The sequence below is a fragment of the Monodelphis domestica genome, chromosome 1 (assembly GCF_027887165.1).
Source record: "Monodelphis domestica isolate mMonDom1 chromosome 1, mMonDom1.pri, whole genome shotgun sequence".
NCBI lineage: Eukaryota > Metazoa > Chordata > Mammalia > Didelphimorphia > Didelphidae > Monodelphis > Monodelphis domestica.
The window spans coordinates 418,966,555-419,038,643 of NC_077227.1; positions in this window are offsets into that span (position 1 = coordinate 418,966,555).

Consider the following 72,089-nt stretch of genomic DNA (forward strand, 5'->3'; position numbering starts at 1 on the left):
ATCACTAAAGTTCCTGCCAGATCTAGAACTTTAATCTTATGCCCACTTGTTTATATATATATATATATATATTCTCAGTAGGATGTTGTGGGAGTAGGGGCAGTTAGGTAAAGTACACCAGGAAAATTATAGTGAGCATAATAGAAATTACAAATACCTCGGAGATGAATTCCAAGCTCATCTGCTTACTACCCATGTGACCTTGGGCCAGTTGCTTAACCTTTCTGGGCCTCAGTTTACTCATCCACAAAAAGAGAGGTTCAGACTAGATAAACTCTAAGTTCTCTTTCAGCTTTAGATTAAAAATGCTATACCATGAACTTGTGTGGTCCAAGAAGGAATAGCACCCGAGATCCATTTTTTTGAGTTAACAAAGTTGGACAGCATAGGCTTATTTATTGCAATTAAACTCCAATCCACATTAAACATGTTTCAACCAAACAGACAGGAAATAGAAAACAATATATGTATATAGGGGATATATACAGAGCAATGCATGGAACAGAAATGTTCCTATATGAACAATTATTTTGTTACCATTTATTTTATATATAATGTAATATGTAATATAGTAATAATATAATGCATGATTTGTTGTAAATATATGATAAATTATAATAAATATGCTTATTATCCGAGAGAAACAAATTCTCACATTATCTATGTCTAAAAATCTGTCTCATTCTTTTTTTCTCTTCCTTCCTTCTCCTCAAGAACCTGCACATTGAAAAAAAATAATGCTTCTGATACTTAGGAATGAGGAGAGGGTACATTCCAGTGGCATACACAAAAACTCCCACATGTTAAAAATTTGTAGTAGATACTATAGCTAAATCTATCCAAAGACAAGAAGATTCTACCTAACATTCTAAGCCACTAGTAATGCTTCCTATTCTTTCTGGTTAAATATCCCAGCTAAATATCACATACACGGTGGTAATGACAGCACAATTGGTAACTATGTAGTTTACATGTAATTCCACTCATTCTCCAAGATATGCTAAGAACGTCTTTCATCTTATGAAATGGATGACAATGAGGTATGGATGGTGTGAGCAAGAACAAAGAAGAAATAGATATGGGAGGGCTACCTGGGAAATGTTCCATCCAGGAGCTGAGTGTTGAGTTGATCTTTTTGATCAGGCAACTTGAGTATCACAATTATATTTAGGTTTTGTTTTTTATAGAACAAGGTACACATCTTGCACCATTTCCCCTTCCCCCACTCTGATGAAGCTAAACCACCTTGAAAAGCACTTCTTATTTTGAGGATAGCAAATGTAGCCCTGGCATCTGCAGCATCAGGATAAGTCTAGCATCCCAGAGAAGCTCAAATCTTTCTTGGGCTGCCCAGAAATAGTTCATCATTTCCCCGCTTTCACAGTTGAGCATTACTTTGCAAACATCTGTTCAGAGCCTAGATTCCTAGGGAAATAGGATTTAAGACATCATTGTGTCTCTATCTCTATGTTTCCCTCCCTTCCTCCCCCCAACCCAAAAGGCTTGCTCTCCTGAGCCTACAGGAAACTAAATGCATTCTACAAATCCTTGCCATGTGTTTGTGAGTGAGTTCGGGAAGAAAATCTCCTCTCTGGGGCACATAGAGTTTGGACTCATCCCAAAAATAAAGCCTACTCCAGAAAAGGTTAAAATGAAGGTCATTCCAGCTTTCCATATATTTTTGGCTAATAATAATAGCTTACCCTATTACATAATATTTTATGATTATAAAAGACTTTCATATCCTGTATTTTGCATGAAATATGTTATGCAATTATCATTTCAGTTTTACAAATGAAGAAACTGAGACAAATTCTGCTCTGATTTCTACTATATACTCATCACATTCTAACTTGTATTATTTGTATTGTTGATATACATCTCAGTCCCTATAACCTCCCCCTCTCCCCAATAGACTTCAAGCTCCTTGAAGGTGAGAATGGTATTTTCAATTTTATTCCCCTAATCCTATCACAGAGCCTTGAACACCATAGGCCTTTGATAAATACATGTTTATTGAATGGAATGGAACTGAATTTAATTGAATTGAACTGAAGAAAACTGAACCAAACTGGATCGAATTGAATGGAATGGAATGGAAATGAAATGAATTAAACTAAGGTGAATTAATTTATATGGTCATAAAGTTAGTAAGTGACTTTGCCCAGACTTAACCATTAATATTTTAACCCCACCACTCACTCTATTGATCCCTTTACACTGCTTGTATCTGTGTAAATAAATAGGAAATTGAATAAATCATTCAGTATATCTAGCAAAGAGCAACTCATTCCCTTTCCTGAGCCTCAAGTTCTTCATCTATCAAGTGGGATTTATAAATATCCTGCCCACAGCACAGTGGTATTGTGAGGGTCAAATGTGATAATAGATATTAGAGTGTTTTGTCATTATTTAGTGTTGCATTAATATGAATTATTTTTATCATGGAATTGAATGGCAAAATGTCAATAAGACTGAACTATAGCCAAACTGAATACAATTGGAAACTTCAGTGTAGAGATTATACATTCACATATACAAACATATATGTATGCATTATATGTGTGAATGTGCAGATATATATTATATACAAATACATATATGTCTTTGTATTTATCTGCAGGCCCAAATATGCCTGATGATTGTTTTTTCTTCAAAATATAACATCTTCTGCTTCTGTGATCAAAGAATAATAGAGTTCAAAGGAACTATAGAGGTTACAGAGTTCAGCTTCTGCCTGAACTATAAGTTTCTTCTACATCATTCCCCAAAAACAATTATATAGAAACAAAAGTGGCTTTCCTGACTCTACATGAACATGATGGGAAACTCAATACTTCTCTCAAAAGTTTATTCCATTATTCAAATACTAATAATGCTCAAAAAAGTCTTTTTATTTTCTTAAATCTGTTCCTTTATAGTTTAACTCCAGAGCTAAGATTAGGACTTCATGTGTCCAATATAAGTACCACAAATCACATATGTAGCAAATGATATGAAGCATAAGTTCAGGTAAGGTTATTAAGGTTGGGACACATACCTGTGTGGAAAAAGAGAGATTCCAGAACACTGGGTTGGAAGCTATGAGTAGAGGTATGAAGGAAAGAAAATAGTTTGGGAGGAGTTCATCCAAGCTTATATCTGTGTGTATCAGTCCTCCTGAGTTCATGGGTTGGGTTAGTCCAACCCATACTTGCACTTGATTTTTACATCTTACTATCTTTAGTCATACTTCTCCACCTGCCTTTTGGGCATCTTGATGTGACTGTCCTAAAATCATCTCAAACACTTGGTCTTGTCTTCCAAATAGAGGAAGTCATAATTTTGATATTCTCTTTCCCCTAGATTTCTGTGCTAAATTCTGGGCAAGATATTTTGTGATGAACATTAACAATAGGGAGTTCATCAAGTAGAAGACAATAAGAATGGGGAAGAGTCTTAAAACAATATAATATGAGGAAGAGTTAAAATGATTTGGAAGATGCTTAGGATGGAGAAGAAATTCCCTGAGAGGCAGCATTTATTTTCAAATACTTGAATGACTGTCATATAAAACAACACCTATTCTGCTTAATCCTAAGTGACAGAATGAGGAGAAAGAAGTAGAATACCCATAATTGGGACAGAGCAATGAGGTATTTGTCACAGGGTAACAGATTTAGATATCATTTATAGAACTTAATATGTCAGAAGCATAGAAAAAATGTTTGGTGTCTAATTAGAAAAATATTGATCATGGATTAAAACTTTAGGTCTAAGGGACCTCAGAAGCCATCTGGTTGCCTCATTTTATGTGTAAAGATTTTCCCCTTAGTATTATCAGAACTAAATGTCATAAGGAACAAATATAATAAGATGGGTATATAAAAGAATAATTCCATACTTTGCAAAAGGTCTAAGGTTTGAAGAACTCAAATGCATTTGAGAAAGCCTGTGAACATAATGAGTTTGTCTTTATGACATAAATATTCTTTCGTCTCAGCTATTCATCTTCATAAGGTCCCCATTCATAAAGGAAGAGACACTCACTGAAGAAATTGCTCTGAACCGAGAATAATTGGGATATAGTAGAAGCTAGATCTCTTCCACTTCCTATGTGGAAGTGATAAGCTTCATAATTCTAAAAGGGATAAGGCCTTTTCATAGCTGGAGTAAGGGTGGTTTACTTTCCTCAAAGAGTACAAATAAACAAAGCCAAAAAGAAAATGATAACACTAATTGAAAAGAGCACAGTAACACCTAACCAAACCAGAGACTAAAACTGTTAAATAATATAGTAGCCCATTGGAGAGTAAGCCTAGGAAATCCAGCAGATCATCCTCTCTGGAAGAAATGTCATGCCTTCAAAAAGTCCAGAGGCTGAGAGATCTGACTTCTTAGTCTTACCATAGCCCATTATCTGAGAAACCTCCCCAGACTATTCCAGCAGCATCCATGCCCAGGAACCAAGTAACCAACATGTTCCAGTCCAGCAGCAAGTGAGCCTAATTGTTCTACCAAAACACACATGTACACACATACAAATATATATATATACTATGACCTCTACTACCATCTTGTCTCTCAGCAGATACTACTAAGATATGCAATTAAACTTATTTTAGATGTGGTCTGTACAGGGAAGAAATCAGTAAAATAGTCACCTTCTTGAAGTGCTTGTGTTGATTAACTATCTATAAAATGGGGATAATAATGCCACATCAGTACACCAGCATGATAACCCTAACATGATTCAAAATAAATTACCTCATCAAAAGTGAAATAATTCTGAGTATGACTCTGTTATAAACTATGTTTTAATTTTTTTCTTAGTTAATATAATGAGATTCTTTTTTATTTTATTAATAAGATACATTTAATATCCTAAATTCTATGTACTCTCTTCTTTAGTTTTTACAAAAAATTCCCATTGGAAAGAGTGAATTGAGTGAAAAAAAATATGATTTCATGTTATTAAAGGAAGAATTACAGCTTATTTCCAATATGCCCTCATTTTTCATCCATTGTCTTACCTATGTACTGTCTCAAGGGAACCAAAAGGGAAATTAATAAATTCTTAACTGTCTTTTATCACTATGGAACTTTAAAAGACCTGAAGATGAATGATGTATCTGTGTGCACAAGTATAGTCAAGGTCTGCAATTGTTGAATTCTTTTAGGACCATGGACAGTATCTATGTGCCATCTTAGATATTGCAAATGTATGTACATTTCATGATTTCATAATTTTAGACATCCTTAGAAAATATTATTTTAGATATTCAAACATTGAATGTTAGGGTTAGAAGGAAACTTAGAATATGGAATATTGGGCCTAGAAGAGGCCTTGGAACATAGAACATTAGCAAATTGAACATCAACTACTGAGTGACCTTAGAAATCAAATGGTCTTTATATAGACAATGAAACTGGAGTTTAGGGGTGTGAGGCTAATTGACTAAAATAACATAACTTACTAGAAGATCCAGAATAACAATAAAAATCAACTTTCAGTATAGTGATATTTCTAATATACCACATGATTTTCTACCTTGATCCTTTTGACTGCTTTTTTGTCTCTGACTGTCCCCTGTATGACAGACAGATGCTGATACATTCTTTAAGAGCGAGAACTCAACTTGCTGAAACATAAAAATTTTTAAATCACAAATATAACATCTTATATAAAGGAGACGATCTGACACAAATTGCATCCCCTGAAGGGGAAATGGGATTAAACAAGGGATGAGGTAAAGGCATGAATCAGCAACAATCATTTTTAAACAGAGAAGTAGAATGGTTTATGCCATCCTGAACTAAATGGCAGGTTAACTGTTACCAATGAGAAAGACATTTCTTCCAGAAAGTGTGACAATGTGGCCTTGAATATGTGTCCAAGGTGAAGTAAAAAGTTATAAGCTTCAGACTAGAAGGAAAAATGAAGAATAGTAACAATAGATAACACAGAGTAATTAAAGATTTTTGAATCCTTTATATATATATATATATATATATATATATATATATATATAATTTTATCCTTACCACAACCATGTCAGATAAGCATTATTATTATGCCCAATTAATAGACGAGTAAATTTAGGCTTAGATATGCTGTGACTTGTCCATAGTCACACTGCTAGTCAGTTTCTGAGCTTGAATTCAAATCTATTTCCTCCTAACACCAGTTCTAAAATTCTTTCTTTTATAACACTGCCTTTCAATGTGATTAGGAGTAATGAGAACTGGATTCTAGTCCAAGTTCTACCATTACCTAGCTTTGTGACCCTAAGTCATTTCATCTTTACTTTTATACTTTACTTTGATAAAATCTCTGTAATGAGGGGAGGGACACAGATGGTCTTTAATGTCCCTTTTCACTATAGCATTGTATGTCCTAAGATTCAGCTTTAATGTCTTTTGCTGTATATTCTAACATTCTATATTCTATGATACCTTTCAGCACTAAGATTTTAAATTCTAATAACCTATATAAGTAGTTCTCCTATATCATCTAACTCTAACATTCTATCTTTCTATGAAATTCATTAGGTAACTCAATCTTACCTTCCTTCATTAAGCCTAGTATCACCACCAAAGTGTTGCCATTATTTCTTAAGGCAGGTTCTGACTGAGAAAGATTACAGCCCAACAACGGTGCCATTTTGACTAGGAAAAGTTTGGTGTTCATTGTAATTTTAACTAAAAAAATTCTATTCATCTTTTCCTTTATTATTTTCTTTCTTTCCAGTGAATTGAAAGATAGGAACAAGGAGAAGCATTTCAAGGGGTGAGTTGTTAGCTGAGGAAGAAAGAAATGTCTCTTTCCTATACCAGCCTGCAGGGAGCATTACTGTACACACAGCAGGAGCAGAAGAAAGCAGTTAGCTTAGAGAAGCACAGCTGGGCCTGCTCGCTTTGAAAAATAGTTGCTAGAGTCACCAGATGAGGTGGACCATACAAATTGCAACCCTTGTTATTGGAGAAGTTAACCTTGCAGATTGCAGCTGTCTCTGTTTTCTGCCTTCCTTCCCGTGTCTCTTATCTACCTTCCTTTCTCTCCATTTTCTCCCAATTACTCTCTTCTTTTCCCCACTAACATTTTCTTGTCCTCTTTTTTTAACCATATTCCTCCTTTTATGCTTTCTTTTTTTGCCTATATTCTTTCCTTTCCCCTCTTTTCTTTCTCTTCCTCTCTATCACTTTCTCTTTCTCCTATTGTTTGTTCTTTCTTCCTTACTCTCAGCTTCTGTTTTTTACTGTTCTTTTCCCCCATCTTCTTTCCTACTTCTTTATGTCTCCTATTCTCTTCCTCCTTTCCTATCTTTTTTCTTTTTCTTCTTCCTATCAACCCTCTCTGCTTCTTTCTTCTCTTCCTCTTTTCCTCCATAGTCTTTCCTTTACTTTCTGATTTATCATTTCCTCTAGCCCTTCCTTTGTTTTCCCTTTTCCCTTCTCTCATTTTCTTCTGCCATTCTCTTCTCTATTTCATTGATTTGGAATTGTTCTCTTTGAAACATCACTGCATTTGGTGGTAGTAGTAGTAAAAGAAGAGAGTCTGAGATTAAAAGTACAGATGATGTTGAGTACAATGATAGAGGAAAGGTGTATGTGGTCATTATCCCACTAACTGTAATTTTATTTAGCCATTTGTGTGTGTGTGTATTTTTCTGTCTGTTATGCCTCTCTGTTTCTGTCTGTCTCTCTCTCCCTCTTCATGTTTCTCTCCCTCTGTCTCATACACTGTTTGTATAGCACTTTAAAATTATAGAGACTCCAAAAAATATAGCACATTAAAAAAAGCCCAGTGCAGTCTAAGTAATGTCAGGTTATAGAAAAGAGACAGGATATACAATGCACAAATAATAACTTCCTCCCAAGAAATTCCATCTCTGGGACTCTCCTTCCTTAGACTAACGAAACAGAAAGGACAGTAATTGTTCAGAGATGGATTGACTTTTGTAATTAATTCAAAAGTAAAAGAAAATTGTGGTCTCTTGCCTGAACTGATTGTATGACCTAGAATGATCAGTTTGGGCTGAGGATCATAATTTAAATAACTCAGCTTAGTGACACTAAAAGTTACCACTAGAGATTCTATCTGAAAAAATTATGGTGGTTTGAGAGCACTTCTAACAATATGTCTAAAGATATCTAGTACAATGTGGATCAGTGGCTAGACAAGATTTTGGGAGTAGGGCAGAGGGCAGGTGAGATGCTAAGGGAGAAGATAGGTGAATTATCTTTAAGTTCTGATTTTGCCAATTGCTATTCCTGTGAGCTTGAGGAAGTTTCCTTCCTAGACATTACTCTTTTTCTTTTCTGTGAAAAGAGGGTGATTATATCTGGACTGATTCTTTCCCAGGGCTATTGCCAGGAAAGTATTTTTTAATCCATAAGAATTATAAAAATGTGAAATATAAGCCTGAATTATTCCAATTATTCCAAGGATGCATATCATCCTGACCAGGGACACATTCAAAGCACCTGTGATATCCCCCTTCCTCAAACCCCTCAGTAATACCTTGAAGCAATGTATTGCTCTCTACTTGTCAAAGTATATCTGCTTCTATATATTATATCATGTTTTCCTCAAAACATTCAAGCATTTTCATTGCTCCTCTGCATATGAGGAAGCTCAAACTCACACATGTTTAAATATTCAGCCCAAGTAGTTAATAGCAGTCCAGGACCAGTACTGCTGTCTTTTAAAACCATCTGGAGGTCCTTCCATTTTATTATATTGCTAGGTGTTTTAGACTTCATGTGGTCTCCCCTTAAGAGAAACTGATCTCTTGAGAATGGTGATGCTTACCTATGTACCCAACTACAAAGAAGTCTAAGGCTAATGGATCTCTTGCCTTTGGGAATTCTGAAATCCAGAGGAATATATCTATTGGGTATCTAGTTTATTAATAGGATGAGTTCACAGGTACACAGAGAGGATATACCATGGGAGAGATATACTAGGTGCTCTAAGAAGGAACAAACTACCTATGTTAGGAACTGAGCAGAGGAAAGCTCTCACATGATTCAGTACTGGGATAGGGTTCATGAGAAGCTCTTGAAATTCCAATCTGGATGAAGTAGGGAGACCCAGTCTTGACAGAAAAGGACAGAGAGATAAGAGACAGAAAGGCAGAAGCACACAGAGACTGAAAGAGAACTAGAGATGTAGAGAGAAAATACGACAGAAATTTAGAAACAGTGACAGAGAAATTGATCTGAGCTCAAAAGGATGACATTGTGCTTAAACTATTAGCTAAATAGATTATATGCTCAAGGAAATCAAGTTTATGTTTGGTTTTGGGAACCTTCATTTGTAGAAGAGGACATCAAGGCTAAGAGCATGGAGATTGGATTGGCAAGCACAAAGTTTCTTCCAGTTCATCTCTTATCCTTCCCTCATCAAGTGTGTCTTAATCCTTTTATATTTCCCTAATTGATTCATTATCTATTCTATCATAAGAGTATGTCCAAATCTTTTGTTTTTCTGTTCAAACATTCCATGACTCACTGTTCTCCAACTTTCTCAGCTGATAACTATACTTTATATTATAATGGTAAAAAATGAGGTCATTCATTGAGACTCACTTTTCTCTCTTTTTCTTCTCACATGAATCTGTTTCTTTCTACCATTATCTCCTCCTATAGCCATATCTTACATGATGTGTTCATTCTCCTTGACAAGATAAACTCTGCTACATGAACAAATAATCCCACTCTATCCCATCTTTTCCAATAGATTTCTCCCTTGAATATCTCCATATTCTTAGATCTCGAATCTCTTTTGTCTAATGGCTACTTCTTCATAGCCTAAAAATATATACCTTGCCTCCTTTATTCTCCAAAAACCCTCACTTCATCCATCTATCCCCACTACCTATGATCCCATGTGTACTCCTTTATAGCTAAGCTTTCTACAATAGATACTTTCACTTCCTTTCTTCTCACTCTCTTCTTAACTCTCCATGAGTCTGACTTCTGACTTCTTCATCCTATTGAAATTATTCTCTCAAAAATCATTAATCTTTTAATTGCAAAATCAAATGCCTTTTCTCAAGTCTCATTCTTTTTTACCTCTTTGTAGACTCTGATTCTGATGATTACCCTCTTCTCCCTGATACTCTCTTCTCTCTAGGTTTTCATGACACTAAACTATCTTGGTTCTCCTATTTGCATGACTTCTCATTCCAAGTCTCATCATAACTGCCTCACAGGGTTCTCTCCTGGGCCCTCTTCTCTTCTTTTTCTCTAAGTTTCTACTAGGTAATCTCATCAGTCCCAGTGGTTTCTATTATCACTTCAATGCTTATGATTCTAAAATCTTATTGAGACCTAACATCTCTGTCGACCTCTAGGCTCTCAACTCCAGCTACCAACTGGATATCTTCAACTGAATATCCTGAATACTATTTAAACTCAATACATCCAAAATTGAATTCATTTTTCCTCTCCAACACTCCATTTTTCCTAACTTCCCTATTACTATTGAGGACACCATCTCTCAAACATTCAGGCTGTCAATCTAGGTGTCACCCTCAACTTCTCATTTTCTCTCACTTCCCCCCCCCATATCTAATGTGTTGCCAGGGTCTGTTATTTTTACCTTCATAATATCTCTCTTATGTATCACCTTATCTCCTCTGACATTTCCATCACTCTGGCACAGGCCTCTATCATCTCACACTTAGACTGTTGCAGTAAAGAACTGCTTGGTCTGCCATTCACAAGTCTATCCCCTCCCTCCAGCCTGTTCTCCATTTAATTGCCAAATTAACTTCCTAAAGTTCCTAAAGTGACAACCATGTCACTCTATTACTCAATATGCTCCAGTGATTCACTATCACATCCAGGATCAAATATAAAATCCTTTTTTGTGAGACATTCAAAACTCTTCTTAACCTACCCTCCCCAATTCCAGTCTTCTTATACCTCACATCCCATCACATATATACTCAGAAATCCAGTGACACTTTCCTCCTTACTGTTCCTTGAACTAGACATTCTATCTTCCAACTCTACATTTTCACTGACTGCTACATGATTGGAATGTTCATCCTCCTCTGACTATTGACTTCCAGTTAAAACCACATTTTCTATAGGAAACCTCTCCCAATCCTTCTTAACTCTAGTTACTTCCTTCTGGATTGTTTCCAATTTATCCTATATATAACTTCTTCATACATCATTATTTACATGTTTTCTCCCACCACTGGTCTTTGAGCTCATTGAGAGTAGGGACTTTCTTTGTATCTCTAGTGCTAAATACAGTGTTGAAAGCATATAGTAGATTCTTAAAAATTCATTGACTGACTGATTCATTCATATTAGAAGTTTCCTTGGTGCTTACCTTAGGTTTGGGTGAGCAACTCATCAAATCAAGATTTCCTTATAGAAACCCCTACTCTCTCGGAGTTCTACCAAGTTCCACAGCTGTTGCTCAGCTTTCTCACTGTTTCTGAGATTTATAATCCATTGATGAGTTCTGGCATTGCTGCTGTGTTCCGTCACTGTCCCTGAATTTTATAATCCATTGCTCAGTTAGCCATTGTTGCTGAGTTCCATAATCCATTGCTGAGCATTCACTCCTTGTTGCTGCATTTTCTAAATCCCTTACTAAGTTCTGCTATTGTTGTTGTCACATTCCACCACTGTCTTTGAGTTCTGTAATTTATTGCTGAGATCTACCATTATTGCTAAGTTCTCTGACTATTCAGCTCCTCCTTCCCCATGGCTGGCCATAGGGATGCTGTTAAAAATTTAGAAATATATGAGCACAGCAATAATGTAAAAATAGAAGATCTTAATGACAGACCTAATGCTTTTTTCTAGAACTTGATTCTTCTTTAAGACCTCATTTGAGCCAATGACTGTCTATAGTGTTATTCATAGATGTGCAGTTACTCTTGACACTCCTTACTGTTTAGCCAGAGTGCTTTTTAGTATAAAACATCCTTAAAAGTACCTGTGATTCATTCAATAAGCAAGCTTAAAAAGACTATCTTATTTGGCAAATTCATTGTCTGAGGGATTTTATCCCCTTAAAGAATATACTACATGGTGTTTGTGTGTGTGTGTGTGTGTGTGTGTGTGTGTGTATGTGAAAGAGAGAGAGAGAGAGTGTGTGTGTAAACATTGTCACACAGATATGAATTATACTAGGAAGCCAATGAATGTTACTCTTTTTTTGTATGTCTTACATGCCTTCACATATTTATCTACAAGCTGAGCCAGGAGCAAAATATGCTGTGTTAACTAAATGCTAAAGTCGCCCCCAAGTCACCCACAAGAATAGAGTTTAGTAGGGAACTTAGATTTAGAATAAGTTTAATATGCAAAAGGAGAAAATCAATTCTGAGAAACAGATCCATGTTCCTTGCCTAAGGAAGGATGTATTAATCAGAGCAACTCAACCTGCTGCCCAGGATGCATCTTGCCTCTTCTCTAGTAGTGATTTTTAGAGTCAACTCCCCCAATAATACTAACAGTTTACACTTGTGTAGTGCTTTAGGGTTACAAAGTCCTTTACATCCATTATCTTATTTGAACCACTCTTAAAATGAGCAGGGCAGAGATAACTTTTTGTTTTGCAGATCAGAAAACCGAAACTTGGAGAAGTGACATGACATACCCAAAGTCACACAGCCAATAAGTATTATATTCAGAACTGTAACCCAGACCTCCTAACTCTCAATCCTATATTGCTTCCACTAGACCCATGGTGGCAAATCTATGGCACACTTGCCAGAGGGGGACACTCAGAACCCTCTTTGTGGGCACAGATGCCTTCACCCCAACACAGAGTTCTCAAGAGCTTGTTATTAGAAAGCTAGAGGGACATGGGCTAGGCTGCTTTCCTCCCCCAATTCATGGGCACCTGAGGACATTTCTCATATTACCCATCCCTCTAAAAGATTCTCCATCACTGCACTAGACCATATGACTTCATAGGATCATTTAACAGATAAAAAATGATTTTGGAGAGATTAAACACATTGTCCAGGGTTGCATAGTAAGTATCAGAGCTAGTATTTGAACCCAGTTCTAGTCTTCCTTCTGAGTGGGCTTGACCTTCTCTGCCCACATATCCATTATGGAGAATCCCAAAAAGAAAGAAGGTCCAAAAGAAAGAGAGGGGGTAATATATATGAGTTTATCTTTCCAATTAGATTATAGAAAAGCCTGGCTCAGTGCCAATTTCTCACATAGGGACCAAAGCCAATTAGATTACCTAAGCAAGCTGTGTTGATGGCAGATGAGCACCAAATGCTACTACTCTTGTATCAGAACTCAGAAAACATCTTCTTAAAAAAAGATGCTAATAAATGTTGATGGCTCAGGAGAAACTCAGCAGCAGTGGGATGAGAATTTCCAGGGCACACATCTAGAGAAAGCATTAAGATTGGAGAGCAGTACCTATTGTGAAGTATGAATCAAATTTCTTTGTCTATCAATCGGCACCATTTAATTTAATCAACCAAAAACTGGAAAAAAAACCTACTTAACACTTTGTTAGCCATCAAGTAAGAGAATTCACAGATCACTTACTTAAAGAGTTCACACCCTCAGAAACTTAGTCAGTAATTTATGAATCCTTTTGATAAGAGTTTACACCTTCAGAGGATGAGAGGTATGAATCCCATAGACACTGCCCCCCTGGGCAGTACTAGGCAATTTGGAACTGTGATTGCCCCCTGTGAAGAGGGAAAGGGACAAGAAGTCATTATAAAAGCCCCAACCATCTTCAGCTGGGTATAGTCTTCTGCAGTCAGTCTTCTGGAGAAAGTCTTCAGGAGGTTGTTTCAGAAGTAGGCTTCTGGGAGTAATCTTTGAGGGAGCTTCACTGGAGACTTCAGCTTGGAGCTTCAGCTGGTGACCTGACTCTAGAAGGTGACTTTGGAATTGGACTTGAGACTTTGACCTGACTCTTGGACTATTTCTTGGGTGAGTGAGTTGATGGCCTTCCTTTCCAGCTGCTTGGAGAGAGATTCTTTTCAGTGAGGACTTCCCTTCTTGAAGGAAGCCCTGTGGATGGAACACTGGGTCCTCCTGTAGAAGGTTAAAAAGCCCTGATGGGCTGAGCCAAGCACCTGAGCAATATTTAGTATATAGGCTAGACATCTTCTCTACCCTTGTTTTGTATTGATCTACTTTTACTCTTTCCACATTTTTGTAAATAAAGCTACTAAAGGTAGTTTTGGCTTGACCTATAATATTTTTAAATCCTTGACTACCATTTTATTTTAGAATCCTCACGTATTTAGTCAAACCCTTATTTTTTTCTTTTTTTTAAATTTGGTCAATTTCAAACATTCCTTGGTTACAAAAATCATATACTATTCCTCCCTCCCCTCCCCCCGCCCTTCCCGTAGCTGCACAATTCAACTAGGTATTACATGTGTCCTTGATCAAAACCTATTTCCATGTTGTTGATGTTGGCACTAGAATGTTCATTTAGGTTCTATATCCCCACTCATATTCCCCTTGACCCATGTAATCAAGCAGTTGTTTTTCTTCAATGTTTCTATTCTCACATTTTTTCCTCTGAATGTGGATAGATTCTTTCTCATAGATCCCTCTGGGGTGTTCAGGATCACTACATTGCCACTAATGGATAAGTCCATTACATTCTATTGTACCACAGTGTATCAGTTTCTGTGTACTATGTTCTCCTGGTTCTGATCCATTCACTTTGTATTAATTCCTGGAGATTGTTCCAGTTCCAATGGAATTCCTCCACTTTATTATTCCTTTGAGCACAATAGTATTCCATCACCAACATATACCACAATTTTTTCAGCCATTCCCCAATTGAAGGGCATCCCTTCATTTTCCATTTTTTTGCCACCACAAAGAGCTCAGCTATGAATATTCTTGTACAAGTCTTTTTCCTTATTATCTATTTGGGACACAAACCCCACAGTGATATGAATGGGTCAAAGAGCAGACAGTCTTTTATCACCCTTTGGGCATAGTTTCAAATTTCCCTCCAGAATGGTTGGATCAATTCACAACTCCACTAGCAATGCATTAATGTGCTGACTTTGCCACATCCCCTCCAACATTCATTACTTTCCATATCTGTCATGTTAGCAAATCTGCTAGGTTTAGGTGATACCTCAGAGTTGTTTTGTTTTGCATCTCTAAGAGATTTAGAACACTTTTTCATGTGCTTATTAATAGTTTTGATTTCTTTGATGTTCTATTCATGTCCCTTGCTATTTATCAATTGGAGAATGAATAGCTTGATTTTTTGTACAATTGATTTAGCTCTTTATAAATTTGAGTAATTAGACCTTTGTCAGAGGTTTTTGTTATGAAAATTTTCCCAATTTATTATTTCCCTTCTAATTTTGGTTACATTGGTTTTATGTACACAGAAACTTTTTAATTTGATGTAATCAAAATTATTTATTTTAAATTTTGTGATTTTTTCTAACTCTTGATTGGTTTTAAAATCTTTCCTTTCCCAAAGGTCTGACATGTATACTATTCTGTGTTTACCTAACTTACTTATACTTTCCTTCCTTATGTTCAAGTCATTCATTCACCCATTGTGAGTTTATCTTGGTGTAGGGTGTGAGATGTTGATCCAAACCTAATCTCTCCCACACTATCTTCCAATTTTCCTAGCAGTTTTTATCAAATACTGGATTTTGGTCTCCAAAGCTGGGAACTTTGGGGTTATCATAGACTGTCTTGCTGAGGTCACTTACCCCAAGTCTATTCCACTGATCCCCCTTTCTGTCTCTTAGCCAGTAACATATTGTTTTGATGACCACTGCTTTATAGTATAGTTTGAGATCTGGCACTACAAGGCCACCTTCCTTCGCATTTTTTTTTCATTATTTCCCTGGATATCCTTGATCTTTTGTTCTTCCAAATGAACTTTGTTATGTTTTATTTTTTCTAATTCAGTAAAAAAGTTCTTTGGTAGGTAGATGGGTATGGCAATAAATAAGTAAATAAGTATGGGTAGGATGGTCATTTTTATTATGTTAGCTCATCCTACCCATGAGCAATCAATGTTTTTCCAATTGTTTAGATCTAGTTTTAATTGTGTGGAAAGTGTTTTGTAGTTGTGTTCATATAGTTCCTCTGTTTGTCTTGGAAGATAGATTCCTAAGTATTTTATATTGTCTAGGATGATTTTAAATGGAATTTCTTTTTCTAATTCTTCCTGAGAAATGTTGATGATTTATGTGAGTTTATTTTGTATCCTGCAACTTTGTTAAAGTTGTTGCTTATTTCCACTAGCTTTTTAGTTTATTCCCTAGGATTTTTTAAGTAGATCATCATATCATCCTCAAAGAGTGATAGCTTGGTCTCTTCATTGCCAATCTTAATACCTTCAATTTCTTTTTCTTCTCTAATTTCTACTGCTAGTGTTTCTAGTACAATGTTAACTAATAGAGGTGATAATGGCATCCTTGTTTCACTCCTGATCTTATTGGGAATGGATCTAGTTTATCCCCATTGCAGATGATGTTGGCTGATGGTTTTAGATAGATACTGTTTTGTATTTTTGTGAAAGGCCCTTCAATTCCTATACTTTCTAGTGTTTTCAATAGGAATGAGTGTTGTATTTTGTCAAAGGCTTTTTCTGTGTCTATTGAAATAATCATGTGATTTTTGTTGGTTTGCTTGTTGATATGGTCAATTATGTGGATGGTTTTCCTAATATTGAACTATCCTTGCATTCCTGGTATAAACTCCAGCTGATCATAGTGAATAACCCTCATGATGACTTGCTGGATTGTTTTTGCTAGTATCCTATTTAAGATTTTTGCATCTATGTTCATTAAGGAGATTAGTCTGTAATTTTCTTTCTCCATTTTTGACCTGTCTGGCTTTGGAATAAATGCCATATTTCTGTCATAAAAGGAATTTGGTAGAACTCCTTTGCTTATTATGTCAAATACTTTGTATAGTATTGGGATTAACTGTTCTTTGAATGTTTGATAGAATTCACTTTTGAATCCATCAGGCCCTGGGAGTTTTTTCTTAGGGAGTTCTTTGGTGGCTTGCTCAATTTATTTTTCTAATATGGGATTATTTAAGAATTCTATTTCTTCTTCTGTTAGTCTAGGCAATTTATATTTTTGTAAATATTCATCCATTTCACCTAGATTGGCATATTTATTGCCATATAATTGGGCAAAATAGGTTTTAATGATTGTCTGAATTTCCTTTTCATTGGAGGTGAGTTCTCCCTTTTCATCTACGATTCTGTTAATTCGGTTTTCTTCTTTCATTTTTTTCTTTTTTTTTTAAACCCTTACCTTCCATCTTGGAGTCAATACTGTATATTCACTCCAAGGCAGAAGAGTGGTAAGGTCTAGGCAATGGGGTCAAGTGACTTGCTCAGGGTCACACAGCTGGAAAGTGTCTGAGGTCAGATTTGAACATAGGACCTCCCATCTCTAGGCCTGGCTCTCAATCCACTGAGTCACCCAGCTGCCCCCTCCTTTTTAAAATTAGATTGACTAGTACTTTGTCTATTTTGTTTTTTCAAAATACCAGCTTCTAGTCTTGTTTATTAGTTCAATAGTTCTTTCACTTTTGATTTTATTAATTTCTCCCTTAATTTTTAGGATCTCTAATTTAGTTTTCTTCTGGAGATTTTTAATTTGTTCACTTTCAAGTTTTTTTTTTATTTTTATGTCCAACTCATTGACCTCTGCCCTCCCTAATTTGTTAATATATGAACTCAAGTTTATAAATTTCCCCCTGAGTACTGCTTTGGCTGCATCCCATAGATTTTGAAAGGATGTGTCATCTTTGTCATTTTCTTCAATGAAACTATTGTTTCTATGATTTGTTATCTAACCAATTTTGGAGAATCATATTATTTAATTTCCAATTAATTTTGGATTTGGCTCTCCATTTAACCTTACTGATTATTATTTTTATTGTGTTATGATCTCATAAGTTTGCATTTATTATTTCTGCTTTTCTTAACTTGTTTGCCATATTTTTATGATCTAGTAGTATATGGTAAATCTTTGTGAATGTACCATGTATTGCTGAAAAGAAGATGTATTCCTTTCTGTGCCTATTTATTTTTTTTTCCATATATCTATTAACTCTATTTTTTCTAAGATTTCATTAACATCTCTTATATCTTATTTATTTTTGATATGATTTATCTAAATTTCATAGTGGTAGGTTCAGGTCTCCATCTAGTATAGTTTTACTATCTATTTCCTCATTCAGCTCCACTAGTTTCTCCTTTAGGAATTTGGATGCTATAACATTTGGTGCATACATGTTGATTATTGATATTTCCTCATTGTCTATAGTCCCTTTTATCAGGATGTATTTACCTTCCCTAATCTTTTTAATCAAATCAATTTTTACTTTGGCTTTGTTATATATCATTATTGCAAATCCTGCCTTCTTTCTATCAGTTGAGGCCCAATAGGTTTTGCTCCAACTTTTGAGTATCTACCCACCTCAGTTGTGTTTCTTGTAGATAACATAAGGTAGGATTTTGGATTCTAGCCCACGCTCCTATATGTTTTTGTTTTATGGGTGAGTTCATCCCATTCTTGTTCAAAGTTACGATTGTCACTTGTGTATTTCCTAGCATTTTGATATCCTCTCCTAGATTGACCTTTCTTCTTTTGCTATATCCTTATAAACCAGTGGTTTACTTTTAATCAATCCTCCTAATCCCCTCCCTTAATATGCTTCCCTTCCTGGTTCCTCCCTTTTTGTTCCCTTCTTATTTATTTTTGTATCTGTTAAGTTCCCTCCCCCTTCTCTTTCCCTCCTTTTTTGTACTCCCTCCACCCTAACCCCCCCCCTTAGTTTTCCCTTCTCACTTTCCCTGTAGGATAAGATAGAATTCAAGACCCCAATGGATCTAGATGCTCTTCCCTCTCAGAATTGATTTCACTGAGAGTAAGTTTTAAGTATTACTTATTATCACTCTCTTCCTCTCCTTCTTATAAGAGTATTCTTCCCATGCGTATCTTTGTGTGATAAAGATTATCCTATTTATTTTATTTCTTCAAGTATCTCTTGGTGCCATCTTTGGTTCCCTCCTCCCTTTTTCTTTTTTCTTTTTGCATATCATCTTATAGCACTTTTTATCACAATCTCTTACTGTGAATGATTCTTCTAATTACTATAGTAGTGAATATAAATTTTGAGCTACAAATAACATTTCCCTCCATATATTAATATAAATAATTTGATCTTATTGTGGCCCTTAAAGAAGAAATTTTGAATTAAAAAAAACATTTTTCCCCTTTTCCCTCTCTTTCTTATTTACCTTTTCATGTTTCTCTTGATCTTTGTGGATATCAAACTTTGGATATCAAACTTTCTATTTAGTTCTGGTCTTTTCTTTACAAATACTTGGAAATCTTCTATTTTGTTGAATGACCACACTTCCCCCTGGAAGTATATAGTCAGTTTTGGTGGATAGGTGATCCTTGGTTGAAGACCCAATTCTCTTTTCTTTCTGAATATCATATTTCAAGCCTTGTGGTCCTTTAGTGTGGAAGCTGCCAGGTCTTGTGTAATCCTGATTGGTGCTTCTTGGTATCTAAATTGTCTCTTTTTGGCTTCTTGTAGAATTTTCTCCTTAGCTTGAAAGCTCTTGAATTTGGCAATTACATTCCTGGGAATTGTCTTTTGAGGATTTAGTGTAGAGGGTGTTCTATGAACTCTTTCAATGTCTATTTTCCCCCCTTGTTCAAGAACATCAGGGCAGTTTTCTTGGATAATTTCTTGTTGTATGATGTCAAGATTTCTGTTTATTTCTGCCTTTTCAGGTAGACCAATGATTTTCAAATTGTCTCTCCTTGATCTGTTTTCCTGATGTGTCATGTTCTCAATGACATATTTCATGTTTTCTTCTATTTTTGTCAGTCTTTTGACTTTGCTTTATTAATTCTTGCTATTTTGCAAGATCATTATCTTCCAATCACCTTAATCTGGTCTTTAAAGATTCATTTTCCTTTCCTGTTTGGTCTATCCTGCTTTTTGTGGCTTCTAGTTGTTTCTCAAATTGGGAGTTCTTGTCCTTTAAACTGTTATTTTCTCTTTGAACTATTTCCCACTTTCTTGCCAGAAGGCTTCCATCTTTTTTATAACCTCCAATTTAAATTCTTCAAGAGCTTGTGGACAATTTCCATTTTTTTGGAAGGTTTTGGTGCATTTATTTGAATTTCCTCTATAGCCTGGGTTTTTTCCTCAGTAAAAATTTTCCAGGGTCAACCCCTTGTTGTTGTTTTTTTTTTGTGGAGGGAGGTTGTTTTTCTTGAGTATTATTTGCCATCACTCTGGAGGTTTTTCCTTCCCTTTTTAGTCAGAAATCTTAGTGAGATGGGTAGGTTCTCTGTGTATGGAGTTAAGGATCAAGGATATTTTCCTGAGGCAATCTCTCAACTCTCTTCAGCTTCTGCTGTTTGCTGCCCTTCTCTGTGCTATCTTCCTATAACAGCTCATGGTCTGTGCTCTTCAAGCTGCTGGGCTTTCAGGTCTAGCTGCTCTCAGGGGTAAGTCTTTATTTGACTTAGTTGCCAAGGACCTACAGGTGCCCCTCACTTACTCTAGAGGTGACCCTCGCTTACTCACTGATTCTAGAGTGTGCTGTCTCTAACTCTGACTCTGTAGGTGAAGTGAAAGAGGATAGATCAGCTCACATTTTGGTGGGAACTTTTTCACTCCCTTATAGTGTGGAAATGTCCAAATCCCACATACCTTCAATTTGCACCCTACTGTAGAATCCCTTCATTCATATGGATTTAGGTTTTTTTGGTCTTTTGAGGTAGTCTATTGTGGAAGAGGTATGAAGAGAGAAAGGGTTTGAAGGACAAGACAAGATATAAGAGACTAAGCTGGGGACATGTTTTGTCAATCAAGACAAAGATTCTAAAATAGAATATTCCTAGAAGGAGTGGCAGTTGAGCTGATGAGGGGGAGGGGATAGAAGTGTCACTCTCTCTCTCTCTGGCAATTGAGGCTGGCTGAAGCCCCTGATTGTGCTGGCTTTTTTGGGGGGTCTTTCTGATCTAGGGGAGACCCTGTGTTCTCTGAGATTTTGACTGGACAAGAGTTGGGGATTTTTCTGGCCACAGAGAGAGGAGAAGGAGAAACCAGGCTGAAAGACCCTGGTGGAACTGATTTGGTTTTGGGGTTCTCTGGCTTTGGACAGTAGAAGTTGACAAGAAGGAGAAACTTGGCTTTTGAGTTGGTTGTCTCTCTCTGAGAGTTTAAACTGGCCAGGAGAAACTGAGAGACCTTGATGGTCTTGTAAAAGAAGAAAGAAGATCTTAGCTGTTGTCCTCCATTTATCTAACTCTTCCTTTTCTCACTTTTGTTACTGGACTATTTTCATAACCCTCTCCAATTCCCCTTATAGATTAGGGAAACCTTCATCCCACTTTCCCCAGTTTCCCATCCTGTTATCCCAATAAACCCCTATTTGAAAAAAGAAAAAAAAGATCTTTATAGTTCACTTAGGGGGGAGGGAAGAAGCCAAAGGCTTCAAGAAGTATTGGGAGGTGGGGGAGGCAAAGGAGGAAAGGGTTGGAAAAGGGGGGGAGTGAGGGAGGAAGGACATCAGTATGGATCAATAGGCAAATCCCAGAGCAAACCCCAGAGCAGTCCTCTGTGTACCAGCATCCCTGTGTGCCAGTATCCCTGTGTATGGCATCCCTCCATTACATATAAGCAGCCTCAGGTTCCCTATAGGCAGCCCCCTCTAGTCACAGCCAGAGTGTAGAGCAGTCATTGCAACAGGAAGAAACAGTTTTCTCCAGTTTACATATTCTATTTCAAGTATCAGAGAGAGAGTGACACTTCCAGCCCCTCCCCCTCATCAGCTCAACTGCCACTCCTCCTGGGAACATTCCGTTTTAGAATATTTGTCTTGATTGACAAAACATGTCCCCAGCTTAGTCTCTTGCATATTGTCTTGTCCTTCAAATCCTTTCTCTCTTCATGCATCTTCCACACTATATCGATGGGTGCTAAGGAAAAGAAGAGTCCTATATCTAGACTGCTGCTATGTTTACCCAGAAGTTCCTCAAACCCTTATTTTAATTCCTTATATTATGTTCATCTAGTCTGGTCAAAGGTAGCATAGATATTATTATATATAATGTATATTACATACATATAATAACATATATATACATACACAGACATATATCTATATATGTCATTGAGGAAGGTCAATAGAGTCCTCATAATCTACCCTAGACTGTACACTATAATGGAAAGAGACCTAAAATTCAAGTTGGAAGGCCTGAATGTATCGGAGTCCCAGGTCTATCACTTCTTAAGTGTGTGTGATCTTGAGAAAATCACTTCAACTTTCTGAGCTTCAGTTTCATTATCTATAAAAATAAGGTAAAATGAGTATTCAACAATATAATTTTGAAATTAGAGGATCTGGGTTCAAATTATGATTTTGCTGTTTACCTTTGGTAACTCCTTTAATTTCTCTGGGCCTCACTTTCCTCATCTGTAAAAAGAAGATGTAAAACTGTGATTTCTAATGTAATTCCTAATTCTCAATATTATTCATTCCCTCTTACTATTATTTAGATAATTTCTTTCATGAGGCTATTGTGAAGATCAAATGAGATTACACATGTAAAATGCTTTGTAATTGGACATGGCCAAGTAAATGTCAGCTCCTTACCTTCATATCCTATCCTAGCTCTCAGCCCCATTTGTCATTCTTGTGGTGGATAAGGAAATTGTTGTTGGTTTCATAAAAGCCCAACCAGAGAAAGGTAACCTCAGCCATAAAGGAAGAAGGTTGAAAGAGGGCAGATTAAGCCACTTGATAGAGAAACTCCTCATTCCAAGAATGTTTGTTTTGAAAATGTCGTAGCACCAGGTCATGGAATTCATGAATAAAACTCTTTCCTTATTTCTACTCAAAAGGAATCAAGATTTATTACCATCCTAACCAGGAAAACAGTATTGACCCACTGGCTATTGGAGGTTTTCAGCATTGTGGAAAAGAATATTTATTGCTTTTAATTACCATAAACTAGCAAGGATCTTGTTTTAATAGTTTTCTTATCCCTTCCTTTCCTCTGAGTTTGCAAACTTAAGTACAAAGAGATGAAAAACAACTTCAGTATTAAGTCAATCTTCTGAGGTAAAAATGATGAATTAAAAATGACCATGAATGGCCTCATGGTATTCTTGTACCGCTTTCCCCAACCCAAGAAAAGTACAAACTCAGAAGATATCTCCATATTTGCAGTTGCCTTTCTCTATGACCTTTAGTATGAATTTAGCCTCTTTGATTCCCAAGTCTCTACTAGGAAAATGGAAGAAATAATACCTGCTTCTTCTGTCCACTTGAAATCAATAAACATATATTAAGAATATTCTATGTGCAAGATACTGGGAATCCAAAGAAGGAAAAGAAATTTACTTTCAAAGAACTTATATTCTACTGGGTTCACAACTCCTACACAAAGAAATGCATACAAGTCAATTTGATGAGAAAAAGCAATAAAAACTTAGATCAAGAAAAGCTTCCTATAGGAAGGGGTAACTCAGCTAAGCAATGAATGAAACAAGAATCATGAGATACCAAGGAAAAGAGGCCAGAGAAGAAATATTGGTGAATATCAAGTAAAGCACCTTGTTTGGAATATAGAATATATTAAGTAGAGTTGGATGCAAGAACTTGAAAAGAAGGTTAGAGTCTATCAGAGTGTTAATTTCAATTCAAATTTTATCCCACAGGCAAAACAGGGAGACATTGAGGATTTTTGAGCACAGGTGTAACATGTCTGATGACCTTTAATGAAAAAAAAATGTATTCTGGCAGTTTTATGAATAGGATTCAAGAAGGAAGGGACTAGAAGTAGGAAGGGCTATTAAGAGGCAATTGCAATGGTCCATATGAGAAGTGACAAGGACAAATTGTGGTCAAATGAAGAAAGAAAGTGATTAAAGTGAGATGTTAGGAATGGAGAAACAGTAATATTTGGCAAATAGTTCTGCCAGATAAGGGAGAGAAGAGAGTTGAGGATGATTTTGGCATTACAGAACAAGGAAAGTAGTAATATAGTGAGAGTCTCATAAAAATAGTCAAGTGATGGCAGATTTAAGAGGAAGAAACTGAATTTTGTTGCTCACATGAATGAAATCAGAATAGATGACAAATTAAAACAGAAGCATTTTAAGCAGCTCAGCTTAAACCCTTTAGTAGCTTTCTATTGCCTGACAAATAGAGTTTAATCTTCTTAAGCAGACATTCAAGACCCTCCCCAACTAGTAAACTTTGAACTTTCTAGGATTAAATCATACTGCTTCTCTTTATGTGATCTCTGCATCATCCCCCACCATCTTTGTATTTCCCATCCCACATATACGCCTCATGTTTTTCACTTCCCTGATCTTGCTCAAACTATTCTCTATGTTATAAATGTCCACTACTACAAATTCCAATATCTCCAGGCTTAGCTCAAACACAACCTCCTTAAGAAAGACCTTCTATATTCACATCATGCCTCTAAGTGAGAACATTTACTTTCCTCCCCTAATCTTCTAGCTTTGTACACCACTAAAATTAGAGTATATTTTGTATAACAACAAAAAGAATAAATAATATATGTAATATTTTTCTTACAAAACCTTGTATAGCAGGCAATATAGGTTTTATTATTGCTATTTTCAAAAAAAGATACTACTATTCAGAGATTTAATGCTTTGCCCATCATCACAAAACCAATACCAGCTGGAATTAGAATTTGAAGCAAAGTACCATGGTTCCAAACCCAGTCCTCATTTTTCCCCATATATTTATGTGTAATGTGTTAATGTATAATTATTTACATTTGTATCTCCCTCAGTTTTATGCACTGAATCCCAAACAAAATAGAAGCTTAATGAAAGAATGAGCAAATTTTGAGAGAAAGGCTATTACAGTCTGGAAAATTCTGTTTTCTTCCTAACATTTTTGTCTAATGGATGTTCTTTGATTATGCTTTTTCCTTAGAAATTCTCACCTTCATATCAGGAAATTATACTTAGAACATTCCAGGTTAAAAAATCAGCTTTCTAGAGTTCTTTATTTCTGATGGCAGGGATGGCAAATCAATCAAAATTAACTAAACAAGCACTTCCATTCCTTTTGTGGAGAGAGGGGAATAGGATTGATCCAGAATTGTTCATAACATTGAGATGATCCATGAGCTACCCTGAAGCATGAACCCATGAATTCGAATTTATCTCAACAGCTTTTCTATTGCTGTGGTTTGAAGGTCTTCATATGGAGGCTTCTCAATAATATATGTTAGATCTCTTCTGTGATACTTCTAAATTTTACTTTTAAGTTGATTGTCCTTGCCCTAGCATGAATGGTATCAGTGGACTTCTCTATTTTGGAGGTGTCAGTACTGGCCCAGTGTAAAGAAGGGATCATTGAGCTGTCCTAATATCCTTCTTCCATCATCTATTTCTCTCCTGAGTGTCCCTAGTCAATCCCAGAATCCTTCCTTAAACATATCAAATAAAAGGGTCTATTGCCTTCAGCATTAAATGGCTAATCCTTCTGTAAAGCTTTTAAGTAAAAGATTCTGGCTGGCTACAAACAAAAGATAGTTCTCCTATGCCACAGTTATATAATTCAATTTCCAATCTGCTACACAAAGCATATTTCAACTAGATGAGTATATTCTCTCTCTCTCTCCTTTTAGTGAATAGAAAAACCAGAATTCAAATTCAGGATTTCTAACTCCTAGTCCAGTGCCCTTTCTAATATATTATATTGTCAGTCAAGATCATATAACTTGTCAGTGTCAGAGTTGGCAACAGAATCAAGGACTGCTGAGTCTGTTCCTGTACGCATTGCACACCACATGCACACACATACTCACATGCACGCTCACACTCTCTTCCTCTAGTCTCTGATTAAAAGTACTTCTGTTCTTATCAATACAAGTTGCTTTGAATTTCAAAAGAGCCCATCTTACCAGGGAAATGGTATAATTCCATAAATGATGTACTTCACTGGGAATCAGGAGATGAGAATTATTTTCTGAGTGCTTCTATCCAACTGTGTGAGCTAGGCCTCAGTTGTTCCATCCATAAGAAGGAGATGATGATGATAATCCTTTCTAGTATACCAATTGTTTTTCCCATATATTTTTCTAATGGAGCTTCACATCATCCCATGAGACAGGGAGATGCAAGGATTACTGTACTATCTTTATTTAATGGATGAGAGAACCGATATTCAGCAAGGTAACATGATTTGCTCCAGGTCACACAGTGTATGGGCTCTTGCAAATCCTCCTGATGCAATGTCTTTTTCCTCTAACAGGATGGCTCCTTGGGATTCAAGCATTCGAATAGTGTTAAAACACAAAGGGACATTAGAAGGTAAGGCATTTGAATATGAAAATCTAGTCCCTGAAGTGGACCTTAGAACATAGAATGTTGAGCTAGAAGGGTTTTAGAGATCATCTAGTCCAATGTTGTCATTTTACAGAGAAGAAAAACAATGAGTAAAAAGAGAAAGAGACTTCCCTAAAGTCACTTAGGTAGTCTGTGACAGAATAAGGACTAATACTAACCTCACAGAATGAGGATCACAAATGAGTCTTTGCTGGCAAGATGGAAAGAGGCAAAGTTCAGCTAAAAGAAACAACCTGGCTGTGCAGTGAGGAGTGAGTAACAGGGGAATCCGTATTATGAAGTCCATTTCTGCACTGTGATATATTTTTTCATATATATCTCTTGCTGAGGCATAAGGCTCAGGCCAGTATAGTGTCCTAGGTAATGAGTGTTCTCTTTCTCTCCCTCAGATGCAAAAGTGTGGGTAGCCATGTGTAGCTGTGTTAACACTACATGACTAAAGCCAATCCCCAGAGCCCCTTCCGGCTGCACACCTCAACGACTCCGCCACTTCCTCATATTGATTTGCATCCTTGCAGGTTGTGTAAACAAGACTGTTAGAGGAATATAAATAACTGCAGCCAGGATTGCAGTTCAACTGCTCAGGCCTCAGGAAATCAACATTTCCACTTATCTCCCAGGGCAAGGTGGAACCTCTTCACTGCTCAAAGACCTCCCTCCCCTTGGAGTTAATGCAAATCCAGAAAACTGAGTAGCTTCTTCCATTCTTTCCTCTGTTCTCTCACTCAGTCTTTGGACTTTATAGGTACTAATGGTTAAGGCTCAGAGCTGCACAGAGCAGTCTTGTCCTCAAGTCCCCAGGAGACACAATGTAAAGAGCAAAGGAAAAACTCATAGCACTTAGAGTTGGAAAATACTTTGGAGATTATCTAGTTTTACCAGCTCATTTTATAGAGAAGGAAACTGAATCCCAGGAAAAGGGAAAAGACTTGGACAGGAAAAAGTCAAGATTCAAATCCATTTCTCCTCAACCAAATCAAAAATTCTTCCCTAACTGAACTCAGAAACTGGATAATTCTTATTGTGAACAAAGAAGTAAAAGATTTTTACTTCATTATTTGGGAGCAGGAAATATAAGGAGAGGAGAAATCTAGAGAGCTACAATTTCATTCTAGTGAGGAGCTACAGTGGATAGTGTGTTCAACCTGGAGTCTGGAAGAACTGGATTTGAATCTGTAATAAAGATTATTTAACCCTTATAGATTATTGGTATTGATCATACCAATATTTGTCAATGGTGTGGGCAGGCTATTGAGGTGACAGTTGAGGAAGATGGTTTCTCACTACCCTCCATTCTTAACTAAGCTAATTTATCTCCTACATTACAATCATCATTACAAATCCTACCTCAGACATTTACCCATGCAACCTTGGGCAAGTCATTTAACCTTTTGCAGCCTTGGTTTCCTCATTCATAACATGAGAATAATGGTACATACATCACAGAGTTGTTCTAAGTAGCAAAATCTGTAAAATGAGAGGACATGAAAAATGCCTTGCAAAGCTTAGAGACTTTAGATAGAGTTTATCATTAGATGCAGATCAGGAATGGCACGGGGTTATATTGTTGCTTAGAGGCAGTGGCAGATGTAGTCATGTGCCACAAGTCACAAAGCTAGTATGATAACATTTCTCAGATATTATTTATGCATGATATGCAACAGATTATCTATCTAGTATCTGATATCTTCCACAAAGCCCTACTTCTCAGCCTTAGGAGAGCAGGGAGGTGACATTAGAATCTCAAAGAGCATTAACTACCAAGGTAGAGAGGCTAGGATGATGCCATAGCAACAGACTGATTCTGCTTTCTGAGGACCAGCCCAGCCAAGTTTGGAGAGACTTATCTACAGTAACCTGACCACTTGATGATGGTTTGGGGTTTGTTTGTTTATTTTTGGTCATGGCAACAGAAGAAACAATGAAAAATACCAAATGACTTTAAATCTTGTGCAATTCTCTTCTACCTCTACAGTGGCAGGGCCAGGGTGGCAATAAAGGATGCCAATAATCATAAATTTTAGACCATATATACAACATTTAACTTATTTTTAAGTATCATTTCTAAGACAGAGGAGAAACAAGGGGATTAAGTGATTTGCCAAAAGTTACCCAGCTGGGAAATGTCTGAGGTAACATTTAAACCCAGAACCTCCCAATTCCAGCCTAGTGCTCTATTCATTGCACTACCTACCTGCCCCCATACATAAATTTTAATTTGACTTTTAGTCAATTTTCTTTAGAGAAATTATTGTTATAATCACAATGTTCTGGGTAGATTTGTATATGTTCAATGTTTAAATTAACCAGCAGAATTTTCTGTGAATTGGATGACACTCATTTTATCTTGGTATATACCACCATGTAAGACTTTGGACTATCAGAAAATAGTGTTAATCTGTAAGGCCTTTCTTTGGATTGCACCGTAGTCTGAAATACTGAAATTTAAGCCATCAAGTTTATACTCTATTTTATCAATTATTCAAAATTCTATTAGTCTTAATTTTAAATAAGCAAAGTTTCCTATAATCCAGGGATGCTAAAGGTTTATTTTGTACTAGTATGACCAATATGTTGGTTATAAGAATACTAATTCTTGTACTTTAAAGTTAGATGTTATAAACTTAAAGTTATGAAGTCATTGTTAAATTATTATCTTTGGATGTTAAAAGTTAATGCAATAGAATCAATCTAGTGTCACAATGTATTATTATTAATCTCAGGGCAGAGCATACATACTATATTATAATTATAAAAATTTATATCTATAACAAACATGAATAAAAATAAATCAAGAATTTTAAAAATTGATTGTGAGATTTTCTCCAATTACCAGTGAATATGTATATTGTTTGAATTGCTGAATTATATTGATCTGGACATTCTTGCTTAAGCAAAACTAAAGAAAAAAGTTGTAGCTTCATGAAAACATAGGAATAAAACAAAAGAAAAAAGTCAGCAGAGTTTTTCAGAATGTCAATTAAAAGGCATCAAGCATATGAATTCATAGGATACTTGGTTATTTCACAATTCAATTCTGAGGATACAAAAAAATACCAACATGAAAATAATTGCACCTTATGCACCAATATTCGTTGCTGAAGATGAAGAAGTAAAGACATTTTACAAAATCCCTCCAAATTAAATCAATACACATTCTGGTACTAGATGGCTTCAATACAAATATGAGAATATGTATATATATATATATATATATATGTATCTATGTATGTATACATATATAATCATTACACTTGGCTATTGTACCATTTTCTTCAAAAGAAAGAATTAGACAAATGTGCCAATCAAAGTGAGTACCAAATAATACCACAAAAATTAAATAGATGATAGTTTAACAGGTATGAAAAGAATAGTTTTTGATGTAGAAGTTTTCCCTGAATCTTTGAACCCACCATGGGCTTTTCAATACAAAGTTGAATTTGTTAAATATCTATTATATGCTAACACAGTACTATGCCTGTGTCTGTGGGTTATGAAAAAAAATTTTGATTCAAGGGAGAAAAATATCATCTTAATGATATATTCTGAGGAAAGGGAAGCCCATCTACACATAAAAATCATTCAAGAATCCTTGAAAGACAAAACAGTAGAGTTAATTCCATTCAATGAAATTCTGATCATAAAAATCAGGTGAGGTATTAAGTAGGGAAATTTATACTTGTCAAAAATATTGACCCTTGTGATGAAGTAAATCAGCTCAGAGACCAAGTTGAAGAAAAAAAAAATGAGTACAGTGTGGTCCCCCAGGTGCTAATATTTGGTAGATTACATATTTTTGATTGCATCAAATCCTAGAATGTTAAATGAACTTCCCTGAAGCAATTTAAGCAAAATGTTTGGCCTTACCATCCACACAGAAAAGACTACATGGATGAGTAATGCTTGTTATCAAGAAAATGACATGCATTTTGGTGGAAACATTTAGAGCTGAGTCAAACACTACATATGAATGATGAGTTGAGATCAGAGTTAAGCAAGATAAGAAGAATTGTCAGGAAATTACAAAGCTTCTTTAATGACTCTGAGAATCTTACTGAAACAAAAGTTCCTCTTTTTAGTACCAATAACCTACTGAGGTTGCCATATTGTAGTAAAATAAAAACTATAACAATATTACAATATGAGAAGAATTTAGATAAAATATAACAAGAAGGAAATTGAGGAGTCCATGATATGAGAAGTTTATAAGAAGGCAGCAGCATATAGCCAGTAAGGAATTTCATAAAAGTAAAAGACAGAATTAAGAAATTGTATAAAAGAAAGAAAATATTGTTTGGATATATGATGAGGGTGAGGAATGAAAAATAGTCAGTGTTCTACTGGTATTCTTGCAAAGCCAGAGGACATTAAGGAAGGCCCCAGCAATTTAGATGAATTATCTATGGAAAATATATCCAAGAGTTGGATGAGATGGATGGACACAAATGAGTTTCAATCTGAATCAGCAGAATTACAAATTTCCAAAATCAATACTGTCAAAGACCCACTTAGATCATTCAGTATATCATATAGTTTATATTATCATTATATATAATATATATATACATATATATACACATATGTGTATGCATGTCAAAAGAACTTAAACATCTTGCTCAGAGTCACACAGATAATAATTATCAGGTCTGAAACTTGAAACTGGAACTCAAGTCTTTTGATCATAGACTTCTACTTTCTCCTACTCTACTACATTGAATAGAAAATAACAATGTGTGACTGTCCCTGGGTGAAAAATCCCATCAAATACAAATAAGAATACTACTGTCCAAAAAGCATTAACTAAACTTGATGGAAGGGTTTTTATTATATCATGAAAACATATTGTCAATAATTAGTGATTGCCACTAAATCTTAATTATACTAATAATATAGAGGAAGAAAAACTAGACATGGGAATAAAGTGTTCTATATTTTTCTTTGTAACCTCAGTATCCAGGAAAGTGTCTAAAACATAGCAGAGACTTAATCCTTATTGAATCAAGTTGATTTCAGGCCTGAAACAAAATTGTTTTACCTGTAAAATGAGGATGGTCATTTATCTATGTGAAAGGGAACTTTTATTACCTTTATCTATTTTAAGTTAACCAATCAAGAACTTAAAGTATCCCTACTTAACACTTAGTGAGTCACTAACAAAGAAAGTTCATGCTTTAATGGGCCACAAGAACTGCCCTTCCCCCCCCCATGACCACCCCCTTCTTGGCAGTGCTAGGAAAATTAAAAGGCTATGATTGATTCCTGAGACGTGAGGAGAAAACTGTATATAAGTGGGAGCCTGAGAGAGATTTGGGCTCATTCATTTCTTTGTGGATTCTTGGGCCCATTCATTGCTTGGTGGATTTTTGGTTATTCATTCTTGACAGCCTTTAGTCTAGGGAACGTGAGCTCTGGTCACTGCTTGGCTGTCTTGGCCTCCTGTATGCCAAAGGTTCTCAGTGGCTTTTCAGTGTCTTTGGCTCTTCAGATTTCAGCTTCCTGATCCAGATTTTGGATTCTTGTGAGATTCGCATTCAGACTCTCATTCATGATCTAGAGGCTCTAAGATTAGGATTTAGGGTATTTTTAGCTAGGTGATATTTTCTACTCCTTCCTATATTTCCCACTTTTATATCTCTACCTTGCTATAAATAAAGCTACTAATAGTCTACTAACTCATAGTTTAACTTTATAAACGGCGACCACAACAATAAGTATTTTTGTCAAACCAAATTTTTAACTATTACATTTGGTACCCAATTTTAATTATTACATATATAATTTTATATATATATATATATATATATATATATAATAAAATCTACCAGGTGAGAATACAAGTAGACACAATGACCTATATAAAGAAGTTGTTAGGTTGAGCTAATATTGGACCAAAAGAGTTAGATGATGAGTGAATTTAGTGTATCTTTTGCTACCTCTAGTTTTTTTTATCTTTCTCCTGCTATAGTACTCGTCTCATAAGACAAGTTCACATCTGTTGTAGACAAGATTCATTGTAAGGTAGGGAAGGAGTAGATGAGGTATAATATCCTTTCTGTCTTTAACATTCTATTCTGTATCATTCTATATACTAATTTTATTTGTTCTAAGCTCCCTTCTAGAACTTTTAGTCTGCCCTACAATTTGCCCTACATTCTATGCTACAGGTAATCACTCTATTCTAAGAATGTCTAATAGATAGAAAATGGGCCACAGATCAGTAAAACCTGGGTTCAAACCCCACCTCTGACATACTCAAGGCACTTAAATTCTCAGATAACTTCTTATTGCTATTAATTGAATAACAAGATCTTACCTGTATTAGTAGCAGGAATTTTTCCACAGGCATCCCCTACACCAATGATATCACAGGGTTTCCACCCAGTAAAAGATATAACATTCTATGCACTTATAGTCAATGCACTAAGAACTTTTTAGGTCTTCCATTCAATCTTCTGTGATCTAACTTTTATGTGTAAAGGAATTTCCAGCTTTGCCATTTTATGGTTCTATGAGTTCAATGAGGGACCATGTGGCTATAATTGGACCTTAGTTAGAGACGGAGGAGATCCTGTTGTTCTAAGATTTTGTTTTTACCTGCTCATCACTTTTAAAAAATATTGTTCAACAGATTGAAAAATATGCCTTTTCTTAGCAAGAAAAGCCTGATGTTTTCTTCCCCTGCATGCATGGGAAGTTTGGCCTTTGGGGAGTTATCCGAGCATGGAAAGAAAAAAAAAAAAGGGCGGTGTTCAAGTCTGGAGAGAAATGTTCAGACCAGTTTTTTTGCACTTGGCTAACTCCTTTCCACGTAAGTATTGCCTGACTGGTTTCTTTCTTCCCTGAACATTTTTAGATTCTCACTTCAGAGCACAGCCCCTCCTTATCAGTGCTGAATGGGCCTGAGGCAAAATTCAATGGAAATTTGAACTGGTTTTATCCTGGTTTCCTGGGGGAGATGGGTAAGCTGTCCTGTGTGTTTGCTAGTGGTTAGAAATGTGTATCTTCATTCACCAGGGAATGTTGCTCGAAGCCATATACTTAGATGGAATTCCACCTTGTACAACTAGATCTTCATTCCAGTACAATTATACATTATATGATATGATCCTGACATGACATAAAGTGATTAGCATCATTTTACACTAATAACATTAATACAGTATATCTGGAGCCTGGGCTATAGGATTTAGAGTTTAAGGGGACCTTAGGAAAAATTTAGCTCAACTTCCTTATTTTCCAGATGAGGAAACTAAAGCCCACAGATGCAAAGATCATATGCATAGTAAGTTGAAGAGCTGAGATTTTAACTGAATGCACCTGATTTCAAATGAAGTGTCAAAAGTCCCCCTGTTCCGAGAGTCATTTCAGACCAGATCCTGAACAAAGTACTTGTGTGCTTTTGGCAAGGACTAGAAATTACCACCTCTATCTGGTCCAAGGTGTGATTAGAATCATCAACAGATTATTTCCTTCTGTCTCTGAGCCTCAGCTTTTAGAGATATAAAATGGCAATGGGCATATTCCTGCTAGCTGCCTTACATGACTGTTGTAAATAAAATGTTTTGCAAATCTCAGTGCTCTATAGAAACAAGAGCTATTTTTACCACTGCCCACTAGAAGCTTTGAGACACCACTGTTATATATGAAACTTGATTTATCATAAAAGTAAAGCTCTATAAGTCACAGAGACAAGAATTTTGCAATTTGGAAAAGCCATAGTAAAAAAAGTATTACTTCTTGTGTTCCCCAAGGCCATTGTATACTTCCATAATGTTTAGTTCTGACTCTACTACAAACACAATTCAAATGGTCAGTAATGATAGTCTCCACTAGACTCCAGGAGTGTCACATTCCCTGAGGATCAAACCAGTTCCCATCACCATATTGCTAACCTCACAAATCCACACATTATTACCATGGACCTAACTTGTCCTGTATAATGTTGGTTGTTGTTTTTTTTTTTCATCATAAACCTAACAAACATCAACAAACACAAACATTTCAAAATACAAGGAAGAGTCTAAAAGAAACTTATATGAAACTGTGAAATTATGCTGAAAGTTAATAAGATTCTAATAAAATTGGCCTGTTTTTCTTTCTGAAATTCTCATTTATTTTGTGCTTAAAAATATTTATTATTTTTCTTTCTTAAACAAATGCTTGTATCTATATAACTAACCAATAAGTTGCTCTCCCAAACATAATCCAATCATTATAAAATAAATTAGTACAAGCATTCAAAATAAATCTATTTGAAATTATGCTTCTTTCTGTACTTCTGATCTTGATTTCAGAAGTGTCAAAAATCCTCCTGTTCTGTCAGTCATTTCAGATGAGATCCTGAACAAGGTATTAAGGTGCTTTTGGAAGGGTCTGCAAATTATCATCTTTTTATCTTGTCTAGCATGTGATTGGGATCAATAGCAAGTTGCTTCCTCCTATCTCTGGGCCTCCATTTTTTGAAATGTAAAATATGAATAGTCAATAGTTTAAAGAATGTAGGACTAGGGTGAAGCATAACTAGTACTATTCAAATAGGCAATCCTATATTGGATCAGACCATAGCTTTTATTATTGTACCTTAGAATTTGTTACATTCTATAAACATGAAATTTCTTTTTGGAAAGGATTTTATTGGTTCAACTCATATATAAAGGAATATGCCACCTGACAAAAAGTTGTCCATTTTGTGCTTGAAGACTTCCAAGGAAGGAGAATTTATCACCTTTTGAGATATATATTTTTGGGCAGCTTTAATTATTAGGAATTTTTCCAGCCAAACTTAAATTTGCTACTTAAGGCGGTCAGTTGGTCAATCATCATTTATTAAATGCTTACTATGTTCCAGGTACTATGACAAGTTCTGAAGGAACAAAGAAAGGCAATGATTGTCATAAACATAATAGACAAATAAGAGGAACAAGGAAGAAATCATGTGTCAAACCTATGGATAGAGGATATCTGAAACAAAGGATAAAGAGATCCACAGTATGTAAAATATATAATTTTATATAAAATTAAAGGTTTTCATTTAAACAAAACCAATGCAACTAAAATTACAACAGATGCAGGCAATTTGGAAAGTAAATTTCTCTCATAAAGTTCTCATTTCTAAAATATGTAGTATATATACTCAAAACATAAATGTAATTCACCAATGAATAATTTGTCAAATGATAGGAGTAATCAATTTTCAGAGAGTGAAATCCAAGCCAATTAATAGCCTTATTAAAATGCTCTAAATAATTAATTGTTATACAAAAAAAATTAAAGCAATTCTGAGCTTTTATCTCATGCCTCATCAAATTGGTAAGTTGACCAAAAGAGGAGAATGACAAATACTAGTAGAACTGTGTGGAAATAGATATATTAACACACTATTTATGGAGCTGTGTTTGGATCCAGCCATTCAAAAAAATAATTTTTAATTATTCTCCCAAAGCTACTAAACTGTGCATCACTTTGATAAGGTGATAGCACTATTATATCTAGATCACAAAGGTAACAAAGTGTAAAATGATCTATATGTACAAAATAATGATAGCTATTTTTGTGATACCACTTAGGGTTGCCCAGCAAATAGATGACTGAAAAAAATGCAAAATATAAATGTGATAATGTACTATTTTGCTATCAAAATAATGAAGAGGATGCATTTAGAGAAAACTGGGAAGATTTATCTGAACTGATACGAAGGGAAATGAGCAGAATCAGGATGATAATTTATATAGTAACAACAATACAGTTAAGAAAAGAACTATGAAAGACCTATGAATGCTGATAAATGCAACTATACAGCCCAATTCAAGAGGTTTCATGATAAAACATGCCATTCACCCCCGATAGAGAGATGACAGAGCAGATTGAGGCGCAAATTTCTTTCAACATGGTCAATGTGAGGGTGGCTATATTTAAAGAAATATATAGTAATTTTGTTTTTCTTATTTTCTTATATGAGTGGAGGTAAGATATTGAGTCAAATTTTCATTTTAAAATAAATATTTTAAATTAACTCAGAACATTCTTTTTTAGCAATATCCTCCACTCATTTCTCTTGGTTCTGTCCTCTGAGCCCAGACAGAGTATATCTAATCTCTCTTCCCCATAATAGCTCTCTAAATACTTGAACATAATATTTATTTCACCTCAGTCTTGTGTCCTTATGTCTTGAACTCAAGACTCTTCCTCATTCTTGTTGCCCTCCCCTAAATATTCTTCAGTTTATAATTTTCCCCCTGAGCTGTGGTATCAAGTGCAGAACAAAATTTATCAGATTACAACTGACATTTTTCACTTTCAAGCAACACAACTCTTAATTGACCAATACACCCATTTGACAGATTACAGTTGCAAAGCTAGACGGAACCTCAGAAGCTAGCTAGTTCAGCCCATGCCCAAAAATCTCCCTCTGGACCATATCCTACAAATAACCATCCTACCTTTGCTTACTGGTATCCAGTGAGAAGGAGTCTACTACCTCCTGAGGTATCTCATTCTACGTTTGAATAGTTTTCACTATTGGGATTTTTTTCCCCTTCAATCAAGCCTGAATTTTGTCTCCTTGCAACTTCTACCTATTGCTTGTATTTCTGCTGTAGTACCAAGAAGGAAAGATCAATCCCTTTTATATATTGTCCTTCAAATTTTTAATTTTGTCTCATCTCTCCTAGGTCTTCTGTTATAAAGTCTAGACATTCCAAATTCCTTTATCCAATCACTATGTGACATAAATTTAAGACCCTTCATCATCTTATAAATATGCCAAATTTTAATGGTCTATAATAAACAGTGGTTCAAAGAGGTGACAGTCTGAATGTAATCTTTGAACCATAGTTTGCTTACTCCTATTCTAGTCTGCCAAAGTACTTCCTAAAAATGTGATGACCAGAATGGAACATAATATTCCAGATGTGATCTAAGCAAGACAAAATTTGGTAAAAATAACATCTCTCTATTTCTGAAAGCCTAACACAATCCCATATTTAATTGCCTTTTCTTGATGGCATACATAGCCATACATAGACATTGATTAATATTGATCTTGTAGTTCATTAAAACATCCATAACTTTTTTCAGACAAACTACTTGTGCAATTGTGCTGTCCCTCATCATGAATTTCTGAAGTTAAAGATAATTCGTTGAAACCAAGTGCAAGCCTACTTCTATCTTCATTAAGTTTCTTCTAATCTGTCAAAATATTTTTGAATTACTCTGTCACCCCATACCTTAGATACCTTTCCCAGTTCCCTGCCATATGCCATGATAAGGGTACAATTTTTAACTTTTTCCAAGTCATTGATAAACACCTCTAATTACCACCGTGAGAGTGCACAGGAAGAATCTCCAGGCATTAGAGGTCCTGATACTACATGGCTCCTTCTAACCTCAATCAATCTTTCTTCTAAATTGGACAACATTAATTCTATCACACTATTTACCACCACAAAGAGGTATTTATATCCATTTTATCTCAATCCCATTCTCACTGTATAACTCTAGTAGATATTTTAGAGGCAATATTGGTGCAATCAGCTTTTCCTTCATTAATGTATTCCTCACAGTCCTAGCTCTGAGAAGCACCTAAGAGGTATTCCCTGTACATTCCATGAGGTATCATGTGTACCTTCATTTATCTTTGCACATGTTAGCTCTACTATCAGAATATGGTGTTTCTTCTTTGATGTGCTTCTTTGGTGATAGTTATTATCATATGCCCTTTTATGAAATAATAGCAATAAGAATTATTTCACATTTGAGTTTGGCTATTTTCCTTGCAACAACCTCTTCAGGTAGGGAGTACAAATATTGTTATCCCACCACCATACATAGGCTTTTAAAAATCTGATTTCACTAGTTTTGGGAATTCCTAGTGAGGAAACTTCCTCTATCCATGGAGAGAGTCAATTTTTAGTCTTAAAATGTATAAGACTTCAGTCACTGAGAAATTAAGTGGGTAAATGTCGGAGGCTGGACATAAACTCAGGTCTTCCTGCGTCCAAGTCTGGTGTTTAATGTGTCTGCCTAATTTAAACAAACAGAATCAAAGAAGCTTCTTAGCTTTCCCAGAGTCACGGGATTAGAAAGTGTCAGAACCAGGATTTGATTCAAATTCCTGGCAACTCCTTTTCATAATCCCAATTTATCAACAATGAGTCAGGAATAATTGTGATCTATGTTTGGAAAGAAAATGGTAAATTCTTATAGTTTTTCCCTTATCTGACTATATATGCAAAATTTCGTTCAATTGTGAGTACCTCATTTCAGGAAGAAGGGTGGTGACATCCCCCAGCATGTCCAGATCAGTGGCACCAAAGCAATAAAGGAACTAGAGGTCATGCAATATTAATATCCAAAAAACAGAGATGTCTGGTTGTGAAAAGATGTATAACCCAGGTTGTTATGTGGAAAAGAGATTATGCTTGTTTTACTTACTAATAAACAGAAGAACTAAAGACAATGGGAATGCTTGTAAGAGGAATACCTAAATTTAAAGCAAAGAAAACCTTTTCAGCAAGCAGAACCACCTAAACAAAGACTACATTCCATCTGTAGAGTATGTATTTCCCATTGTTGGAGTTCTTCAAATAGCAGCTAGAGATGTCTAATTGCTGAAGATCATAGAATCATAGATATAGAACTAAAAAAGACCTTTGACGTCATGCAGTCCAACTGCCTTACATTCAGTGATGAAACTGAGAGCCAGAAAGGGTAAGTGACTTGCTCAGGATTACTCAGAATTAGTAACTGACAAGATTCAAACCCAGAATTTACTGATTCTGAGTCTACATCTCCATCCACTCACCATGCTACTGCTTCAAAGTAGACGTCTATTGCTTTTCCCTTGGTACCAGAGGAAACAATCTTCTATCAGGCAGGTTGGTCCACAACAACAATGTTGATGCATGTGAGGTAAATTATTTGATTATGTTAAATGCTCATGAGAGTTCATTTATGTGTGCCTCAAGCAGTGACTTGAATCTTCATTGACCATTTTATTGGATTACAGCCAGAACTAAGAATAAACAAGGTAGCCGTAACTTAGGGAGACCGAACTAGTGACTCAAACTCTTAGATTCTGAAATGTTTTCATTTTGAATTTAGTCTCTTATGGAGGGAAACAACTTAGTGACAAAAAACAATAGACATAATTTGATCTCTATAGGCCATTGGTTTTATAATGACACTTCACAAAGAGAGGAAATAGGCTAAATATAGTAGTAATGTGCCCCTAAGTAAGTCTGCAGTTGATTTCTGACCTACTAATCTAAGGCAGTCCACAGTTTCATGGTGAAGTAGAAAAATTCCATTTCCTTATACCTATCTCCATTTTTTCCCCTTCCTTCATTCTGATACTTTTCATCCAGGGACCAAGTCCTGCTCCAGAGAGATGAAGGCAAAGAATGTCAAAAACCAGAGATGGTGTAATAACTGGATCTGTCTTCAAATATTTGAAGGCCTGTCATGTAAAAGAAGAATTTTGAAAGCTTACATTTAGATAGTGCTTCAAGGTTTTCAGGTCTCTTTTTGTATATCATCTTATTTGTTCTCAACACTAGCTCTTTGTTATCTGCTATTATCATCACACACACACATATATACATATATGCAAACTGAGGCTGAGAGTGTTAAATGACTTGTCCAGAGTCCCACTGGTACACTTCCAAGTGCCTGAGGATTTGAATTCAGAGCTTCCAATCATCAATTCCAGTTCTCTAGTTATCAAAACACACTGCCTCTCAGGTAAGGAAGTGGGTCTCATAAACTTATTCATGCTAAGAGTTTTCAACCTGATTGCTAATTCATAGCATTAAGGGTTGTGTGTGCATGCTTAAAAATCATCTTGTCCAGTGCTCATTTTACAGTTGAGGAAATCAGGACCTCTAGAAGTAAACTGATTCATTTGATTGTTTAGGAAGTGGCAGAGCAAGGATTTGAACCCTTGTGCTCTAATTTTAGATGCATTGTATTTTTTTCTTTTTCTTTTTCTTTCTTTGTTTTTACTAACCATGCTACATCTCCCTCCAGAGAGTATTTACATTTTTTAAAGAAGGACAAGAAGAATCTAACAGCCCAAAAGGACCAGTGACTAATTATGGATGATGAGAATTTGCTAGATATTTGGGGGGAGGTTTTCCTTATCTAATCTGGATAAATGTTCCTGAATGATAGCAGCTTCTAAAATCTTTATATTTTGCAACATACAATTGGAACTATTCTGAAACTAAATATTACCTATTCATTCAAACTAGAAAACAATTTCATCCCTTAATGAAAAGGGAAGTTCTGTTTAATCTTTTTTTAAATGTTGGTTCCCAGTGAGGAGAGTGGACTATGTTAGAGATACAAATAATGTTAATTGACAAGAAAAATAACGAAAAGCATATCAGATTTGGCATAACAAGTATTTGGATCATCTATGATCTCTCCTCAGTTCTATTTCCTTTATAATGTTAGGTAAATCATTTCACTTCTCTGAGACTTAGTTTGTTCTTCTTTAAAAGGACAAAACAATATTTGTATTACCTACTTCTTAAGTTGTTTTGGGAGAAAATACTGTACAACACTAAGGTGCTAAAAATACAAAATTTGAAATCAGCTTAAAGTATGCTATTCTTTACTTTATTTCCTCTATGAATTTTTCCTTAGTATAATTAATGTGTCTTCTTTTACAACATGATGAACATGGAAATATGTATTGTATAATATTACATGTACAACCTATATGAGATTAACTGCTGTCTTTGGGAAGGGGAGGAATGAGAGAGAGGGCAAGAACATGGATAAAGGAAAGTCAGAAAATTAATACTGAAAATTATACCAACGCATAATCTGGAAAAAAAGTTTAAAGAAAAAAAGAAAGATAAAGACTCTCTCTCTCTCTCTCTCTCTCTCTCTCTCTCTCTCTCACACACACACACACACACACACACACACACACACATACACATACACACACACACACACTCACACACACCCTAAAGGTATCTGCCTTTTTAAGAGAATGTTAGGTGAAGAGAAATCCTTCTTCAAGGCCTTATTCTGGCATGTAGATATGCTTCTGTTCTTGAATAGAATATCAGGTTTCCTAAAATTGAAATGGCTGTGAGCATCAATCTGGCACATACAATTAATTATCTGAGGTACAGACTGCCTAAATTCAGAAAGACTGATCATCAAAAGAATATCAAACTGTGTATGAAAAAGATTGGGGAGAGTGGTAATGTTTCTAGCTTGCAAACTCAATCTCAGGCAACTTTATTAAATGGCAATACCAAAAGAGTGTTCGACCTTCAGTTTAAATAGGCACAGTGATGAGAATGAAGGAGGTGACTGCCACACTATACTCTCCTCTTGTAAGGGTAATTTTAGGGTTGTGACTTAATCTAAATTAATTGGTCGCCAGGGAATATCCCAAATAAAATACTGTGGTAGAGACATGAAGAGAGGGAGGGTTTGCAGGACAAGCCAAGATGCAACAACCAAGGCAGAGGACCTGTTTGTCAATCAAGAAGAAAGTTCCAAACAGAATGTTCCCAGGAGAGGCAGTTGGGAGCCTGAACAGAGGAGAGGAATTGGGACTTTGGGGACTCACTCTCTCTCTGGGGGGTTACTGAATTGGGGAGACCTTGGCTTGGGACTCTCTTACCAAGGGAGAGACCTCTACTCTCTCTGGGGATTTGACTGACTAAGAAAGGAAGCAAGCCTGGCTGTAGGGGGAAGAAGCTGAACTGATCCTTGTAGCTTCTGTCCCAGGCTAAAGGACCCTTGGGGGGGGGGGGGTTCTGAAATTAGGCTGAGAGACCTTGGTGGCTTTGTGAAGAAGAAAGATTTTAACTGTTGTCCTCCATCTCTCTAACTGTCCCTGAGTCACAATTGTGACAAGACTGACTATTTCCATAACCCTCCTAAATTCTCTTTATAGATTTGGGAAAACCTCATCCCTCTTACCTCAGTTTCCCATCCTATTGTTTCCCAATAAACCCCTTACTTGAGAAAGAAAACAAGAATATCTTCATAGCCCACTCAGGGTGGGGAAGGAGGAAGCCAAAGGCCTCAAGAAGTGGGTGGTTAAGGGAAGGAATGAGAGAGTAAGAGGGTAGGAGGAGGTTAGGAAAATGATGAGCCACTAGTCATCAGTAGGGATCAGTAGGAAAACTCCAAAGCATTCCCCTGTGGCAGCATCCCTCTCTCTCTGTAGCAGTATCTCTCAGTGTCTCTCAAAGTACTTCTATCTCCATTGTAACTAAGTACCCTCAGGTGTGTCCCAGTACTAGCAGCTCTCTAGTACCAAGCCAGAGTACATCAGTTACAGTAATAATAAATAGTCACACAGATTAACATTTTATTACAGTACCCAAGTCAGTTTGGAAATTTTATAGTGGTTTAATTAATATAGAGGGAAAAAATTAAGGAGAAGAGAGAAGGAAAGAGTATAGGATTTCTCCTGCCTGGCCTGTGTCAGGGGGAGTTCAAAGACCTCTGCCACAAGGTCTTTTCAGAAGATTAAAGGCTTTCCTAAAAGGATAGTGTTTGGAAAGTAAAGGAGAAAAGAATCAGTCTAACTCCAAGAGAGCTCAGTGAAGATGCCTCGCCTGAACTAGACTACTAAGCTTCTCCCAGTATTGTATCAAGGAAACTCACTGCCAAATCTGGACAATAGCTGCCGCCACACCAAGATGCCAAGACGCTCAGCACGCTGCCACCAGAGCCACCTCTGTGAAAAGAGGCCGAGAGAGGAAGTGACATGAAATATAGACCATTTTTTACATTGTTTTCCTGCAATTCACATTTACCAATGGTAGCTTAAACTTGACTTAGGACAGCCCACAGGTCTTTCAGTTGTTTCTGATTTGTCATTTGCTAGCACATGTCTGTCATAAGCCATCCTTCTCAATACTTAATCCTTAAGTAGGGGTGTAGACATTCCTGTTTTGTTAGACTAAACAGGGTGGAGTAAATCTAAAACTCACACTCTAGCCAGATCATTTCTAGAATATTGTGTTCAATTTTTTGCACAACGTTTTAGGAAGGATATTCACAAAGGTATTCACAAATATATCCAGAGGAGGAGGACCAGAATCACATAAGTACCTGGAGACCTTTACCTAGATTTGGTACAATGGATAGACTTTCATAATGTGGAATGGGTTCCCTCAGGAAATACTAGATAATTCATCACAAAAAGTCTTCAAGTAAAGACTAATTATTTGTCAATGACATTGTAGAGGGGATTCCTATTTAGGCATGAGTTGGATGTTTTTGGGGGTCTCTCACAACTCTGATTTACTGTGATTCATTTTTTAGTTATTATTATTTTGAAAAGAAAACAACTAATTCATCCTTTGACCTTGTTTAGAATTTAAGTAATTGGAACCACACTATGGAAAGGGTTGGTGATTCATGATTAATGACTCTCCAGCAAGATTTCTGTTTTGTTTGGAATAAGTAAAGAGTATGCATTTGAGGCTAGAGGTTTCTTGTTTGTTTAATTTACTAGACATACCATTACTCTGTGCAGACAGTCTCAGAGAAGATCAAAGAGTTCCAATTGAGAGGAGTTTGTCTACTAAACTCCTCCTTGTTTGGCATTCAATGTGGCCTCCAGCTGGTATCAGATCACAAAGGTGAATTGTTAGCACAGATCCTCCTACTTCTCTTAATGAGCTTTCTCCTCATTAATAGTTTTTCATGATTCAAATCAATCATCACCAGGTACCTAACATCTCAATGGGTAGAGAAGTCAGAACAATTGACAGGAATTAAACCCTATGGTTGGAAAGTGAGGAGGGGGAGAAGGGATGAGGAATAGTTTCACATGATAGACAATATTATTTTTATACTATATCTAAAAATGTTGGCTTGGCAAATTTAGAATAAAAATAGGAAGGGGAATGTTTAAATTGCTGAAGATCATTAGCATTTCAAGCACTTTAAAAGCACCTATTTTATAAGTAAACTATCAATATGTTAATTACAAGGCATGCATTTCTATTCATTAAAGCATTTTTCCCTGAGTAACTATATTTGTTAAGGCTTTGGAAGTCCAAGTCATCAGGATATAAATCAAGTAATCAAACTGCATTACTTTGAAAATATGTTCTAATTTCAGAAATTTTCTCAGACTCATTTAGAATCATTTTTCTCTGCCCCCAATGAAACTAAACTTATCAAGACATGGTATTCATTTACTAAGCAAATATGTAAAGTACATACTAAGTACTAAAGCAGGTTATCTAAAATACCATGGGAAAACTAAGAAAAGATCAGTTTTGAAAGTCACCTTATCTTTCTCTGCCTCAGTTTCATCGTTTATAAAATGAATTGGTCCAGATGATTCTTAGGTATTTTACAGTTCTGATATTCCATATTTTGTGCTACAACATTTTGCATTCTATATCCTAAAAGTTTTTAATAGTCTATGATAAGTCTCTAAAAGTTTTTAATAGTCTATGATAAGTCTCTAAGTTTAACCAGGAAAGAGTTTGTGGAAGAAATGATGCACGTTTCATGAATTTAAAGAAACACTGGATTTGAGAAGCCCTAAATGAATGAGTCGTGCCAATTCAGTAACAGATGGCTAGAGGTTTGGGTTATTACAATGGCTAAGTTACAAAAGCATTGTGGTTAGATCCAAACCTTTACAGAACTTGTCACCTTTGGTCACTGGCTCCTTTTATAACACTTTAGAGTCCATTCATTTTTGCCCAATCCAAAACCAGATGGCTATTAAATCAATGCTTTCTTTTTAGCAGATGGATGTTATGCAAGGGATTTGTACAGTTCTTGCTGTCTTTTGTATTCATTCAAACTTACTGCTTCCATTATAGCTGGAATATGACCACACAGAGTTATTCCTTTGCAAAGAAGCTTCTCTGTCTGTGACTGGATGGATGAGTATTACCCAAATGTAGAAAAACATTTCTTTGGTGTTTCTAAATTCCAAGAAAAATTAATCTCCATTTTCTTCATTTTTCTAAATAAAGACAAATTTGTGGAATATGGATGCTAGAAGGATCTAACACAAAATGGAGATGAAAGAGCTTTATGAAGAATAAAGTGATAAACAAAGTCTATTCAGCATGGAGATCCTAGTATCTAAAATTGATAGATACCTCAAGGACCATCTATTCTAATCCTTCCTTTGACAGATGAAAAAACTGGGGCAAAAATGGTTGGAATGTCATTGCTTGGATCATATAGGTGGTATGTGATAGACCCTAGATTTGAACCCATGTCTTCTGACTGCAAATCCACTGTTTCTTGTTAGCAGAGAATCCACACTGTTATAACTCTACTACCTTGCTCTATAAAAGCTTTCCTTGGGAACCCTTGACTAATGGAGAGTCAGTTACATACCAGAATTGAGACAAGAATCTACAATGGAGACCCCAACAAAAGCCTAACTGAATTTGTGGACCTGACAAATTTATTTAATCTATTTCTGCTTCCATTGCTTGCTGGTCAAATGGACATGACACCTCCCGCTCTGCTTTGTCATGGGGATTGACTAATAACTAAGAAATGCTTGCAAGTGAGAAATAAGAATTGCTGTTCCTGACTAGCTAATGTAAAAATGAAAGTGAGATGAAGGAGGCCTTCTTCAGCCCAGGGAACTCGCTGTGAACCAGCACATCTAATAAAGCGGGGAGGGGGAAAGAGGTCTCCACAAATTAAAAAAGCGGCATTTGAAATCTAATCAAATATTCTCTCAATTTACTCACCACCCCTGTGGTGCTGTCTAACTTTATTGGGTTTTTAATTCTGGATTCTCTTTTAAAGTGACATTTACATGAATTTACAGTACCAACACAAAATTCTACTAAAAAGGAACAAATTTTTATAACTTTATTATTTTTTCGGTCTCAATCCCTGAGTTTTCAACCCACTAATAGGGAATCTTTTGTTTTATTTCGTGTCTGGGAGAAGGAGTCTGAAGTCTCTTTAAGGTGATTTCCTGCTGGGTTGTTAAACGCAGTAGGGAGAACCAACTTGGTGGGTATACTCCATAATTGGCTGTGAGGCTGAGAAGTGGAATTCTCTGACTCTCACTTCCTCCCCTCTCTGTCTTCTCTTTGCCTAAGTATCTTACAAGTCTGCAATCACCCTCTGGTTTGGCTATGGTTTGAAAATGAGAGTTGCCCTGGATTTCAGAGGGAAAGTGCTATCATCAAAAGTGGAAATATGAGTTCATCTCTACTTCATGCTTTGGCCAGCTTTTCTCCCACACTGAGAGTCTTTGGAGAAAGATGAACCAGAAAGGTGTGCAAAGAAGCCATTTGGACCTTTCATCTCAAATGCTTTCTGTTTTTATCAGTGTATAGAACTGACCATCAATGAAATGATAGCTTTGTCACCTCTTAGAGTCAAACCTAATCACCTCAAGGGGTCTCCAATAAAGTAATTAGGGGATGTTCTGGGACATCTATAAAGTTAAAGCAGAAAGGAACCTAGGACTGGTCGTTTCTCTTCTCTGACTAAAAAGAAGACAGAATATAGACTATGGAATATTCAAGCTGAGAAGGACTTGAAAACATAGACTCCTGAAGTTGGATAGACATCAGAATCACATAATTTTAGATCTCAGAAAGGAATTAAATTATAGGAGCATAGATTTAAAATTGGAAGGGACCCGAGGGATCATATGGTCCAACTCCTTTATTTTACACATAACAAAATGGAGACTTATAGAAACTAAGTGGCATACCTTGGATTATACAGGTGTTATGTGATAGACCCTAGATTTGAACCCATGTCTGACTGTAAACCTAATGAAACAGGATTTGATTTCAGGTCCTTTGGCTCAAAATTTACTGATCCATATAGAACATAAACATTTAGCTTAGTTTATTGGAAAGAACCCCAAAATCTGGTTTTGGAGTCTGAGTCTGACATTCTTAGTTGTGCTTCTATGAGCAAGTATGATGATGATGATGATGATGATGATGATGATGATGGTGGTGGTGGTGGTGGTGATGGTGGTGGTAGTGGTGAAGGTGATAGTGACAATGGAGATGTTACTTATTCTAATCTCATTTTACAAAGAAAGAAATAGGGTTCTAGGTAGGGTATAAAGCTTGTCAAAGGTTATATAACTAAGGAAAGATGAATCTAGAAATTTCTTGCCTCCCTGTTCTTTGCTCTTTCTGAGTAGCACAGATTCTTGTCCTATTTTGTAAATTCCACTGACTCTGTGTGGTCTCTGGATCACTTTCTTCCTCAGATTTTATTTTTCTCAATTTTGAATTATAACAGGTAAATGAATTGAATAGTGCCTCCATATTTATTTCAGTGTGGAACCCATAGGAGCTGCATTATCTATCAAGTCAATACATTAAATATATTTAGTACTTTTGTGGATGTCAGTCATTCCTATTGGGCAATTCCTGGTTCCTTCTATCTTTGTTGTTCAGTCATTTTTCAGTTGTGTCTGAAACTTTAAGAACCTTATGGAGTTTTCTTGGCAAAAATATTGGAGTGCCTTACTATTTCCTTCTCTAGTTTATTTTACAGACGAGGAGACCGAGGCAAACAGGATTAAGTAACTTGCTCAGGGTCAAAAGCTAGTAGTAATTTTCTGAGGCCATATTTGAACTCAGAAAGATGTGTCTTCCTGACATTAGGCCTATAACTCTATCTACTGTATGACCTAGCTTCCCCTTTATAATAGTTCTTCCTATTATAAACCTTCTAACATACTTGTACCTGTGAGAACTGAATCTTCTTTTGGCTGAAAGACACAGCTAAAGAATTTTTTTGAAGAGATTTCCCACCTAATGCTCATCCACAGCTTACTTTTCATTCCTTTGGCTTTCTTATCTGCCTCACATGAGGGAATTTATAGAGAAATAGACCTTTTTAAATATATGGAATAATAATGTTGATAATGATGGGGATGGGAATGATGACAGTGATGATGGCTCATTTTTCTATATAGCTTTTTTTTTTTAAACCCTTAACTTCCATCTTGGAATCAATACTGTGTATTGGTTCCAAGACAGAAGAATGATAAAGACTAGGCAATGGGGATTAGGTGACTTGCAGAGGGTCACACAGCTGTGAAGTATCTGAGGTTAGATTTGAACTCAGGACCTCCCATCTCTAGGCCTGGCTCTCAAACCACCAAGCTACCCAGCTGCCCCCTCTATATAGCTTTTTGCTGTTTATAAAAGCCACACCACAACCCTATTATTGATATATATATATATACATATATATATATATATATATATATATATATATATAATCCTTTTCATCCCCAGTTTATAGGTAGAAAAACACTGATGTAGAAACATGAACTGATTTGCTCGTAGCTCCACTCCAGCCACTGAAGTCACTCTCCTGTGGGGGCACAGAGGAGAGAGGAGGCAGGACCATGTGGAACCCTGGAAGGAGAGGGGGTGGTCTGTTAGGCAGAATGGCATTCTAAATAGAAAGTTGACCTTGAAGCCAGGAAGATCTGCATTCAAGTGTGGCCTTTGACACACACTAGTTGTGTGATCCTAAACAAGTCACCTAACCTTTTCTAAGGTAACCCTCTAAGACTGAAGTACAGAGAATAAGCCAACTTGTATCACTAGACAGAGTTTCCTCACTTGAAAGTTCCCTACACTAATGAAATCACAAGTCTAGTTCCTTTTGCTATCCTATGTAAGTGGGAGATTACAGATGCGAGGACTAAGAGCCACATCTCCTTATTCCCATTTGATAATCCTTTCTGTATGTGCATCATGCTGCCTCTCACACGTGAACATTGGGAGTGACTTTAAGAGACCACCTTACCCTTCTTCAGGGGAATAGGGACTAGCCCCATTTTATAGCTGAGGCACTTGGGGGCCAGACCAGTGATGCTACTTGTTCACGGTTACCCACCTAGTTCAGGATATAAATCTGTCTGAGATGCACAGACCTTTTCCACCTCTTCATCAATTTTGCCATGATTTCTGGATCTGCCGGTGTAAGGAAGGCATAGCCAAAAGTCTCCTGAATGCAGGATTTAGTGAGATCATAAGTGAGCTTTGCTTGGGGGAAGAATCCACCTCCCTGCTCAGCTGCCTTCCCATCAGCAAGTGAAAATTGTTGCAATCTAATGCTCTTAGATGTTTGGGTATTTCTTAATTTATTTCGGGCACCTCATTTTCCTGGAACAAGTGCTATTATTTACGACACAGCAACAAACACTTTACATTTATAGGGGTTATGAATTTCAGTAATGGCTCGTGTGACAATTTAATCTGTCCTGACTATGAGGCATTTTACAATGACAATTAAATTATTATTAAAAAATAAACCCCAAATGACATCCTTATCGCTTATCAACATATCAAAAGTTTCCCTGTGTTGCATTTTGGGTGGGTTGTAAATATCCCACTGTAGTCTTAGTGAATCTCTGCAATAAACTTTTGAATGAACTTAATTAACTTCTACAGTATAGTTAAAAGAATACTCCTCACACATTTTGATGTCGGGGAATGAAACATTATTTGAGAAGTAGGTTTATTACATTCTGTGGTGCACACTGATATTTAATATTTAAAGACTCTTAAATTTGATGTACTGTGCTGATGGCTGAAGGGTACAGTCCTGAGTGTGGGAGGATAGGTGGTAAGTCGCATTCCCCTAGGATTCTTCAGGGAGCTTTTCTTTGGCTGGCCAGTTCACGCATACGTGCAGCTAATAAAATCTCTGCTTAGAAAAGTGTCAAGTATGTTAATGTATACTTTGTCAAATTAATTTTAATGCAGACCTGCTGAATAGCTAATTTCTGAGCAATGTATCTAAACCATCGTGGAATATTTCTGTTCCAGATTAGCTGGGGTATGGTGTCGATATTAATAAATAACATGTCAGCAAAATAGTATCACATATGGATTAAATCTTATTTTTCTACAATGGGGTTCTATCCCTCCACCAACTAAATAAATAAATAAATATGGTCTTAACCTAGTTTTCACTCTGACTTTGATGCATTCTAATTTTTACATTCACAGACTACTCCTGATTTGAAGGTACCTTAAAATCTAGAACATTATTCTTAAAAAATATAGGCTAATAAAACATAAAATGCTAGAGCTAGAACAACAAGGAGAATTGATTCGAGAAGGGACTTTGACCATTGGAAGATAAAATACAAAATGTTAGTCAGAATTGACCTTAAAAAATCATTTCATCCATCACTTTGATTTAATAAATGAAGAAATTTATGTTAAAAAATAGTAATTTTTTTTCCACAAGATAGTGGCAAAATGGGAATTAAATTTGGATTGCTTGAGTCCTGGCCAAGAACTGTTACTCCTATATCATAGGGTCTCCCATTTAATTTAGATCCATGTTTGGATAACTGTCTCATTTAATATCAGAATTTTCTACTCTAACAGTAAGATGTCACAGTGACATCTGTACCTATCTTTTGACACAGTCTCCATCAATGCATATGCCAATGGCTATGTATGAGTTGCAGGTAGAGTAAAAGCCAAAAACATAAAAATCATGAGAAATGAGACGTGTAGTGGATAGAATGCCAGATCTGAAGTCATGAAAACCTGAATTTGAAACAAGAACTCAGACACTTTCTATAGGTGTGCTACCGAGTGAGTCAATTCTCCCTGAATTTTAGTTTTATCATTTGTAAAATAAATGAAAAGGATAAATAAAAAAGGATAAATAAAAGGGGGAGAAACAATGGAACTCTGAGTAGGTTCTCTAGAAAGGTGACCTAAAACCATTTCTGGGAATATCAGAAAACAATCACAAATGAGATTCTCCCCATCCCTTCCAAGGCAATTTAAGATGAAATAGAAGACCAGCTCCAGGCATTTTGATAACTTAAGTTGTTTAAAAGATCATACCACATTGGAAGAACTGAAAATTCATAGATCTTCAGAACTAGGTCTAAAAAAATAAAATCACACAGAAAAACTTAAGTTTGGGAAAGTGCCCACTCTACCTGGGAAGTTGAACCCAAATTTAACATAATTATCTATATTATGTTATTAACTCTAAAACAATTATGTTATTAACTCTAAAATCAATTATTATTAATTCAAAAACAAGAAATAATTCAGAAAAATGAGTAGACAACAAGAACAAGAACAAAAACTTTAACAAGGAAGCAATTAGGATAATAAGATTAAAACACAAACTCAAAAGAAGACACAATATCAAAACAGCTATAAGCTTTTTTTTTTTCTCAAAGAAAATGTGAATTAATCTCAAGACCAAAAAGAGTTCCTGGAAGAGCTAATAAAGGCAAGGTGGTAAAAATAAAATAAAAAAGATAGAGGAAATTTTGGAAAAGAAATTAAAGTGATATAATTTTTAAAAATGGGAAGAGTTAATAGCTTGGTAAAGTAATTATAAAAGAATTACTAAAGAAAGTAATAGCTTAAAATAGAATAGGTAAAAAGAGGCACAAAATCCACAGAAGATAAGAACTCATTAAAAATGCAAAATTGGCTATATGGAAAAAGATGTACATAAATTTCTGAAGAAATAACTTTTTTAAAAAAGAAAAAATGGACAAATGGGAAAAGAGGTACAATATTAAAAAATTAAAATTGGGAGGGGGCAACTAGGTGGCTTAGTGGACTGAGAGCCAGGTCTAGAGATGGGAGGTTCTGAGTTCAAATATGGCTTCAGACACTCCCTAGCCTTGTGAACTTGGGCAAGTCATTTGACTTCCTTTGTTTAGCCCTTACCACTCTTCTGCCTTGAAACCAATACACAATACTAATTTTAAGACAGAAAGTAAGGGTTTAAAAGGAAAAAAAACAGAATTGGGTAAATAGAAATTAATGATTATATGAGACATCAAGAAATAATAAAATAAAATAAAAAGGATGAAAAAATAGAATAAAGTTGGGAATATAGATTGAGTAGGGATAACTAAAGAGTTATTTGACTAGCTGAAATTTATCATCATCAAGCTTAGACATCATATAAAAAATTATCAAGGAAAACTGATTGATATCCTAGAAACAGAGAGTAAAATAGGAATTAAAAGAATCCACTGTTCACCACCTGAAATAATTCCAAAATTAAAATTCACAGGAATAGTGTAGTCAAATTCCATTGTACCCAGATCAAAGAATATAGCAAGAAAACAGAAAATATCATGTATTAAAGATAACACAAGATTTAGCATCTTCCACATTAAAGGATTAAAGAGCTTGGAATGTGATATTCTGGGGTGGAGGGGAAGAGGTAGGATTAAAACAGAATCACCTACCTAGCAAGACTGAGCTTAACTCTTGGGGGGATAAATTATTGAAATCGAAATCGAAACTTTCAAACATTTCTAATAAAAAGGCCAGAGCTGATACAACAATTTGACTTTCAAATTCAAGATTCAAGAGAACCATAAATGGTAAACATAAAAATTAAATCATAAGAGACTCAAGGTAAAACTGATTACATTACTAAATAGAATAGCACTTGTAACTTAAGGTTTGTATTATCGTTATGTCAATTATAAGGTATATACATAAACAGACGATATGGGCATGAGTTAACTATACAGGGATAATATCCCCTGAGGGGAAAAAACACTTAAGGGGAAAGAAAGAGATGCCCTGGGAGAAGGGCAAAGAAAAAGGTATAATGGTATATATAATCTCACATAAAAGTGGTATGACAGTGTTTTTGTGTGGAAAGGTAGATGGGTGGAGTCGTTGGCAATGCCTGAACCTTACTTTCATCAGAATTGTCTCAAAGAGGAAATAACATACATAGATGGAATTATAGATATAGATATAGATGAGATAGAAAAAGAAGAAAAGGAGAAACTAATAAAAGAGAGGGTGGATTGGAGGAGGTGGTAGTCAGAAGTAAAATTATTTTAAGGAAGATTAGGATAAAAAGAGAAGAGGATGATGAAGAAGAAGAAGTTGAAGAAGAAGAAAGAGAAGAAGAAGAAGAAGAAGAAGAAGAAGAAGAAGAAGAAGAAGAAGAAGAAGAAGAAGAAGAAGAAGAAGAAGAAGAAGTTGAAGAAGAAGAAGAAGAAGAACAAGAAGAAGAAGAAGAAGAAGAAGAAGAAGAAGAAGAAGAAGAAGAAGAAGAAGAAGAAGAAGAAGAAGAAGAAGAAGAAGAAGAAGAAGAAGAAGAAGAAGAACAAGAACAAGAACAAGAAGAACAAGAAGAAGAAGAAGAACAAGAAGAACAAGAAGAAGAAGAACAAGAAGAACAAGAAGAAGAAGAAGAAGAAGAAGAAGAAGAAGAAGAAGAAGAAAAAGAAGAAGAAGAAGAAGAAGAAGAAGAAGAAGAAGAAGAAGAAGAAGAAGAAGAAGAAGAAGAAGAAGAAGAAGAAGAAGAAGAAGAAGAAGAAGAAGAAGAAGAAGAAGAAGAAGAAGAAGAAGAAGAAGAAGAAGAAGAAGAAGAAGAAGAAGAGGGGGAGGGGGATGAAGAAAAAGAGGAGAAGGAGGAGGAAAAGGAGGAGACGACTACAACACAGGGGAAATGTAAGATAGTGGGAAATACATGGCGATCTTAACTGAATGTAAATGGAATGAGCTTGCCCAGAAAATGGAAGCAGATAACAGAGTGAAATTATATGATTTGGACATAACTTTGATCCAGCATCAGATCTGTAATCCAAAGAGATGTTTAATAAAGGTTAAGGACCTATATGTACAAAAATATTACAGTAACTTTTTGTGGTGGCAAAGAATTGGAAATTGAGTGCATGCCCATCAACTGGGAAACAGTTAAACAAATTGTGGTATATAATTGGGATGAAAGTGTAATTGTACTATAAGAAAGGATAAGCAGGATACTTTCAGAAAAATCTGAAATGACTTACAGGAACTGATGAGCAATGAAGTGAGCAGAACCAGAAGAACATTATACTTAGTAAGAACAATATTGTATGATGGTTAACTGTGAACAACTTAGCTATTTTTATGCAATAATGCAAATAAACTCCAAAAGACTTCTGATGAAAAATACTATCTAACACCAAAAAAAGAACTGATGGAGTCTAAATGCAGATCAAATCAACATTTTTTAACCTTCTTTATTTTTCTTATTTTTAATCTATTTTCTTTCATGACATGAGTAATATAGAAATACGTTTTGCTTGACTATATACTTATAACCTATATCAAAATTGTTTGGGCAAGAATTTGGAACTCATTTTTAATATGAATAATAGAAAAAATAAAACATTAAGCCCATCAGGAGAAAAATGAAAGTTAACAAAACTAGTGAAGAGGAAATTGAGTTGTAGAATGAAGTAGTGACTTTCCCAGGGTTTTAAGACGAATTAATTGCACATCTAGACTGAGAACTCAGCTCTCTTTATTTCAAGTTCCATACACAGGTATCATACATATATTCTTTGCCCCTATCCCAAGGGTGTCTTTAGGTTATCAGTGACCTTATTAAATCCCAGCACCCAGAACTGAACATAACAAACATATCAGATGCAGTCTGATCATATACAATTAAAGACCACTTAAACTAGATTCTCTTTAATCTTGTATACTATAGTTCTCAGTGTAAGCCAAGTCACATTAGCTTTTGGAATTGCTCTATATCACTCAAGTCATATTGAATTTGCAGTCCAGTAAAATCTCCAAATTATTTTCAGTTACATTGCTGTTTAATGACAATTTCCACCACTCAATTGTTAAAAATTTTATTTTAACAAAAATATAAAAGCAAAATTAAGCAGATATTTATTAACATCCATTATGACTAAAGCATTCTGCTTTGTATGTGGTGATACTGAGAAAAGAATAGCAGTCTCTGCCCTTTAGGAGCTCATAGCATCTGCATAGGTTTTGTCTCTGTTACTTAGATTTTAACCAATGCTCTGGTCTTGCAAGAAGATTCTTTTGGATGGTGACTCTATCATCCATAGATGTGAGTTCCCACTTCCAGCTTTATATCAGCTAAAAATCTAATAAACATTAATTCTCTGCCTTCATCCAAGTAATTAATAAAAATGGCACAGTGCCAAAGAGAGATCCCTAGGGCACTTTACTGAAGACCACTTTTAGAGCTGACTTTGAACTGTTCTCTCTTCACTTCATTCTACATTTAATCATTTGGGTTATCCTTCTCTGATACATTTTCAAAGATATTTATGTTATATTTTTTTTCTTACTAGTCTAGTGACACGTTAAAATTTCTCAGGTAAATTTATCTCTACATCTTCATTTTGGTGGCCTTCCCACCTATCCCTGTGTGCCAATTCATACAAACTATGGAATTGAAACAATTTCTCATAACAAAAGGAAGAGAAAATTATGCCAAAAGAAATTAATTGAATGTTGAATTTGCTTTATTTGTTCTTTCTAATAGTGAAAGTACTATTAACTCCCCAAACTTTTGTTCAACTTTTAGAAAACATGCAGAAAGGGAGGGGAAAAATTATATAACAATTAGATCTTTCCAAAAGTAGAAGTAATTGCTTTGGGAGGTAGTAGTTTTCTCCTCAATGGAGGTCATCATGGATATGTTAGATTAAGTACCTCTGTAGAGATATCATCGGGGAGCATATCTATCAGGATTTTTTTTTCTAAGTAGGCTTTGTTTTAGTGCCTGTCTATTGGGTAGAATTTAGCCACTACCACGAAGTTAATTCAAGTGAGCCCACAATCTCCTATTCCCCTTTTGCTAGTTGTAAGTGCCATTCCTCTCATAAGGGTTGACGGCAACAAATGTCAGTCTTGACTTACTTCAGCCACAGTATGTGGCAACCACAGGTAGGAAAGGGCAATCACAGGTGTTTTGATCCCATTTTTGGAAATCTGCATCTACTTAGATTGTAATCTTCCTAGATTGTAATCTACCTAGAATGTAAACTTGTCTCTAATATAACATGATTTCATCCCCTTTTAGAAATGTGCACCTATATCAGATGTTTTCTCTTATTATGAAACATCCTTAAAAACAAGGCACCTTTGCCTTGAATGGATGCTATGATAAACTCCTTTAAATTTTCTCTTCCTGAATTTGCTTAATTATTAAAGGCAAAACCTTAAAAAAGGTCTTAATTAAAGCAAAGCCTTAAAAAAGATTTTCTTTGAACACTATATTTCCAGAACACATCTTCCTATAAGAATGGAAAGTTTGAGTCAGTGAAATTCAGTGAATCCCATAAATATTTCTCCTTTTGGGTGGTCTAGCATTTGGATGAAGAGGGAAAAATTTCCCAATTGCCCCTTAATTCTAATCAAGGTCAAATTCTTTGTGAAGCACCCTTGGGGATGATAATTAGTCAAACTGCCACTCAAAGGGAATATCAAGCAAGGGCTTTGCTTGTTCTGATATTCCCTGACAAAATGATTAGTTTGGACAAATAAAGTGTTGAGAGTTCACCATAAAGAGAAGGAAGTGGATGCGACAGGTACAAGACACACAATCTTAGGAACGTTCTATAGCACACAGAGACCAATAGGCCACTAGCAAAGATTTGTCACTTAGTGAGACTCTTCAGAGATTCATATACTCAGAACTTGATAAATGGCAATGATCTGCACACACTTAGTTTATCTCAAATCCATCTTTGTCAGAGAGGCCTATGCTGAAGCCGATGTATCATTCTGGGATTTGAATGGAGCTCAGAAAAGGAAGGTCAAAGTGGAAACAGTCAACAGATGTTGGTGGAAAGAAAAAAGGACATGCAAAAACAGAACATATAAAAAGAACATTTTATTTTAAAGAGGAAAGGACTCACCTCTCTGTTTCCCCAGAATTAACTACAGCCTTAGACTATCTTGATGATGTTAGAGTTTTGAAGGTAAACTGTGAGTATGTTGATTAATCCCCCATAAGTAAAGCCTCTACTTTATCATTGCATTACTATCTTTTGATTTAATATCAATAATTCCATCATTTTATATCAGTTATATTTCCTAATATGTCCCTGGCCTCTCCAGAAATCTTCCCTTGCAATAGAATGAGAGAGATCCAGAGCCAGGAGAGAGAGAGAGAGAGAGAGAGAGAGAGAGAGAGAGATGATGATGATGATGATGATGATGATGATGATGATGATGATGATGATGATGGAGGGAAGGAGGGAGGGAAGCAGTTCAGAAAAACTAAAAATACATAAAGAGTCTGATAGAATAGGTAATTTTTCTACCATAGTCCCCCACCTATGCCAAGAAGGCAAATAGATAGTCAGATAGATAGTCAGATAGATAGATAGATAGATAGATAGATAGATAGATAGATAGATAGATAGATAGATAGATAAGATAGATAAATCAATGAAATATTTTTTCTCATCTCATTGAAACAAAATTTTGTAGAGGGGGTGTTTTTTTTGTTGTCATTCTTGCATTTGCATGCCTGTAGTCCTTAAATATATTGTTTTCTTGGCTCTGCTTACCTCATTATGAATCAGTTCATATAAATCTTCCCATTTTCTCAGTGAAAAAATAAAATAAAATAAAATTTGAAAAGAAGAGGAAGGTCACAGAGGGGTGAGTAGAGAGGACTATGTAGAAGAGTGGGTAAAGTCATGGTCTTGGGGACAAAAACCCTGGGATAGTGCCCTGAATCTGGTATACACTGAAAGTTCACAGAGTTGGAAGGTACCTTAGACAACACCTGCTCACACCAAAATACAAATCCTCAACAAAATAATATCTAGCCTCTGCTTGAATAAATCCAGTGATAAGGAATTCATGATTCTTTCCCTGATTTTCTCCTCAATGCCCCAAAGGCAGCTCATTCAATTACCTTCATAATCATTCCATTTTTTCCCTCAAATCAATTCCAAAAGCCTTTATTGAATTCATGTTATGTGCTAGACACTGGTAGGCATTGAAGATTCAAAGAAAAAAATGAAATACTCTGCCCTTAAGGAGCTTTTAATCTATTGAAGGAAAGAACATTTCATAGAAAGCGTAATTTCAAGGATAAAGGAAGCACCCAAAAATAGAAGGATTAGTAAAAATAACAAGTAGGAGGTAGACTCTGAGCTGATCTGTGAAGGTAACTAGAGATTACTAAAAGGTAAATATAAGAAGGAAGAACATCCCATGCATGTAAATGTCATGCAAAGTCGAGACAGTGGGAAATGGAATGTGATGCATAGGGAACATAATGTTCTTATATTCTGTAATCTTGATTGCTTTTGTATTTTTTCATGTTTTTCAATTACATAAATATATTGAACTAACTCTTAGAAATTTAGATTTTTAAAAAGAGTAAGATCAGATATTATTAATTGTTTATCATATTATTAATCTGAATAATTTAAGTAGGTTACCCCCCAAAATACCAAGTTTAGCTTCATTTCCTACCCAGCTACTTTTCTTCACCACCACCCCTATCTTCCATGGCTTTTCAGTCTTTTTTATATGTTGTCTTACCCAATCACAACTAAGATCTTTGAGCAAAGAGATTGGTTTACACATTATTTTGTATCCTCAGTGATTAGCAAAGTGCCTGACTCATTGTAGGAATTTAATAAATGTTTATTGACTGCTGAGTATTGACTTAACTAATAAATAATAAGTTTGAAGAATTTAATTGGATGATAATAGTAAAGCTAACTTTTTAAAGTGGTCATAACACATTTTCTGCCAATGTCATGTATCGAAACTTAAATGTAAAAAAACCAAAGAGAAACATATTAATGATTAGGCTATTTGTAGTGGAAAACCACAATGTTCTAAATGGTAAGGAGAAAAAAAAAAGCCCTTCCACATCAAATTCTATTTTGGTATCATTTGAGCCAAACACATCAATTAGATATTGAATTAATAATATATTAAGAAGACTGATTTTTTTTATCCTCTTTAGTTTATAAAGTAAGATTTTATTTATATCTTTTGTTTACTTTTCTAAATTGCCATAATTTTCCCCAGTATTTATTCTCCTGTCCTTCTCAAGCAGCAATCTCATGAGACGAATACAATTGTAAGACCAAAAAAAAAAGAGAGAGGGAGAAATCAACGAGACATATCAGTACATTGGACATCCAGTTCTGGAGCTAAGATGGCAGACTAGAAGCAGGGAAGCTCGAAACCACCATGAGAATCCTTTCCAACCAATCTCAAAATAACACCACAAAATAAACACAGGAGTGAAAGAACCAGCAAGGAGACAGAACGAAGCAACTTTCTTGAAAAGAACAATTTAAAAGGTAGGCAGAGAACATCCCCAGCACTGGGGTAAGAGGGGAGCACAGCCAGCAGGAGGCTATTACAGTGAGGAGTAAGGATCAAACCAACTACCAGCTCTTTCCCTCCCCCATTCCATGTCTACTTTTCTAGGTTCTGCACCCAATGCAATATCTAGACCCTGAGACACTGCCTGGTCTAACCCAATACAGACCTCCTTGAAGATGCAAGCAAACCTGCAGTGCGGTCCAGCATTGCAGCCCAGGGCAGTCGGTGTGGGCCCAGAGGGAGTCCAGGAATCCAAACTAGGGCTTGCGGTGAGGATGTAGATCCCAGTTTGGGGCAGTCAGTAGACCAGGAGCTAGGCCTTTGATCCCCAGGGTGCTGACTGGAGAGAGACTGACCCCGGCCAAAGCTCAAGGTGGAGCCCCAGGGCAGGGCAGTCTGCTGTGTCCAATGTGCCAGATTTGGTCCAGCCCAGAGTGAAACCCAAAGCTTCCACCCAACCCTGAGGCTAGAATCTTGTCTCAGAGGCTAATTGAATCAGCAGAGGGAGGTGGCTCTCAGAGCTCCCAGGGATAGGCCATTATAGCATCTAAAAGAAATCCAAAAATAAGGCAAAGGAAAACATGACTGAAGTTTCAGAGGGTTCCCTAATCTCCCAGAGAACAGTCTACTTTTAAAATGGCTGGGAAAATGAGCAAACACACACACACACACACACACACACACACACCCCACCTGTACCAAAATATTTATAGCTGCTCTTTTTGGAAATTGGAAAAAATTGTAAATTGAAGGGATATCCATCAATTTGGCTGAACAAATTGTACTACATGTTGTTAAAGGAATACTATTTTGCTATAAGAAATGATAAGCAATATTATTATAGAAAAAAACTGGAAAGATCTGCAGTAACCGATGCAGAGCAAAATGAGCAGAACTGGGAGAACGTTGTACACAATAACAGCAATATTGGATGATGATTATCTGTGAAAACTTGTCTACTTTCAGCAATGCAAAGATCTAGGACAATCCTGAAAGATTTATGAATGGGAAGGCTACCCACCTCCAGAGAAAGAATTGGAGTCCTCTTTCACATCAGTGTATTCTTGGTTTTATTTTTGAGTTTGGGTTATGTATGTCTTTGTCCTTACAACAATGACCAATATGGAAGTGTGTTCTGAATGACAATTTAAAGTAAATAAATTTTAAAATACCTTCAGGGAGAAAAAAGACTTATCTATATCAAAAGTCTGAAAAAATGAGCAAAGTGCCACATTTGACCTACCACCTTTGCATCAACTTGGGATGAGGATATCTTCTCACATTTCTTCCTTCAAGCCAGGCTTGTTTCTTTATATTTATAGTGTTGTAGTCATGGTGTGTATTGTTTCTTGGCACTGCTTACTTCCCTCTGAATCAGTCTCTGTAAATTTGTGCATGCTTTTCTGCATTCATCCTGTCATTTCTTATACTACAATAATATTTCATGACATTCATATACCATAATTTTTAAGCAATTTCCAAACAGTGAAATCCATTCTATTTAATTGTAAATACATCTTTACCTTATATCATTTCGAGGCTGGTATTGCTCTTGACAGTTTGTACCAAATAGGGCTATCTAATCAGCCAGTCTTCTTCATAACAACCCTCTAAATAGCACTTTTCTTTTCTTTTTTTTTCATTTTATGCACTCTTCTTCCAGTTTAGTTAGCCTACCAGCTGTTCTTAGAGCATGGCAACTGATATTCTACTTCCAATTCTTTGCACAAGGATTCCTCAGGTCTGAAATACACTCCATATTCACCATCCTTTCTAAAATATAATCTCAGGTTCTTTGAAATCTTTGCTTAGGTTGCAGTTACTATACAGGGCCTTCTTTGATCCACACCCTCCTATCCAGTTGCCAATCCTTTCTCCTGGAAATTATTTTGTATGTTTTTGTATATATTTTGCAGTTATATCTCTGTATCCTTGTTGACTATACCCTGGAAATGTGAACTTTCTTTTGTCTAAGTAAAAGTATTTCTTTTTAATAATTTCCTACAGTTTTTGTGTTTACATAATTTGATTTCTCAATATATGTTTCTGAGACTACATATCTCTTATAGCAAAGTATTTTTAAACAAAAAAGGAAATAACGTAAATTGTCATAAAAAATGGCAAAGAGGATGATAAAAAAAAAAACCCCTGAAACGACTTATTTGAAGTGATGTGAAGTGAAATGAGCAGAACATTGTATACAGTAACAGCAATTATGTAAAATGATCAACTATGAATGACTTAACTATGATCCACAATGCAAGGATTCAAGACAACTCTAAGGGACTCAGAATGAAAAAAGTTATTCATCAGCACAGATAGAACTAATGGAGCTTGAATGCAGACTGCATACCATTCTTCATTTTATTTCCTTCATTATATTTTCTTGAGTGTTGTTGATATGTGTCTTCTAGGTATTGCGTGATAACAGATGTATAGCCTATATCATATTATCTGTCATTACCTGGGGTAAAGGGTAGGAGGGAGGAAGGGAGAACGAGAACATGGATTGTAAAATGTTGGAAAACAATAATTAAAAAGTACATGTAACTTGGAAAAATATAAAAGAAAAACAGGAAAAGAGAGGAAAAATAATAAAGTGAGTCAATACTGAAAAAAATCATGATTGTTTCCTTGATATGTTCTTTGAGCCACTCATTCTTTAGGATTATTTAGTTTCCAATTGGTTTTTACCTGTTCCAAGGCCTTTCATGAAATGTATGGTTTGAAAAGAGTGCACTTAATATTTTTGTTTTCTACATTTTCATGAAGTTTTTATGCCCCAATACACGGTCATATTATGATTACTAACAGTCCATTGCCCTCCATTCTCATCTCTTCTAATCTGCCTCCTCTTTTTTTTTTTTACTTTGTCCCTTCCTCAAATGTCTATTTTACTTCTGACTATTGCCTCACTTAATCTACCCTCTCTTATTACTCCCTATTTTTCTTAGCCCCTTTACCTCTTGTTTCTCTCTTGAGTAAGATGAATTTCTTTATCCAATTCTCTGTGTTTATATATAGTCTTTCCTTTTTGAATCAGTTCAGATGAGAATCAAGTTTAAGTGTTTCCTATCCCTCCTACTTTTTATTGCATTATAAAAACACTTTCCTGTGTGCCTTTTTTTACATAAAATAATTTTTTGCATTCTTTTTCTCCTTTTCTCCTTTGCTGAATGAATCCCTTTCTTACTTTTCCATTTCCTTTTTAAAAAATCTTTTACATTCTGTATTAGAATAAATACTGTCTTGGTTTCAAGGCAAAAGAGTGGTGAGAGCTTAACAATTGAGGCTAAGTGATTTACCCAGAACCACACAACTAATGTGTCTGAGGCTGTAGTTTTCCTTCATAATTTATTGAAATAGAATGTCTAGGATCATTTTTTGATCATGACTTTCAATTAGTTTAATTATTCTTACATTACCTCTTCTCAATCTATTTTGTAGGTCTTGTTTCTAATATGAGATATTTCACATTTTCTCATCTTCTTTAGTATTTTTTAATATGGTCTTACTCTTTTTTTGTTATCTTACAGAGTAATTAATTTCCTTCTGACAAATATAATTTTAAGTACTTTTCTTCAGAGTTTTCGTACCTCTTACCATTTGTCAAATTTTGATTTTTAAGGAGTCACTCTATTCAGTATTCTTTGGGCCTCTTCTACAAAGCTATTATTTCTTCATAATTTTCTTGCATTGCTCTTATTTCTTTTCCCAGTTTTTCTCTATTGGTCTTATTTAATTTTTTAATTATTTAATTTTTATTTAATTTTTAAAATCATTCTTTTTTATCTTTTAAGCTTTTTCATTTGCTCTTCTAGGAATTTCTTAGGAGCTTGTGTCCAATCTACATTTTTCTTTGATGCTTTGCTTATAGGTGTTTTCAAATAATTGTCTTCTTCTGAAGTTATATCTTGAACTTTCCTGTCACCATTGTGATTTTTATAGTCAAGTTCTTTTTTTTTATGTTTGTCAGCTTTTCAGCCTATTTCTTGACTTTGGATTTTATATTAGAATCGAGCTCTGCTCATCTGTAGGGATGAGGAGAATGTCAGACCCAATCTTCTGACTTTTATGTCCTGCTTATGTCAATAAGGTATAAGGGCTTCTAAGTTATTGCAAGGAGAGTTCCAATGACTGCCTCCTGGTTTGTGCTCTATTATTTACCAAAGAAGTGCTCTAGTTTCATAAATAGCACAATTGTTTCTCTTTGCCCTGAAACTATGACCTAAATCTTGGAAAGAAGTGATGATGCTTCTAAATTCACCGGATCCTGTTCTTGGTGCTAGTATATGGGTTCCTGAAATCTCTTTCTGACCAGGCATTCAGTCCCCTCATCACCCTTGGGAACTGAGCACTCCTATAGCCACTTCCAAGGCCCATAGATGGTGCTAAATCGATCTGGGTCATATCTTTACCTCAGTGTTTGAATCCCTCTTTTTTCTAAACTTTTTTCCTAAGCTACCTTCTACTGTTTGTGTCTCCATTACCTGTAATAAGGCCTTATGCATAGCAGGATCTTAAGGAAATACTGAATTTAATTTGAATATTCCTTCATGATCCATTTGCATTTGCTATGTCATTTCATATCTCAGCCTCAGTTTTCTTAACTACAAAATGGAGAGAATATTTGACTTATCCCTTTTACCAGGAAAAGATAAAATGCTTTTCAATCTTCTTTAAAGTTGTTAAAATGAGGTATTATTATGTGTTATATTGAACCTGTTCTTCAATCTCTTCTGTTATAGATGACTCTTCCATGACCCTGTTTGGGGTTTTCTTTGAAAAGATACTGGAGTAGTTTACCATTCCATTCTCCAAATCATTTTACATATGAAGAAGTGATTAAAACAGAATTAAATGAATAGTTCAGTCACACAGCTAGGAAGTGTCTAAGGCAGTATTTGAACTCAGTTCCTATTGATTCCAGGGTTGGCACTCTATCCACTCTGACACCTAGCTGCCCCAACTAAGACCTAGTAATTCATGTATTTTGCATTTTCTTGTTATTGTTAAGTCATTTTTCAGACTTAACTTACTCTTTGTGATGTAAGGGGCAGAAATGTAAGGGGTTGGACTAGATTATTTAAGAATAGTGTCACCAGGAATTTAATCAATTCCAAATGATTTTTTTATCAATTTATTTATAAAATATAGAAAGAGTGAAAGTAAGAAAATCAGAGAGAGGATAGGGTAAGATATATAATCTAACACACTAAATATTTTGCTCCAGCCCCTAGCTCAACCCTGGCAGGGCTAATTAGTCTTCAGCTAGAGGGGCCTCAGCCTTGAGACCATGGCCCAGGGAATAATAAAGCAAGAGCTTCAGTCAGGAAGCCTCTCTCAAGAGGGGAGGCCTCTCCTGAGGCTAGTCCCTTAAGAAAACCCAGGAAAGGAGTCTAAGGAAGGCCTTTTTCACTCAACCACATGTCAGTCCAAAAGGAAGCAGTCTAAGGTCTCAAGCCTGAGCTCTTCCAAGGCCAAGCTCAAAGACGAAGACGTCTTCAGGGGAAATTCTTGGCATTTTTAAAGACCATTCCTTTTCATCACTTCCTGTAACTTTCTTCCATTTTATGTGGAACAATTACAGCTAAAGCTTTGCTTAGGACTGCCCAGGGGGCAGTCAATTCTGATTCATCACCCACTATTGCACACATGGGTCACAGACCTCCCCCACTCAAGTATAAGTGGGGTGTATATGCTTCTGGTGATTAAATCTAAAAATGGGCAGGGGAGAGTTAATCCCATCTTCACAGTGACTATATTTGAAGTTTTCTTGGCAAATTTAATAGTTTGTCATTTCCTTCTCCAGCTCATTTACAGATGAGGAAATGGAGGTAAACAAGGTTAAATGACTTACCCAGGTTCATACAGCTAGTAAGTGTCTGATGCAGGGTTTGAGCTTATGTTGTAAAAGTTTCTGGAGTTTCTGAAGAGAATCTCCTAGGAAATTTGTTCATTTCACAAGCATTCCCTTCATTCCAATACTATAGAGGAGGAAGCTCATGATGCTTCACTGACTTCAGAAAGATTGACCTCACTCTCCTACCTTTTTCATAGTCCCATCAGATGTAGAGAAAGCTGTGGAGAGTATGTCAATTTGAGATTAAACCACTCCCAGTCAAACATGTTTAAATAAAAAGACGCATTTGGGATATTTAACAGAATCAAAGATGGAAGATTACAGAGATTTGAAACCCTTTAATAAATATTAAAGATACATCATCCTCTTTCCCCCCACCCCAACTCCTCCATACTTGGCTGTGCATCAAGCATGGAAGAGAAACAGACAGATGCAGAATTCAAGAGTCAGAGGGCCTTTATCTATTCAGCAACATCTTCTGACAGGTAGAGAAGAAATATGCATTGTCTTCACTTGAGAGGAAAGAAAATAGTGTAAAGAAAGACCCATTCAAATCAGAGCTAGGGGTTGTCATCTGTGGGCCCAATGAGACTTCAATGAGTGGCTGAGAAACTACAAGACCACCCAACTCTCTTCTGTCTTATCTTCTGCATTTGAAAATCCTGCTCCCACTGGATTTCCTAAGTCTTCACGTTGAACAAATACAACTTGACTTTTGATAAAACATGCTATGTAATGTCAGCCTTTTAGGTATTAAAATAAAAATACCTTCCCTGCCCCCTTACTTCCTATATGTACTCTACCCTAAACTGCTACCTACCTTATTTCCCCTAGGCATGGCTCTGACCCAAATCCAAGAGGTAGTTATTTCCTCCAGTCTCCCTAAAATAGCTTTCTATGCTTATTCTTCTGATCTACTAAATCCTTTGTCTTAGATTGATGGCTGAAAATACTTTCCTACCAAAACCAAATCTGTGGTGAAGTAAATGCCTAGCAAACTAGAAGTTCCCCTAGTTGAAGGATATTACTCCCTATATTAATCCCATCATTAACAAGCAACCATTAACCTACTAGTTACTCCGTAAAAAAGTTTTCCATGTTTTTAATAAAGAAAAACACATTTATTAAGCACATACTATGAAAAAAAAAACTTGTTCTAGTTAATATACTGTATGTAAAAAACAGAGAAGACATTTCTCATTCTCAAGGAATTTATGGTCCATCTGTAGAGAAAACAGTAGAAGTTTGATATAGTTAAAATAACATTTCATTAATGATCAGAAAACCAAAATTTAAGTCACGGTCCATTATTATTTAGTTCTTACCTTGGGCAAATCACTTCCCCTCTCCCTCAACCTGTAAATTAAAGGGATATAAAGATATAGAGTCAAGATGGTCAATTATCAGGAAGAAATATAATGAGCTTTCATCCCATCTTCCTCTTACACAACTCCTCCCAACAAATCTAAAAAATTCACCTGACTGAATCTTATGGAGATATTCAAGGGGAAAAATAATCACAGTGAGTCACTTTTATAGCCTAGGTAGAAAAGGGAGATAGAGAAATCTGAGGACCTTTAAACAGTTTGCTAAGGAATAGCATTATGTAATATTCTACCTTAGAAAGAGACATGACTTCAGGGTCAGAGGAGGTCTCAGATTTAATGTAGAGGGTCTTTAATTTATTCAGAGTATAGAAATAGGAGCCAACTGGCAGCTCTGTCACTCACTATATAGTTTTATGCCAGAGATTGATAGAAGACTAAGGGGAAGACCTATGCCTAAGGGTGGAATTCAATGTTAAGAAGCCATCATGGGAATTAAGCTGTGTACAAAAGAAAGAGTAAGTTTAGAAACAAGTAGCAGCTGTTGACTCAAACCCTTAAAAACAGAGCAGAGTTTCAACTCCAGGTCGCTGCTTGGTGTGAAGACCTCAGAGGATTAATCAGAGCAGAAATCCCAAAGAGAAGCCCAAAGTTCTATTACTCTGAAAAGCAAAACCTCCCAGCTGGCTGATGGTGGCTGAGTCCAGAAGCCATATACGGGAATTCCAAACCTAGGTCAGGGATATGCAGACTTCAGAAATGATGGGAGGTCAGCCTTTGCCCTGGATCAAGTTACTTGAGGAGCACTGAATGCTTTATAGGTCCCCAATCTGAGCTGTCCTTGGGATCTTGGAAAAATATAGCACTCAAAATCCAAAGAAACAATAGCAAGACCAGACTAGACATTTGTATGCAGAGACTGAAGACAGAAAAAGACTGAGCGAATGAGAAAAGAAAAAAAAATTCACCACGAATTAAATAAAATCTATTATGAAAACAGAAACACCCAAGATCTACCTCCCGAAGAGAGAATTACTCTAAACTGTCTACTAGTAAATCTTCAAAGAAAAACACAGCTTGGGCACAATTCCATAAGAATTCTTAAAAGAGGTGAAGCAATTTTTTAAAGTTTATTCTTTTAATAAATGAAATGAGAGCAATAGAGAGAAAAAATGTAAAGTAAATGACAGCAAGTGAAAAAAAATTGGAAAAGGAATTAACAGTTTGGAAGAAGAGATGCAAAACCCTATCCAAGCAACAAACTCCCTGAAAATTAAAATGAAGTGTGTAGAAGCTAATGACTAAGTAAAATGAAAAATATTAAAACAAAGTTGAAGGACCAAAACCCAGAAAAATATGAGTTCTCATGGGGAAAAAAACCTGGAAAACAGATCAAGGAAAGGTAAATTAAGAATCATTGAACTCCCTGAAAGTCATGAACACAAAATAAATTGTGGATATATTTTAAGAAATCATGAAAGAAAACTGCCCTGATCTATATTGGATTAAGAGGGGAAAGTGGAGATAAAAAGAATCCAGTGGTCACCTCCTGAAAGAAACCTTCAGATGAAAAAAAAAAAAGAAACCTTCAAATGAAAACTTCCAATATCATTATATTTAAACTAAAAGAAAAATACTGCAAGAAACCAGAAATAATTCAAGACCTGAGGAGCCACAGTCAGTCTGGATCACATACTTTTTTAGCAGCTATCATTATGAAGAACAGAGAGCTTGTAATGTTATATCCCAGAAGGCAAAGGATATATAAACTTTCAAGCAATAATGCCTTGCCCAGAAAAGCTTAGTACAATCATATTGGGGGGAAATGAATTTCTAATGAAACAGAGGACTTTCAAGCATTTCTGGGTGAAAATACCAAAGCTAGAGATAAACTTTGAAGTGTAAACACAGGAAATAAAGGAACTATAAAAAGGTAAAATTGAGCAAATAATTATGTGGGAATAAATAATGATAAATTGTTTATATTCTAATATGGTAGATGATGAATATATTCCCTCTGAACTATGTCATTAGGATGATTCATGGAGGGAACCTAATTAGACCATTCCAATAGGAAGGTAAAGGAGGCTGACACTTGAAAATCATTTTTACTTATTGAGTTGATATGGCCAATGCATTTTTTTTATTTGACTATGTTTATTTTGTTGTTGTTTTTTTAATTTCTCAATAGGGGAGAGAGTACTAAGCATATGCCTGAAAGAGATAAAGGAAGAATAAAATAAGCCATATATGCAAAAATATTTGTAGAAGGTGGAATGCCAAATACCCTAATACAATGTAATAACATTTTTGAGTGCATGGAGTCTCTCACTTTTGTATGTTTGTTCCCAACACCAAGCACAATGTTTTGACCATAGTAGATTCTTAATAAATGTGTGTTGAGTGAAAAAAATATATTTATAGAAGCCCTTTTTGTGCTACCAAAAACTGGAAACTGAAGGAATTTCCATAAATTGAGAAATGGCTAGAAAAATTATGGTATATTAATATAATGAAGTTTAATTGTATCTTAAGAAGTGATAAAATGAATGATTTCATAGGAGCTAGGAAAACTTGTATGAACTTATACAGATGAAGTGACCAGAATGAGAGCAATTTATGCAATAACAAAACTATGAAGGAAAAGCAACAACAACAACTTTGAAAGACTTTAGAATTCAGATCAATGAGTGATAAAAGGACAAAGATGAAATATGCTACTTATTTCCTGACTGGAAGTAGACTCAGGATGTAGAATGAAACACATTTTTGAACATGGGCAAAGATAGAATTGACTTTGTTCAATGATGGGTATTTATTAAAAGGATTTTATTTTTGGTTTATATGTTTAATTAGAAGGAATGGGAGGGAAAGAGAATAAAATACTTGTTAATTAATAATGATAAAATCCATTGTTATTTACACATGGACAAGAAATATAAGATAGAATGATATAATAGAGGAAGTACTGGATTTGTAATCAAAAACCTTAGGTTCAAATCCATGCTGTACTATTTAGTTCTTTATAAAAATGAAGTCACTTTATTTGACCTAAATTCCACCTCTATAAAATAAAGATGTTGAAGCAGATGATTTCTCAGCTCCCATCTAGCTTTTAGTCCTGTGATTGGAGATAGAAATCAATTCATTACTAAATGAGTGTAGTGTAGACCTGTATATTGATTAACCTGAAATGAAATGAGGGATTTCAGGGTCAAGTCAGGAAAGGGTCTTTTGATGGAAGAAGGGTTGACATAATCATTGAAGGCTTCATCTAATCATTTACCTGCTCTTGACTGAACACAAGATCCTGATCTGAAAATCATTTTAGCCACTATAGTGGCTGGCATCTCACTAGATGACTGCTCTGACTTCTGATGTTCAGCTCTTTCCTAGCTCCACAGTTCATCTTCTCCATTTATCATGTCTTCAGATGATATTTCACTAACTCCACTGAAAACTTTCCCTCATAGTCCTTCCCTCTTCTTCTTCTCCCCAGTCTGTCTCTCAGAACCCTGTTCACATAAAATGATTCATCTCTTTTTGGAATTCCAGACAAAACATGAACCATTCTGCCCTTTTTACCATCACTGAATTCTAAGTACACAATTATGAAGAGAGCCACCAACTTGAGGACTTTTAAATATTAAACTGCAAATCAGACAATAGCTTTTATCTTAAGAACACCCTTATCTTGTACCTAAATGAAAGCTTAATTTTTAAAAGAACTACCTGAATATAAAGCTATCAAGGGAATACAAATAAGTGAATGAAATACTACAAATGAAAATTTCTATTTTAAGGCAAAATTAATGAAAATATAATTATAAATCTCTTCTACTTTAATTTTCAAGATAATACTTATGAAGTGAGTGATATAGAAAACATCTCCAATTACTGATGATGGAACTGAGGTTCAGAGACATGAAGTGACATACACAATCACGCATTGCAAACTATGGGCATAGGATATGTGTTTAGATCTTGTAACTGAAAATATATTGCTCTTTTTGCTCATGATATATTAGTAACTGACTTGTTAGCCACTCCCATAAGAAGCATTTGATTTTTGAGCATATGTTGTGTCAAAAGGAAAAAATATTCTTACAACTATTCCAGGTATGCTCAAGATCACACTACCTATTAATGTCTTGCCATGTAAAACAAGTGAGGCAATTATTCTATTCTACTTGGCAGTAGTTAAGTCTTAATTAGATGACTATGTTCAATTTTGAACATAGTTTCCAAAGAGGAAAAGCAAAAAAAAAGTGATGAATTGGATGTAGTTCAGAGAGAAAAACAAAAGCAAGACAACAAATGAAAACAGGCTTAAAAAAATAAGATCTTTTTGGGAACTATAAGATAATTCTGTTCATGTTCTGCTCAGCCAAGAGATAGGTAGGAACTAAGAATTTCTGACAAGTTCATCTTTGTCTGAATATTAACCAAGTAGTCTCTTTAGAGGGTGAGGATATTATATTGGAGAAAGCAGGAGAGAAGAAGCTAAGTTTGAGTTCAAACTAACAGAACTTTAGTGGCATCAAACCAGACCTTATAGCTTATTTAGGATTCTCTTTCTGGAAGAGGACTGAAGTATTGGATTTGAAAACTAGCAGAAAGTATTTCTTCACTAAATGACAGAGGTTATGGTGTTAAATTTGGAGTTAGGAAGATCTCAATTCAAATCTAATCCCAGAAACCTACTAGTTGTGCACTTCTTCAGTTTCCTTTTTTGTAAGATGGTACTAATAACAATAACACCTACCTAACAGGGTTGCTATGCATTTGAAATGAGAAAACATTTATAAAATGCTTTGTAAACTTTGAATCATCAATAATAACAACAACAATAAACACTGGGTAACTATCAATAGAAATGGTTCCTTGGTCTTGTGTATGCTTTAATCACCTAAGTGGTACACTTTGGAGTGTTGGGCAGTCAGGAAGCCCTAACTAAGTTCAAATATAGACCCAGACGCTTACTAGCTTTGTGACCCTGGACAAGTCCCTTACCCTATTTGCATCAGGTTCCTCATCTGTAAAATGAGGATAATAATAGTACCTTTTCCCCAGGGTTGCTGTGAGGATCAAAAGAAATAATAAATGTTAAGCACTTAGTGCAGTCCCTGGCACATTGTGTTATTTAATTTAGGTATTATTATTATTATTGTTCCCTGATGAGTACATAGGAGGTAGAACTACAAACTAACAGATTTAGAAAGGACCAGTTAGTTCTTTCCAGGGTTCAGAGGTCAGCTAATTTAACTTGTACTAAGCAGGAATTTTCTCCAGTAAGTCCCCAACAACTTATCTAGTCTTAGGTAGAAGATCTCTAGTAATATAAAGTCAGTGTGATTTTGTGGAAACAGCACTAGACTTGGAGTCAAA